Below are 72,089 nucleotides of genomic sequence, written 5' to 3'. Positions count from 1 at the left end.
CTCAGGTAAGGCTGACGTTCATAAAGGGAGACAGCTTCTGACAAACATTGGAATCTTCTCTTTAATCAGTTTTTCATGCCTCCTACTTGGTATCGCTTTCTTCCCTCTGGGTCATTTCAATGAAATTAGACCTTACCATGCCATACTAAATGAAGAGCAGGGGGAGGGAAGGACTATGAATTAATGAAATTTGGGTAATGTAATTCTTTTAATGAAATTCAGGTTTATTGCTTTAAAGAACCAATGGTAATTAAAACTCGACCGAGAACTGCTTCATTGAGATTCAGATTTAATAAATAACAAAGGAAGATCTGCAATTAGCGTATCATAGCTTGGCCCCATCACAAATGCTGCCAACATCCTCCAGTATTGTGAGTGCAGTTTTTGTTCTTCTGTTCCATTCATTCCTTCAACATAAACTTGTTGAACAGATATTATCTTCCAGGCAGGATCCTTGATGTCGGGGGTGGGGGTGGGGGGCGCACTATTGTTAACCAGACAAAATTACGTCTTCACTTGTTCCCTGTCTACGCTGGAAAACTTTTCCTCTCATTAATTTTCCCCTTCTGATCCCACTTATATTACTCGGTGCATCCACATAATCACAAACTCACAATTAAGTCTGAATTAATGAGTCTTTATTTACTTCTTTTCAAGGGCAGAAACTGATCAGCACCTCTTCTCTTTTTCTGCAGATGTACACGAAAGATAAGAAGCTGTCTAAGCCTGCATTCCTTCCCCTTGACAACCTCAGTGACATGGATGCCTTCTGACCAGGACCAATCATCAATTTGTTCTTCATTTCCATTATGCCAGTTGTGACATGAATCGAACCAACAAGAAATTAGGAGTAATACTCTAAATTAAAAAAAAAATACACATGTCAATGATATGTGTCTGTGTACCATATATGTATGTAAGCATATATATGTGACTGAAAGAAACTTGAAAGGATTTGAAATCACTAGCTGTCTGGGGTGACAAGATGACTGGCACTTTAGACAGGAAATAAGGCTTATAGTTCTCAGAAGCACATATGACTCTTCCACAAATATACAAACCTTGAACGGCTCAGGGTCCTAGAAGGAAGGCTTAGTCTGACAAACCCAGGAGCCAGTCCATCATCTATAAAAGATATGGTTTACTTGTCAGCACCGGGGTTCAAACTGAAGTCTCTTCAGGTTGGTGGCTATGCTGATGCTCCTGACAAAGGTAGGCCTATTTGACAAAATAATAACAGCTAAAGTCACCTACCTTCTTCATTTCTAGAATTACAGTAAAGCCCATAATTGAACCGTAGGTAGAATTTAAAAAAAAAAAAAAAGGTGTCCTGAATATTAACTATCTCACTCTCCCACAAACTAGTCTTTTGAGGAATGATTAAGGAGAATTTGAGAATATGTTGAAACTGAAAGTTCAAACTTATTTAAAGGGTGGGCTTTCAAAGACATAGTAAGTTTTAAATGAGGTGATTTGGGCTGGAACGCAATATTAATATCTTTATAACACAAGTAAGGTTGTAAACAGACTGACACGGTGGGTATTCAATGTGGTGACACAGAACATGGAGGTCCTAAGTCTACCAGACAGCCTAAGAATAGCCCAGACTCCATCCTGGCTCCTAGTAGCCTACTCAGGAAGACCAGCACCTGAAACTTAAACACCCAACCTCCACACGGGTGAGACCATGTATGTGTCTTGTCTAAGCCACTAGGTGTCCAATACTTGGTCAGAGCAGCCCTAACAAGCTAATACAAGCAGTGAGTTAGTTTCAGATGGGGGTAGGTGATGGCAGAGATGAGATCTCTTTACACCAAATACTAAGAAACACAGGGCTTGAATCCTGGCCTCACTGAATCTTCTAAGTACAAATTTCAGGTAGTATGCTTCTCATCCATGATTAATTTGCCCGTCTCCCTCTTCCCAAAGCAGCAACCAGCAAATTTTAACTACAGAAAAATAGGCCAATACTTGTCCATGCTTTCTCTGTCATCTCTTCTTCTCCCCCAGTATATTCTTCTCTATGGCTGTTCATTATAGCTGCAACCCCTTCCAGATAGAATATCCAGCCAGATAGGTGGAGTCCAAAGCTAGAGCCTCGGAGACATTCTGAGGAAGAAATGCAACAATGAAATGGTGCCCAGTGTAGACCATTAGTAACAATGCAAAACAAGTCTAGAAGGAGAAAGAAGAACGAGCTGAGGCATGGCAATTGTTCTAACTGAAGCAGGTGAGATGACCAAGCAGCCGGTGGGGTCATTAGCTCCGAGCCCCATAAGCATCAGTTAGAATAAGAATCCATTGGATGGCATTAAAACACGGGTCACTGAACCTACCCCTGAAATCTTCCTTTGACTTGTCTTGCGATAGGTCCAGAATGCATAAGAATTACTCATGCAAAGTTCTGTCTTTTATTTCTAGAAATTGGAGGCCTCAGAACCAATTCCAAGAAAAAGACCATGGACCAGGCTCCTCAGATGTGGTTACCATCTTTCCTTCAATATCTAAGGGACACCTTGGCTGTTCTTCCAGCTGAGAACCACTGAGTTTTAATTTGCAAAGCTTTTCCCCTTGATTTTTCAAAGTCACTGATATGTTCCCAAATGATCTTTCTGTTCCTCACTCTATGTATGTCGGCTAAGAAAACATTACTCCTAATTCACAGATAAAGCCAGAGATGTGGAGTGGGGATCTTCCCCTTCTCTTCTCTCTCTTCTTGCCAGGGTTTTAGTAATTTGCCGACAGATTAATAACCTAGCTGTAGAAGTTACCACTTAACTCACAGAATTGGAGCAACAGGACACTGATCATTACACTCACACAAAGCACTTTAAAGCAAAGCGCCACACAGAGTCAGTTAAACACAGCCGATCAACACTAATGGACTTCTCCCCATGATAAATGATGGGTTCTTTTTGAATATCCATCTGATGGGAGGGATCAAGTCTGTCTCTTTTTCTGTGTTCTTAATTCTTCTTTTACAAAGTAGCCTCGCAAATAGTTCCTTATAAAATGGAAGGTGGGGGGGAGGGTGGAGGTGAGAAAATTTCTCTTTTCTGATTTCCTTCAAATTCATGGCAAGAAAAATCCCAAGAACTGTAGTTTCTATTAAATTGAGGAGACAGACATGTCATAGGGAAAGAATTCTGTTCAACAATAGCAGCAGTGCCACATAGCTAACCAGCTGGAACCCTGCCTGGCCAGCTCCACAGCCCTCCCCTTCTAAAAAGAAGCCAGCGTGGCTTAACAGGCTCCTCCCCAAGGGGAACTGGTGCTCAGTCTCCATCCTAGGACCATTCCTTGCATGCGTAGCAAAACTTTTATGAAATCGTGCCCTCCCCTCCCTCCTACTTCCCACTCCTCTTCTTCATGAATCCTCCCCTCCTTTTTTTTTTTTTCTGTGAATTCCCCCCCCCCCTTCCTGGACTTCAGCATAGAAACAAGTTAGCTCCACTCACATTACCCATGGGAATTTAATTATTTTACTCAAAATATGAGGGGAAGAAGAGGGAGAAGAGGAGAGGGGATAAGAGAGGAGATTAGGATGGGGAAAGGGGGAAAGCAGGAGACAGAGACGGGGTGAGGGGAAGATCTGCCATTCTAACCTCTCTTCCTGAGTGCTATTTAAAGCACTGTTTCTAACCTGGAGAAACTGTGATCTACAGTTCCTCCATGTGTTTAGCTCAGGATCTCATGAATCTTGTGGATGTCTCCACAGCCTAAGTGGTTATTATGCTGACCCGAGGGCGTGCCATTTGGTGGACACTTCATCTTATTGTCCCTGTTTATTTGTAGCAAGCAAGTTCAGTTCTGTAAGACACTGATTAGAGAGGCAATGGAAGTTGTTCTCTACTGTGACTTGTACACAGCAAAAAGCTGCCCGGTGATGTTCACATAATTGATAGTGTGGAACTTCCCAGCTTGCAGGTGTTTTTTGTTTTTTGTTTTTCTTTCTTTCTTTCTTTTTTTTTTTTTTTTTTTTTTGTTTGGGGTCTTCAATTCTACCTCAATCTCTTTGTGAGGATACCAGGACTCATCTTGAATGCTTAGAAAACAGCACAGGAGTGAGTACTTCTTGAGGATTGCAAAGGAGCTGTTGCCTGCTTCTCTTAACTCCATCTTGTGCTTAGCTGACCCAAAGCTGCTGCCTTTGTTTATACCAGAATTCAACTTTGCAGGCAATCTTACTAAGTGGAGGGAGGCAGTGGGGGATGGTATTTGTGGGTGAGTTACTCAGTACAACTCCTCGAGCTGAGGGTGAGGGAGATGCTGTGCTTTCTTACCAGCTGTTCTGCATCAAGAAGAGACAGGCTTGTGTAACCCTTTCTTCTCCTGCACATACCAAGCAAAAACCAGCCGATCACTAGGTTTTGTAAGGACTTTCCTGTGAAGACATACACACAACATAATTCTATGCATTGATTCTTGTGTAAAACCCTTAGTGCAGTGTGGCATTGTTTGTGTCTGTGTCTTAAGTTGTCACAATTAAGTGTGAGCACAGAGAAGCAATGTACTCTCGTTGGTCAACCTCATAGTACTGCTACCTTCTTCCCTTTGAAAGAAAGCAACCATCTTCTCAAGAAATGTAAGGAGTAGGGGGAGGACAAAATTGTGAAAAGCCAAATCCTAGGGCTCTCCCTGCTTTGACCAAGCCTAGAATCTATTTAAATGTCCTTCCCTGAAGGGTTAAGTGTGGAACACCTCCCAGGAAATGACAAATGGCCAGAGTTCTGCCCATTCCCCTCCCCCCATCTTCCAGACATCAAATACTTAGAAACTGTTTGGTTTGAAATGGTTCCTGAGGCTCATACTCACAGACCACATTCCTTTTACCCTCCTCCTCCAGCCCAGTATGTGGGGGAGGGGGGGACGGTGAAGGGGGAAGAGCTTGACATTCTAAAGATAGAATCTCACAAAACTGTCCACGTTGCTTGCTGCTGGAGGGAGGTAGGGAGGGAGAGAAGAAAGGAGTTGGAGGGAGAGAGAGAGAGAGAAAGAGAGAGAGAGAGAGAAAGAGAGAGAGAGAAAGAGAGCGAGAGAAGAAAGGGGAAGAAGAGAAAAGAGAAAGAAAGGAGAGAGTGAAGAAGACAAGTTATAGCTCAAAATAGTGTGCTTCAATTAGAAATATTTGTCTCCAATTCTCTTTCTTTGCATTGGGAATTCTTGCTGTAGCTTTCATTTTATGAATTTTCTACCCCAGCAATTTAATTTCATTTTATCCCTACTCCTACAGAGTTCTTCTATAAAGTCTGTTGTCCTTAGGTATCCCATGACCAGTAGGTCAATCCAGAAGCCCTTTTTATCCTGTACATGCTTAGGGCCCATCTTAAAATAAATTCTCATTCTGCGGGGCTAGAGAGATGCCTCAGCAGTTAAGAGCACTTGTTGCTCTTACAGAAGACACAGGTTCAATTCCCAGAGTCCACATAAAGGTATACAACCACCCATGACTCCACTTTCAGGAATTCTGACATATCTTTCTGAGTCTCATGGTCACCACACATACACATTACATGTACATATACACATATACATACACATACATATAGTCAAAGTACTCATACACATGAAATAAAATAGATAAACTTAAAAAATTACATTCTGTCTAAAGTCTACTTTGGAGTCTTAGGAAAGAAAATTCAGCCCTCTAGTGAGGTTAATGCAGAGACGGATTTTGCATTGTATACACACACACACACACACACACACACACACACACACACACACTTCCTCTTAATGACACCATCAGAGAAGAACATTTAACATTGAGAGTTCTGCTTATAAGCTTTAGAGACGTAGTTCAATGGTAGAATACTTGCTCCAAGATTCTCTGGCTTTAATCCCTGACACCATAAAACTAACAGATAAATAAATAAATAAATAAATAAATAAGTGGTTGTGTTTGTAAGTCCATTGTAGAGATGTCTGGATTTACTTTTATTGCTATACTTGTAAACAAACAACAAACAAAAAAGATCCTACCACTCTTACTTTCTGACAACACAATTCATTCACACTGGATATAATCTAACTTACTTTGAATAAGTCCTCTCTCAATAATCAATAAGTCAATGACATCTTATGCTTGTCATTTTAAGGTACTTATTAGTTCTCCTTCATCATTTAACATTTAACTCTCTTTATTTTCTTAAAACCTCATTCTCCTTTGGATCATGAGAAACCTACTAAGCTATATCTATTTTCCTTTTTCTTTTCTCAAAATCCTCATCTACCTTGTATTACAAAAAATCCTCAACAAATCTATCCTTAACTAATTTCAAATCCATCTTCACAAATTCTGTCCTAGATTGTTCAGTCAGTCACTCAGCTTCTGTGAGAATTTCCTCTCCAGCCAACTTCAGAACGGAATCTCTCTCCCCCTGACATCCCTCCCACATTCCATTCCTCACCCCTTACTACTTGCAAGATTCCTTTACTTCAGTTTCCCACCGCATCTTCAGAGTGGTGTGTTCTAAGGGGACTTAGTCTTCTTTCACAACCCTGCTGTTCATCTGATGATTCTTAACTCTATAGATGGTAGCTCAAACCTCTCAGCTATTTAAGACAAAGTGATCATGTCATCTCTGATCCATATTGCTGGCCTTCACCACCGAACTGGCATCCAAATCTGTGAATTATTCCACACAAATGCCTCAACTCAGTCACTATCTTTCTATTCCCATTACAAGACTTTATAAAAAGTGGTATTGCTAATTGTTAGCCTGGTGAACAAACCATCTTGGATGCTTCATAGCAGACCAGTTGCCAGATAATTCCTACCTGAGCACAGCCAGTGCAAGGTAAAGCAGAATACTGATGTACTTACTTGAAGTCCATAAACCAAAACATAAGAATGTAGCTCTTGTAAACCACTTAACTGTAGGATAATCCCTCTGGGAGCAATAGATAATACAAAGCATTTTGTTAAGTAGTAGATAATAAGGTTCAACACACTGCTGTTTCTAATTGTTACAGATACCCTCTACAATGTCAAGCAAAGATGCTCTTCTTGCTGATGTAGAATTCACAGAGCCAGTGAAAGTTTTGGGGGCAACTGTAACTGAATTAGTTTGGCAGAGATGCATAAAGTGGATGGATGAATGATGAGACCTTGGTAATTTGATTTAGAAGACACAGGGCATCACTTGGCTGCTTGTTGTTATTGACAGAATTGTCAAGCATGTCCCAAAGGAACACTGTCATGGCTAAATGGATAATGTATAGGACATGCTTTGAAAGATCATTCGAAACACTATGTAAAGTAAACTCTTGTCACACTCAAAAGCTATCCCAGAAGCAGCAAGAGTAACTACCAAGTTGGAGTGTGAGTTTTGGGGTGGTGCAATGCACTCCTATCTTGGGGTTCAGATCTGGTTTGGATGGAGCCTTATTTCCTGCACCTTTCCGAAGTTGCAATTTTCACACTAGCTATGGTAATGGTGGACGCTCCACTTGCTGTGCAGACCTTCTGGCACTTTCCACCTCTGCTTTCTTCTCTGCCATCCCACGCCTATTCACCATTAACACTTAGCTGGTGTGTGCTTCTCTTTAACCTTTTCCTTGACTTTCAGGACTCCAGTTGGTTATTCTTTCATTTGTTCTTTGTCAATCCCTATACTCTGGTTACTTTTGAATACCTGGTAGATAATAAGGTCTTAATCATTGTTTTTCCTTTCTAGTTAGTAAAAATAGAAGTGGCAATACAACCAGGGTGAAATAGAGACCTCATAAATCGACACAAAATGACTTTAAAATTGACATGTCAGGAGCTAAGATCATGGAAGAAGTGAAAGTGAGGGTTCACATGTGGGCATCTAGAAAGTCATTAATGCAAGAGAAGACCCAGAAAAAATAACGAGGACTGTAAGTATTCTGAAAGAATTTTGAAAACTTAATATGTGTGTATGTCAAATTGAGAAAGCGGTACAAAATCCAAATAATAACGTACAGAGAAAATCAGGTATATAAGGCCAATGTTGATGACCCCCATTCCAGCCATGGGAAATTACAGGGAATATTTTAAACAAAATATGCCTGGCAAGATAACTCATCATTATTTCTCAAGCCTCCATATTGTTCTCCTTCCACCAGAATGTTTTGTTTCAAAAAGGTTACTTCAAAAAGCAGAAACCCAAGAGTGAATTCTGATTCATTCTTTGTCTTGATTTGCCCATCCCAAGGCTAGCTAATTCTTTTTGTCTATTCCTACTCTACAAGCCAGGAAGAGGACCCTCATCAGCACTTTGATCTTAAACTTCTCAGAATTGACAGCAGAGAAAAGGAAGTGTCTGTTGTTTAAGCTACCAGGTGAGTGGTATACTGTTCTAGCAGGTCAGCTGACTTCGACGCCCCTGAGACTGTCATTTCCTTATAGATTCTTCTGGTGTGTCATGCCTTTGTCACAATTCCCCATACCAACCTGCATGCTTGATGAAAAATAGGTAATCAGCATTTACTGCAAAAACTGTTTAATATATGGGGTTTTTTTTGTCAGTGGTAGTGGTTTGGGGGTTTTGTTGTTTTGTTTGTTTGTTTTATTTTGTTTTCTTGTGTTTTGTTTTGTTTTTGTTTTTTTGTTTGTTTGGTTGTTGGTTGGTTGGATTTTTGTTTTTTGGGGTTTTTTGGGTTTTTTTGTTTTGTTTTGTTTTGCTTTGTTTTGTTTTTTGCTTGACTATAAGATTATAAGGAAAGGGATTTTCTGGCTAAATTCTCAGTGCTTGCCATGATGTCTTAGTCAAAAAAACATAAAATGCATATTTAATGGAGGAATGAGAGAATAACTTGATTGTACCATATTATTGTGCTTTTTAATTTTCTTACTTATTTCCTGGAATGCAAACCCAGCAGATCTTGGCCTATCAAGGTTTATCCTTATCCCTTGGGGAATGACCTTAATATCCTCTGGACAAGTTAGATCCTCTTTCTGTTTTCTGACACAGAGACCTTTAATACTAATCTTCACACACTGTTTCTCTGCCACACACTCTCACTTAATTATCAACAACCTGAAGGCAGCTCTCATCAGTGTACTCTCCTGCTCTGTCAGAGCCCGTGATCCCATACCTGTCCCGCTAGAGGAGACAATGAATGATTCACTCATTAGGTCAGTTAGTTCGTATCTATATTTTCCCCTAAGCGGTGGAGATACACTAACTGTTTAGTGCATCTAGGTATTTGTTTTTATAGCTGAAAGGTTTATGAACATAAAAAAATCAACATTTTTTGTCTTTAAAAGAACAGAAAATTAAAACATACCAATATCATCATTTTTGAACAGGAGATTTTCCTTTAGTGAATTTTGGCAACCACTCTGCCCCTTCCTTACTAATTCCTCCATAACTTGTTTGCCCTTTATTTATTTATTTATTTATTTATTTAATGTGGATGCTGGAGATTTGAACTCAGGTTACACCACACTTTACCAACTAAGCCATATCCAGGGCCTCCTCCCCGTTCCTTATGCTTTGAAAACATGTTAGATATTTGAGAATTCTTCTATTCTTCTAGAAAGCATCTGAAACATTAAAGGAAACTTCAGTGGTATCTTAAGTTTCACAACTCATTTTTAAACAATTTTTTTTGTATTCTGTAATTCTACTTATTACTACCATCATTTGCCTGTACTTCCTGCCAATACCTTGGGGATCAAGGCTGTAAAAGTAAAACATTCAAATTCCAAGACCAGGTAAACCTGCCTATTTCAGACCTCTGCTTGTGAGCAGTCATGTGACATTGATGGAGCCACTTATGTCTCCGGAATCACCCCATTATGCCTCACATAAAGTGTAGCAATCAGGACCATAAAAATAGAGAAAATGACTCCTTAACTTGCTTCTCTCTCTCTGGACTTTCATTGTTGCTGGGGCTTTATCCAGATGATTTCTCAGTTTGAAGAACACTGTGTACTACCAGAGACAATTATACATTGCCCCCTCTGATTCACTACATTTTTCAATAGTCATTCTCGCAAGAAGGGGTGCTTCTTGTAAGAATAAAAGGAGAGATATGTTCAATTGAAACTCCAAAGTACTTTTGGTTGTATGGACTAATTCAAAGAATAGTTAAATACTTGAATGTGTAAAATCTGGTGTCCTCTAGTACATTTACGGTACCAAACGACCATAACCACCACCTAGAGCCAGAGTATGTTTAGAATCCAAAAGCAGTCTCACGTCTGTCAAGCAATCATTCTCTATTGTCCTCCATCCTTGGCTTCTGCCCACCATTGGTGGTTTCTATCTATCTCTATGGCTTTATCTGTTCTGGGTATTTCTTGCAAGTATGTCATTAAATATCTCACCATTTGTGTCTAATTTTCATCACTTGGCATGTTTTCAGAAGTTTGGTCCATTGTTCATGCATTTACCTCATTCTCTCCAGTGACTCCATAAAGCTCTCTTTTATGAATGCACAGAATTTAGTTTGGTTTATCCAGGCATCTGTCAACAGACAGGAGTTGTTTCCAACTTTGTCTGTTGTGACTAGACTGTGAACATGGCAACGTTGAAAGAATTAGGACTATTTATGTTGATATCCTCATAGCTTAGGTTATTGATTAATCAAATATCTATTGACTGTGAGGATCTAAATTAATGCTTTGGCAAAGGCATAAAGACAAACTCATAAATACAAACATTCAAACCCTGATTTGCTTCCTGTCCTTTTTGTCCTGTGTAATAACACCCACACCCAAGTCAAAAACGTCATCATATACTCCATATTGAACTGACCACGAGGTCCTCTCGATTCTAACACCTCAAGTATGCCCCATGTGTCCTCCTTGCTCTGCCTCCACCGATGAGCTTTAGGCTAGAACCTCACAATCTCTGGTGTCCTGGTTAGCAATAACTGTCAACTTACCACAGCAGACACTATCTGAAAATGGAATCCAACTGAGAAACTGTATTTATCAGGTTGGTACATGGGCATGTCTGTGAGGGATTCATTGTTAACTAATGTAGGGGGAAGCCAATTTACTGGATGCAACACCATCTCCAAGGAGGTGGTTAGGTACCATATAGGAAAGTGAGGTTGAGTGAGCCAGAAAGTGACTCATCCAGCAAACTTCCTCCATGGTACCTACTTCTTGTTTTGGCTCCACTCCTTGATAAACTGACAGGAAAGTCTAAGCCAAATATACACCCTTTCCTCCCAAAGTTGCTATGGTTGGAGTTTTTGAGGTTGTTATTATTGTTGTTCATTTTGTTCTGTTTTGATCTCAATATAAGAAAAGGAACTAGACTATCTCTCTGTAGGATTATAGTTTCTTACTAAGTAAATGCCCAGTCCCTTACTTACTAAGTAAATACTTCACAAGGAACAAATCATTTTAAGCTGAGCCATTGTTCTAGTGGGAGATCAGTCTACAGTACTAAGAGCAGTGGGCTCTTCCTGCTGCTGCCTTGTTTTTTTCTAAAGCATAAGCCAGGTAGTAACAGATTCCAGCACAAAACCCTCTAGTGATGCTTCAGAGACAAGACATTAAAGGATTCCTGAAGACAAGATGCCATTCCTTATTTCTCTCTATCTCACTAACCACCTGATTTTTCAAATACCCTTTAATTGGGCCTCAACTACTAATTTTAAATATCTATTGTCTCTGATCTCTCAACAAATGTTACCTGAGTGGCGATGATGATATCGAACATGATAGAGCCTACAGACATGGTGGGGAATGAAACAGGCCAAGAAGGTCTAAGCATTACTCAGTGGTGTCAGTGCTGGCACAGATGTAGAGAACTCTTTGTGTGTGGCCCATTCCCTATGAACTAAAGGATGCTGAACAATATCCTGGCTCTTCCCCTAGATGCCAGTTGCACACACTCCTACTCCTAGTCCTTACCATCAAAAATGTCTCCAGATAGTGCCAAAGGCTTCCCATGGATGAAACAAAGTTACCTTAAGCTGAGAGCCACTGTTCTAGTGGGAAATCACTAAAATCTTAGGTCCTAGTTTATGTCCATACAATGGTTATTTAAGTGTGCCTTATGATAATTGTCATCTCCTTCAACGCACATTGTGCCATAACCCTAGAATGTTTTCCTTCTACCTTTTGTAGTCTTTCAAGACTCACTTTTACTATTTCCTCCTTCTAGAAACTTCTTCAACTTCCCCAAACAGAACCAGTTCCTTCTGACTCCTTTTCCATCCTCGTGAATTTCTGAAAGCCTTTCCAATACATTGCTTACTGAACAAATGCAAAGTATCTTTCCTTTCAAAGAAGAATGCATTGTTTTTTCAGTTAGGTAAATGAATTTGTCCCCATTAGTGAATTACCTTCACTTTAAATTTTAGGGAACAAGGGATTTCAGGAAATGCAAATGGAGTTGTGTACTGTTTCTCCCAGTCATGAGAAATTTCACTCCAGTATAGAAGAATTATGAGTCACTCCTGTTGAGGATAATTAGAGAAAAAAGGAAATTGGGTATTGGGAATAAACACATAGAGTGAAGCAGATGGCATGATTATAACAGAAGGGGAGGGTGCCTCTAGACTTTAGGTAATAAGTGGATCAGAGGAAACGTAAACCAGGACCTTAAAATGGCACTCCCACAGCTGGTAGGAAGGAGGAAAGTACTATTTGTGTGAGAAGGGCCTGATGGGATGAACTTTGGGGAGTTACCTGTGGGAGTGAGTACGCAAGAATCAACAATTCCAAATCATGACATTAGAAACACATTTCACATTTCTGGGGATGGAGGACTAGATACTGGCAGGATGTCTTCACATGAATATTGTCTTCAGCAAAACTTAGCAAGTATATGGCCATTTCTTTTAAATGACAGGGAAGAAACACCCAGAGAGATCTGTATTGGGCGAAAAATGGAATGGAAAGTACATGGTCCCACAACCACCGTTAGTAACTGAAGACACGCAGGAAAACAGTGATGCATTTGAGTGTGCTGTCTTGAACATTCTATTGCAAGGAAGAATTATAAGGGTTTGCATCTAATCCCTTCCTAACTATATTTGCCTCCTAAAATCTTAAGTATCTCAAGCTGAAAAAAAAATTTTTTTTTCTTATCCTCACAATTGGAGAAAATCTACCATGCAAGCGACGTTTTCCCGAGATTGGAAATTCTATCTTATCTCTCTGTCTCCACACTCACATCTGCTACACAATAAGACCACCACAGTTGTTTGTTGACCATATGGTTCAAACAAGATGGTAGAGGGGTGGTGCAACAGTCACCCCTTATCTCAGATGGAGATTCTGAGAGATGAGTGGAGACTGGGATCAGGCACAACAGAAACAAACAGCTGCAATAGCAGTTGAAATTAGAAGCAGGCAACACATAGACAATATGCCAGGACTGTCATTTGAGAGGTCCCTGCAAGGGGCCTTAAGATGTTAGCATGTGTGCTGAAACAGAGAGCCCTGGAGAAGTGCCATCAGTGACCCAGGCAGGCAAGTCCACCATCGCCAGGGGCATGAACATGCAGATTATGCTACTGAAGCTTAAGGGATCCCACCTTCTAGGGCAGAAGGAAAGGACTCTGTTAGGAGAGCTGCCACGAGCATGTCTTGGGACCCAGTATCTCACTCTGTCTTGAAGGGACTTTAGCAACATTAAATAAATCTTGTGGTTTTATCATTCATAGGAGACTAAGCACATCATGTCTCTGTGTCTGTGTGTCTCTCTGAGCATGTGTGTGTTTATATGATCTATATGTATGTATGTACGTATGTATGTATATACATACAGACAAATTGGAAGGTGAGTTGTAGAGACTGGGTGCCTCATTTGACTCAGACGAAAACAAGGTCAATGCAATCAACATTGAAAATGCTGGACCTTTGTGCTTTCTAAAGTCATCTACACAAGAACTCGGCCTGATTTCTGTCTGGGCAAGAGTGTCTCTGGATGAACATAAATGGCCACATCGGGGACTCATCAGCACAAGAAACAACTTTGGTGACCATTTTTAGCTTTGCATCTTCCACAATTTTTGGATCTTTTGAGTGCCCTGGAAGGAAATCCCACCACTACCTTTTTAAAGGTTCTGAAGTGCGGTTTTATTCAAGTCTCAACACAGGTCATAGAAACAACAGAATAAAGGCTGTGTCATGTCACCTGGGCTCCTGAGGGCGTCTTGTAGAGTAACTAATGAGTTTGGCATTAACTAGGAGTCTTCCTTGCCTTAACTGATCTACTTAATAAGGAGGGATGGCACCCCAGGTCTGCAGTGTGCAGTAGGGTGATGGACTAGGCCAGAGATAAGTCAAAAGGTAAGAGAAGTTGCTGAGGCTGGCACCAGACTCAATAGCACCAGCTTCAATTGTCCCTCTAATCACTCAACCTGCTTGAAGAGAGAAAGCATTAGACAACCCACTTTCCCATGTAAACACTGAAACCCAAATGATGCCAAACCGGTTTGGAATCAAGAAAAATTTACTAAAATTGTTCTCTTTTCACATTATTGATATTGCTGGTAAGGAACAATTAATAGACTTCTCAGACATTCAGCTTATTGTCTATATAACCGAAGAGAATCAAGAATGGAACCAAGTGGTAAAGGCTTGGGGGGAAAAGAAAACATTATCCAAGAGCAGGAAGTGTAGCTAAGAGGGATGATCATGGTGGCCGTAACTACATGTTTACATATTATTTTATAGCATATTCTATATTTCAGCAGGACTAAAAGAGAAGATTTGAAATGTTTTATATATGAGTGTATACATACAAATGTGTGTGTGTGTGTGTGTGTGTGTGTGTGTGGAGAGAGAGAGAGAGAGAGAGAGAGAGAGAGAGAGAGAGAGAGAGAACAGAATGGTGTCATTCTTCAGGTACCAAACAATTTTTTATTCAATGACACAAGTAGACTAGGCTGGCTGGATGGTGAGCCTCCAGGATATGCCTGCCTCCCTACCTAAGCATAGGGATTACAGACATGTGCTGCCATTCTCCAGATTTTGTATGTGAATTCTGGAGATCAAACTCCATCATTTTTGCAAACATTGTATGGACTGATCTGGCTCCTCATTCCCCTTAGATGTTTATGTTAACTAGCCTAGATTGATCATTCCATAGTAAACACATATGTTAAAGCATATTTTAAGCATCATATGCCATTATAACATATAATGCAGGGCATGCTGGGAAGCTCAGGACCCCAGGCCAACTAAGTACATACCTGTCACAACTTCTGTTTGCCGCCATATCCATATTATTAGATTTTCAAAAAATCTAATATTTTTCAAAATTATTTCAAATAATTTTCAAAAATCCAAAATCTAATTTTTTTAATTTTAGAAACAAAATAAAATGTTTTTTTTTAAAGCAGCAAGTCAGTAGATAAATTCAAAGTGAATACAGCTAGATGAGAAGGTGATTTGAGGAGTTAATAACAGGAGCAGAGAAAAAGAATTGCCTTCTTGACTGGCCTCCCCCACGTTTCTCTTGTACTGCTCCCGTCTACTCCTCATGAAGCTATCGGAGTGATTTGTCTCGATCCAAGTTTAACTGTAAAGCCGTTCTTCAATACCAGCAGTTCTCAACATGGCGCCTGATCATAATCACCTGCTGGATTTGTAAAAGCATAGATTATTGATGACCCAGAATTCCTAATTTGCTCGGTCTGACAGGGGACATGAAAATTCATGTTCTTTAACAAATTCCAAGATGATGCCAATAACACAGGTTCCAGGGACCACACTTGAAGAATTGCAGTGGCGGAGAAAGGCTTTATCTTTCACGGGACTCATTTTTCTCTTTATAAAAGAATAGGTATTCAAGTTGCTGCAAAGGTTAAACATTTCCAAGCATCCTTTGTAAATGTTCAGTGTTGTTTTAACTTAAAGGAAAAAGCCAGAAACTACAATAAGAGGTCAGCAGATCTACCATGAACTGGCTAGTCTCAGTCCTCTCCTGATTCCTCATTATAAAATGTATCAGTTATTGAATGACATTTATTAAACGACTGCCACATTACAGACCCTTGTTAGAAATATGGCAGAGGTAAATCTTGACTTCATATACTGCACCTACAAGGATTTGGAAGATGTTTGAGTTATCCTTCAAGCATCTGTTCCTCATACATTTTTCTTAACAAAATAAAAGGTCTACAGAATATTAGAAAATAGCTAGATTCTACTTTTTCAGTGTACTAGGTTTATTGGCCCTCTGTTAATCATTGTTTTAATGTGTGAATTAAATAGTGAAGACAAAATTACTGACACAAAACAGCTAGTCTGTAGATCTAACTCCTTCTCCAGTTGTGTGGTACCAAGACATTTTCATTATTGGGTAAATGTTAGTAGAGTATCTTTAACTTAGTAGGCACTTTGCTAGATCTAAGAGTAGATGAATGAATTAAATGGGCAGTTTCTATGCAGCAAATGGAGCCAAACAAGAAACAATTTATTCTTTCAATCAATCAATCAATCAATCAGGCTTGTGATAGACAGTAAGTATTAAATATTAGAGGAATGAAGAATCTTAGAAATAAGAAGAGTTCTGGGGAGTTTGCCCATGGTGGCATATCAAGGACACCTTAAGGAAGTTTCCTTCACCCATATAAGACACAGTATTTTTTTCTTCTAAAATTATAAATAACAAAACATGCTACACCAAGATTTAGATAATGATTGTTGATGATTTGAGATAACTTAACATTTGCCACAGTATACTACTTGGTCTACAATATAAGAGGTAGTTGCTGCTGTCCATTAATTAATTGGAATTTTTAGATTTTAACAAGTTTATTGGTGCTATTGTTAATTTAATTTGCTAGTTATTTTCAATGAAGTATGACTATGTCGATATGAAATGTGTGACAGCACATAAAATTAAATCTTTATAATTCTTTTTCTATATGTCAGGTAGTAACCTCGGAATATATACCTTTACTCAACTTCATGCCTAAATCAATTAGTTATTAACATCTAAATTCTTTCTTGAAACTGCAATAAAATTCTCTTTTCTCCCCTCCCCCCCCCCAGCCACTTGAAAAGAATTTTAAAATTAAGAGTCTGGAAATCAAACCAACCAAAGTTCTTATAAGTCAGAGAGGGCATCCAGAATGCATTAGCCTTCTGGGACTCTCCAGTTGAAGAATGGCTAAGGAACTGGCTAAAGAAAAGCATTCAGTATCTTTTCAAAAAAAAGAGGTGGGCTTAATTGAAAGCTGAAATTTGTGAGGCCCAGTACATCCCTCTTGAGTTATGGAGCTGAATATAGTCAATAACGAGATACTGCAAGACAACTATCTCCGCACCATCAGTACCAAGCACTCGTAAAGAAAAGAGGAGTGTCTATTCCGGATTTCTAAGCTTGAAAAATGGAGCGCTGCAGATGAAACCGGAATTTGTAAGAGGTGAGATAAATTTCCTGTCTATTCATTTGGAAGCGACTTTGTGAGAAACACTTGATTATTCATTCAGTACCAACTTGGAAAAAGAATCCATATGCACTTAAATGTCCCTTGCCTCGATACCAGAAAGCAAATGAGATTATGTGTGGAAGCCCAAGGTTCCCCTGGAAGACTTTAAAGTGGGGTTTAGCATCGGAATTACATGGCTACTCCAGATGATATTATTCTATGTGAGGATAATCCCCTTGCATAATGATTCATTGAACTACACCTTAATTTTTTAAACTACACCTGGCTCCTTCCAGCCATTAGTGTGACTAAAATTCTGTAGCACATGGTTCATTGCCTCACCTCTCTCATTCACTTTCTGTCCTGAATTCCACTCCAGGAATGCTCCTTCACCAATAGCCTGCACGACAATGTGTATACTTTCTTAACCTTGATTCAGCCTCTCAGACAAATATGACACTTTTCAGCACCATGAAACTTCTGCTTGTATCCTCTCCAAACCTGTGCCCTCTTCCCTCCTTTCCTTAGATGCTGGAGCTTGTCAGCAATTTTGTTTGTTTGTTTTAGTTGAGTTTTTTTTCCTATTATTCTCCTATTCCAATACACAAATGCAATCTACAGGATTTCACGCTGTGATATCAGAAATAAAGTGGGCTCCTTTACCTATACATCAGAACCAACATGAAGGGCATACTCCAGACAGGTGCATCGGTGAGCCCTGTCTATTTGCTGGCTGAGTCTGTATATGAACTCCTTGTCTTCTTTCTTATCATAACCACCCTCCCCTCAAGTGTTCTCCATTAAATGGACTCTAGCTCTGGCCAGTTGCTAAGCCAGAAACCCAGTGGGTGCTGCTCCTGACACCCTCCTCCCTGCTCAGTTTCCACAGTCAGAGATCAGAGGAGTTTTCTTCCACCTCTAAAGTCTTCCTGCAGCTCAGTATCTGCTCTCAATTCTCACAGAGCTACCTCCACCTGGCTCCTCCAATTTCCTTTGAATTACTCCTCACTGGTTTCCCATCTCTGCTGGGCCCTCCAAATCATTCTTCCAGCATGTGGCCAAAGCACTTGTTTTTAAAACATCCTTTGATGGCATACTTTCTCCACTCCAAATCAACCATCCGTACACCGTCTCAAGGCTTAGAAAAACGTGACCACCAGAATACTGCTTAGAGATCCGTTTTAATATGGCCTCTATTAAACCTACCATTATTATTTTTTTTTTTTAGCTCTAACTGCTTCTTCTCTTTGTCACACCCTTTGCCTTCACAATTTAGTCAAAATAAAGTGTCTCAGACTGACAATGTTTCTAGAGCTTCTGAGGGCTTTTTTATTGTTGTTTTGTTTTGTGGGTTTTTGTTGTTGTTGTTGTTGTTGTTGTTGTTGTTGTTTTTAAGTAGAGTCTTGCTATATATCCCAGGCTGGCCTTGAACTTGAGATGCTCCTGCCTAAGCCTTCTAAGAGCTAAGATTATAGGAATTAACTACCATACTGGTTCTCTACCCTACTTATAAAGTCTTTATATGGAGGCTTGAATAAGATGTTGCAGACCCTGTTGAGAAGCCTGACTTGATTCTGCCGCCTAAATCTAGACCTCCCATAAACTCAGAACGATTCACTGCACTTCTGTCTCTCCTCCACAGACTGTAAGTCCCCAGAAGGCAGTGCTTTGTCATCCATTCCTAGTTGTCCCAGCTGCACAACACCTAACACAGTCCTAGACAGTGCTTGTGTGAATGTGGCTCCAGTCTACTTAGACATTCAGGGTAAACAGAATGTCCTGTTTGACATGCTATGCACCAGGAACCGCCAGGCCTTCCAAAGAAATATAATAGCAGAAGGAAGGTAGCCATCAAACCTGCTCTGCTTCCACCAGTTGCTGAAAGCTCAGGAGAGCTTCTATTCTTTCCTCTGAAAATGGTGCAGGGATACGAATGAACAAACGCAGGAGTCAGACATCTAGCAGTAAAGTCCCTGAAGGCTTTGATTATTCCCTGATCTTCCCTCTCTTTTCCCACATCCCATCTGTACCAGCACAGTCAGGTCGGTTCATGGTTTGTTTCTGTTCTTCTAGTTCCCTCAGCCTTGCTTCCAATCCTCAAAGACAACAACAAACAACTAACTAAAAACATGTTGTTTTATCACATAAAATATTTAGCCAATATCCAGAGGCAAGTATTAGAGAATGTTACAGAGTGCTTGTCTTCAGTATGTGATAGAAAGACTGTCCAAAGTATCCACAAATGGCTGATATTCCACCCCCCCCACTCTGTCTCTGTGTGTGTCTGTCACATACACACACACACACACACACACACACATACACACGAGGGAGGACAGAGATACAGAAAGAGACAGAAAGACAGAGAGACAGAGAGAGACAAACAGAAACAGACAGAGGAAGAAGGTAAGGGGAGAGAGAGACAGAAATACAGTGAAAGACAGAAAGAGACAGAGAGACAAACAGGGAAGGGGTGAGAAAAGAAGAAGAAAGAGAGGAGACTGAGACACAGAAAGAGACAGAAAGACAAAGACAAAAGAGAGAGCAACAGACAGAGAAAACAAGGAGAGAGGCCACAAAGAACAGAAAGAGACAGAGAGACAGACAGAGGGGTGGATGAGAAGAGAGGAAGAGAGAGAGAAAGGAGACAAGACAGACACACAGAGACAGACAAAGACAGGCAGAAGGAGGAACAAGTCAGAGAGAGGGAGAGAGAGAGAAAGAGAGGGAGGAAGGGAGAGAAGGCTCTTCCCTTGCCCTCACTGTTCTGTCTAGGGCTTTCCACCAAGTGCTGACTCTGCCGGCTGCAAACCCTGCCACATCAGCAGGGAGGGAGCCCTGCAGCATTTGGTATTTGCATCAGTTTCCTGGAATGCTTTACAAGTTATCAGTTCACACTTTGGCCCAGGGTAGAGAGGTTTATGTACTTGTGTTTGAAACTTAGTTTCTCTAATTCTCAAAAGTCAACCAAGTAGATTTGTCTTTCTTTCTTTCACTTTATTTTTTTCTAAAAAGGAAAATATCTCACTTTCAAAGGCTGTTCTAGGCTTGAGACTATTTTGACAATCATAGAAAGCCACTGAGCAAAGTGGGGTGTTTAGGGTGTTGAGTAGATTGCAAAGTAAGAGATTTGGCTAAGTTGTCCCCATGGAGTTACCCAGTAACTGCCCTGAGGGACATTTAGGGGGTTTCTTTCATAAGTCTGTTTTCTTACCTACCTTTTGTTCAGAATTAATACCTGACTCTCAGGAACCTAAGACAAAGACACAAATGACAGTCTCTAAAGGAGAGTCAGCACATTGGCAGAAATGGTCACTTGTGCTTCTGATTAATGTAAAAAAAAAAAAAAGAATAAAGAAAGAATCAGATGCGTAGTCTTGAAACTTTTTTCTTTGCTCCATACTTTTTCAAAAACCTTTCCTTCCACATTATTTGCCCCCCCGCCCCCCCCCCCCAAAAAAAGATTTCTCATCTAGCCTTGCAGAGACTTAGTGTCAGGGTGAGGAGAATACCAAGCCTCCCCACTCAGAGGAGAAGGGGGGATGGGGGGAGGGTTGTGGGAGGGGCTGATCAGGACAGGGGCAGTGAGTGGGATTTAAAGTGAATAAGTAAATAAATAAATAAATAAATAAATAAATAAATAAAAATTAAATTTTAAAAAAATGCTTCCTAACTTGTCTTTCAGATCAGTGTTTCTAACGGGATTAGAATAACTTTATTGAAGTGTTTATTCTCTTCTACTTCTAGAATTTTTTTTTCTTTTAAATTTAGAAAGAGAAGCCAGTTAGCAATATCCAGTCCCTTTTGCTTATAGCAGCTGCTGATGGAACTAACCTACTCATACAGAAATTCTTCCTCACCAGGAAGCAGAAAGGAGAGGGGAGAACGGAGAATATTCCCAAGGAGTTTATCCATTCCTGCTTCATGAACATAAAATTGGTCTAATGACGCTGCGCTATGACTTTGGAGACAGAATGAGACTCTGAATAGGTTTCTGCAGCCTCATGAGGGATGTTTAGCAGGCCAAAAGGAGCCTGGGGCCCCGGGGAACATTCCAAGAAGCTTTAGGAAAAAGTACTCAGTATGTCTGTGCCACCATCCTGGACAGCCAAAGTCTCCTACAGAAATGCCTCAGAGTCAAAGTCTCATCCCAAGGTGTGTGTGTGGCGGGGGGGGGGGGAGTAGAGCCCTGTATGAAGGCAAAGGGTGGGGAGGGGAGCGTGGGGAGAGGTTGCATCTGTTCTGGAAGGAACAGCTTGGGATGTTAGGGAAGAGGTTGTGTATGCCCTAGGTGCCAAATAAAAAGTTTTAGCAATCATTCCCACATTTTCTCCTAAGCAGGATGATGAGAAGTGTGAGGAGGAAGTCAGAGGTGCTTAGCAGTGCCTGTGAAAGGGGTCATGAAAAGGCGAGGAGGCTGGGTATTCACGGATCTGTTATCTGGTCCAGGCTCAGCATCTGGGTCTGGCTGGTAATCCTGCCGGGGGTCTGTGCATGGGGCTGGAAATGGGACGTAACCAAAGTAAATGTAATGATGCAAAGTTTGTTCCTTGGTGCCTGCTCCATCCGAGGAGAGAGAGAGAGAGAGAGAGAGAGAGAGAGAGAGAGAGAGAGAGAGAGAGAGAGAGAGAGAGAGAGAGAGAATGGGCACACAAGCTCCAAAGCTGGAGAAATTAAGGGGGTAGGGTGGAGCCAACTTGGGAGGGCAGCTCTAGAGCTCGCCACGCTGTCACCCTCCATCTCTCATACCCCAGCCCCCTCCAGCCTGCAGTTGGTCTGCAGGGCACAAAGTGAAGCAGGACTGGACAGCTCCTGCCTTTTCATCTTCGTCCACCAGGTCCCTCAACACCTGCCCAGCTGCCGGGAGATCTGTAAAGTGCCCACGTAGGTGTCCTAAAGTGGTTCCAAACTTGGCAAGGGCGAGAGAGGGCGGGTGGCTGGGGAGGGCGGAGGTATGCAGACAGGGAGTCAGAGTTTCCCCTCGAAAGCCTCAAAAGTGTCCACGTCCTCAAAAAGAATGGAACCAATTTAAGAAGCCCTGTAGCCACGTCCCTCCCCCCAGGCTCCCTCCCCTGCGCCCCCGCAGTCTCCTCCCAGCTCTGAGGCCCGGGCCCCTGGCCCCAGCCCTCCCATTGGTGGAGACGTTTTTGGAGGCACCCTCCGGCTGGGGAAACTTTTCCCATATAAATAGGGCAGGTCTGGGCTTTATTATTTTAGCACCACGGCAGCGGGAGGTTTCGACTAAGTTGGAGGGAACGGCCACGGTTGCATGCCTGCGCCCGCCAGGTGATACCTCCGCTGGTGACCCAGGGGCTCTGCGACACAAGGAGTCTGCATGTCTAAGTAGTAGACATGCTCAGCTTTGTGGATACGCGGACTCTGTTGCTGCTTGCAGTAACTTCGTGCCTAGCAACATGCCAATGTAAGTGTCTTCTGCTTGTTTGGGGGAGATGAAGGAGAGAGGCTGGATAGGTGGGGACCCTGGTCTCAATAGAGGGAAACTTCACCCTTCATTCCACTTACAGCTTGTGAGGTCGCTCTGTGCTCTGTGGGGAAAACACTCGGGTTCATGAGATACAAGGAAAGTACTTTAAAAAGAATGGAAGTATGGAAGGCTTGACGGTTGCCAAGAGTTGGGGAAGTTTTTCCCTTAAAAGTAGACTGTTAGCCTGGATCCCCAGGTTGGTGAAGCCCACAAGGAGGCAAAGAACGTTGTCTCAAGATATAAACCTGACTGACAGAATGAACGACTCAGAGGGCTCCACTCTTCAGTCCCCAGAATTTGCTCGTGGTCACCTTGTGAAACTTGAGGCCTAGTTTAGAAAACCCTTTAATAGAACAATGCAAAACTCAACGGACTCCATTTCTTGTGGGCGGCAGAGTAGGTCTGGATGACGTTGATGAAGACAATAATGAAAAGGCGCCCCCTGGAGGGGGTAAAATGCAAGAACATGGACCAGGCCTTAAGTTCATGGACTTCTAGTTAAAGACTTCCCAGGTCCATAGAATGATTTACATTTCTGGGCCATATGTGGAGAATCCAGTCGATGTATCTTGAGAAGCCGGCTGTTTCAGCCTGTGCTCTTATCTTCTGAATAGTTAAAGCAGCGTCCTAATCCATTACCTGGTCATGGAAATGGTAACTTTTAACTAAAATAAGCTCTGTTCAGTTACTCTTCAACATGTTCCCACCTGTAATCAGACACAAAAACAACAGATGTGAGAAATATCAACCTTGTCCTCAGATTCGAGGGCTTGGAATTCTTCCCATGAGTCTCTTACCCACTTGCCACGTTGCTTCAAATGAATCAATTGGGCCTTTTTCTAAAATGTGGGGTGTAAACTTCAAGGCCATTTTCTATTTCTAAGTTGTATAACTAGACTTTCCTGACAAAAGAATGGAGACAATAAATCGGACTTCATCTTGAAAATGGCTGCCTAATTTAACTAGACAAAGATGTTGACTTGATACGAGTTCGGGAGGGCGTGGCCACACCCAGCCCTTCAAAAAGCTATCCCTAGCCACAAGCCCCACGTCTAACACAGCTTAATTTCTGATGTGCATATGTGCCCTTCATCCACTTTTATATTACCCCCCCCGAGGATACTAAGAAGTAGTTGCATTGTACACATTAATGTTACAAGTTAACTTTATATGAAATCAGAGTAGAAGAGTGGATCCCCACAGAAAAATATAGTAGACCTAGGGAAGAAGATATTTGAAGGTCAATATACATTCTATTCAACATCCAACCACTGTGTAGAATAAAGGTTATTCCACACACATTGTTCAAAATGGCTCACAAACTGAGTAATTAAAAGGCAAGTTTCCAAAGCCTGTAAGTCTTACAGGCTTCTCTTAATTCAAGCAGACTGTTCTTCGTCCAATGGACACAATACACTAAACATACCGTTTATCTAATTTAACAGTGCTTCTCATCAATTGCCCTTAAATGTGAACGTGTGATGCGGCTCACTATTCTGAGTGGTGACCACTGCAACAGATGTTCTCATTCCAAATGACACACTTGGTGACCACCAAATCCAAGCAATTTTTAGGGGTGAATCATCCTGGAGCAAATCTGACTGCAATTATATACCACATTATCCTATAATTATTATACTGCAGGAATGAAACTCAGTCTTTAAAGTCTTAGGGTAGCTGTGGCAAAGAAGTGGGTATTTATTTTTCTCATTATTTTTCAAGATTTTAATCCACAGTTTTCTCTTTAAATAAAGCAGCCCTTCATAGGGAACAAATGGGATGCTTTTTAGTCAAATGACCTTACCTAATTTAAGTGAACTATTTATAGCAAATATCAGACTCCTGAATCGATATGCTTTCATGTATGTAAATTAGACCTTTTTGGGGAAAAGGGCTAAGTCACTTCAATGTTTTATGAAAAACAAGTTCTGCTTTAGGTTGCACGTTCTCCTAAGTTTTCTCAGATCTGTATGCATTATTTCCTCATCAATCAATTGGTGAGAAACAGTGATTCATCTCTGCCACTTCCTCCATAACTGCTGAGCATGTGAGATGTCCTACAGACACAGTAATGTTTCACAGGATTTTAAAAACAGTAAATAATTAACTATTTAATTAAAAAATATATTTGCATATTAAAACTGTAAAGAGGTCACCCTGCTGATCTCTGCTATGCTTTTTACCTGAATAATTTGGAAGTTATTAAAATGTTCTGAAGGAGAAACAGAAAGGGTCTTTTAATCAGGTAAATCAGCTATATAGACCTGGGTATCATTTGTTAATTACTGTTATTGATCTATGGAACGATTCCGATTGATGGAATGATACCAATAACTGTTTTCTATTCTGTTCTTTCCTCAACAGATTTACACGCGGTGAGTAAAACTACTTTTGGAAGAAATAAGATGTTTGAACTTTGCCTTGACCACAGCGGTGTCATTTCTGGGGAGGGAAGTTGGCCAGTTTGGCTTCCCAAGGAAATTGGGAAGGGGCATAGTAGTAGCCCAAAGCTTTCCGGCTTCCACTGAAAGTACCCACCCCATTTTCTGAAGTGGGTGGCGCTAAATGAGGCTGGTCTCATAAAACACCCATAGACAAGAGAGAGTAAATGGATCAGTTAAGTTTGAGTTTTAGCACCAGCTACTCCAAAACACAAGAGCTGCTGAGCTTGAGAGATTTTTGTAATTTCCTAGGATTCATTTGCAACAAATTATGAATAAATTCTTAGCTCATGGATTGAAATTGCGACATAGTTACAGATAAGTATAAACATTTGCTTTTGTAGAGAACATTTTGTTGATTGGCAAAATTTTACATTTTCTTTCAATATATTAGATTAAGATAATAGGAAAGAAACAATGTAGTTACAGCTATAGATTTATTTGTACATAATATCAAAATAAAGCTATTTTAATATATAGATGTGTATATAATTCTTATAATAATCATTTATCTTTTCTCTTCTAGGGATCTGTACGAAAGGTAAGAGGCTATGTTTCTCCATAAATATCTGAAATTACCAGAATAATTTCAGTTTGACAAAATTTAATGTGAACTACAGAAAGAAAATAGTTTGACAAGATTTTACCCGTATGAATACGTCTTCACCAAACCATAAAACAGAGAGAGTACTGTTAATGTTTGATGTAACCAAGTTTTATTATCTTCCAGAAGCATCTCTAATTCTGTTATACGAATTGATGATTTACAAACTAAAAGACTTTCTAAATATTTGTTTATATTCTTATAAAGGATGCATATTATATTAATTATAGATAGTAAATCAAAGTTTATTTTAAAAGACTGACTATATAAATGTGCTGTGAAGGTGTAATAAGTGGTTTTTGTCTATAGCTCTCATCTTATTACAAGTACAATGGATAATCTTGGTTTGATCACTATGAATTATAACATCCACTAGTCTTCCAGCTTGAGAAAAAAATTACATGTAATTTCAACAAAAACAACTCTCTGTCATTTATTGTTTTGTGCCAGGTCTTCTAGCTGCCGTTGAATAATATTTTAGTCAGATCAGTCTTAACAACTAATTATTTTCAAAATTGGTTTGCTTGTTCAGCTTCAATTACTTAGACATGTGGCCCTTTGCCTTTTTTGTCTTCTGTTAGGGCCCCACTGGAGATAGAGGACCACGTGGACAAAGGGTATGTGATTTTTTTAAACCATTAAAGGTCCTATATTCAAACAACTACATATTAGAAGCTACAGAAGACTGACAATGTGTAAGATTATTTTGTATTCAGATAATTATACTGCCTTTCAAGTAAATAATCTCCTGCAGAAGTAAATGAATATTATTATATATAATCAATATTCTTCTTCAGTCACAATTACTCTTTCATAAAAAGAAACACTATTACAGACAGTCGCATTCTTTGCAGGGTCTCTCTTTCTTTCTTATTCTGGCCTGCCCAATACAGGTGCAATGGGAATGAATTCCTACCACAGAATCCTCTTTGCAACATGTTTCGTTTCTTTTGAAAAAGGAAAATCTCTGTATAGATTGGAAATAACTGTGGAAGAGTAACATGTTTCTCTATCTTCATTCAGACATGTACAGGCCAGGCTGCTAGTCTACTTGCTACATTCTTGCTACATTTCGTTGATCCGTGTCACAAAACCATTTTGCATGATTTGCACTATATAATTAATAACTGCATCATGTATCTATCATGATACATGGACTTAAATGCATTTTACTCCGTGTATTAGTTGTATAATTGTATCAGCTAATTATCCTAACAACATGGATAGTGTTATTGCAGTCTTCCCATCTCTGATCTAACCAGTTAACCTACTGTCCAGGTATCACCACCAATGCAATTGGATACCTTTACAAAAGTCAGAAAGGAGCTTCAATCTACACAATGCCCTTTCTACAGCATGAGATGTCTGAAGTTCACAGAAGGAGCTCCATCATGAATTAGGACTCAGGGTCTACTGGCTTAACTACCATTTGCTATCTTTACACATCAGGCCTTAAATGTCCTCCTAAATGAAGCCTGTGTCACAGTTGCAGATCAATCAGTGACAGATATAGCATCTTATATTTCTACCCTTTCACAGCAACAAGTCTAACCAACTGACCTTAGCATGTGTGATCTTAGGTCTCTTTCCACATGTTATACAGGGTTCCATGGGCTGCTTTAATCCTGTTCTAATTCCCTTATTTTATAACAGGGTCCAGAAGGTCCCCGAGGCAGAGATGGTGTTGATGGTCCCATTGGCCCTCCTGGTCCCCCTGGTGCCCCTGGTCCCCCTGGCCTCCCTGGCCCCCCTGGTCTTGGTGGGGTAAGATGTCTTACACATTCTTAACCTAGATCTAACTTTAGTGTCTTGCTTTGTTGGAAAAAAAAATACTGTGAAATTTATTTTTTAGCAGTTAAGGAAGAAACTTCTATTTGGAAATTAGTATATTTTATTTCATTTCTTCGGTTTCTTCGTTTAAGGTTCTGCTTTTCCCATCTTCTTTTAGGCCTTGTCAATTACAGGCATGGTCTTTGTGCTCACTGAAGGTAGCTGCAGACTTTAGCGCCATTATTTAATTTGGGGATTTAATATCTTTTATCAGTACGGCACAAATAAGAGGTATTGCATTATTAAAGAGTTTGATTAGATTGAATTACATAAGTGAAGCCCCTGGTCTTAAGCAATTTCACAAACATCTGACCCTCTCTATTCTCCTTGGCTTGGAGACTGCTGAACCAACATTCAAAGCAGTTTTAGGTTTAATTTGCTTGAAACTAAATTGAGAAAAGTACATTTCCCTTTTTCATTAATATCTTCTTTTAGCTTTATGTCTTTGACAATGGTATGAGTGCCAAATGGCCTCACTGCAGGAAGGAAAACATATTTGCTTAATTGGTTAGCACTATGAATCAGATTTCTAATTCTAATAGCCAACTGTATGCCAGTAAAATAAGACCTTTCTCTCCCAAAGATCTTATTCTGATTGCTTATCTACCCAGTGCATTAAAAGCACCTTCTTTAATACAGTTACCACTCAAAGAGAGATCTTTAACAGGAAAGTTATTACTGTGAACTATTTTTTAAAAGTTTAATCTTTTAAGGGGCATTTTAATTTTTCTATAACTTGAAAACTCTTTATATCCCTTTTTGAAACTCCAGCCAGAACAAAGAAGTATCTTAGTGACTTGTGGGCTAGGACAGCAGCTGCCAATACAGCATGTTCTCCTGAGTTCTGTCTCACTTGTGAGGGTTCTGAGGGAATGTAAAGGTTTAGGAAGCCATCTTCCCTCAGTCTAGAGGTTGGTGATGAGTGCGTGCATAGAAACAGATTTCTCAAGGCAGATGAGTCTGAAGGATAAGAAGGGGAGGTTCTCCATTTCAGTCTCGGTGGGGGACTCAGCACTGAATTCTAAGTCATTTCTATTGAAACGTGGCTCTCTTATAAATAGTATCAGGGAATTAATTAATTAATTAAAGTATTAAATCATATCAGAAAATTAACTAATTTATTAATTGATTGAAAGAAGAATGAAAGATGTAAGTGTATGACCATTGACCTATATACCCATGTGTGTTTTCTTCTCTCCAGAACTTTGCTGCTCAGTATTCTGACAAAGGAGTTTCAGCTGGCCCTGGACCAATGGTATGTTTGTCTCCTTTTAACCTAGAGGGAAAAAAGCAGCTTATGTAAGAGAATTCATGTTAACCCTCACAATACTAATTAAGTTAACACTCCATGGTTAGATCAAACGAAAACAACTCCTTTTCCTACATTTAAATATCAAAACTGAAATCCAGGTTAGGAGTTTTCAATTTTCTCTACCAACATGCCTCATAAAAGGAAGGTTAGATGTCTATGTCTGAAAAACAATCTTTGGAAATCCAGACCATAACTTGAGCAAATGAATTTAACTCAAAAAATTAACATCTATACATTTCTCTATGTCTTCCCACAATCCTTAAAGTATGAAGGGGGCGCTAAAAAGCAGAAGGATTTATTGTGCTCCCTGAACCTGTTGGGAAGGACCAAGAAGTTCTACCTCAGTCCTTTTCCTTCATCACATAGCAAGAGAGTCTAGGGCTTTATTGTCCCCCCCCCCCCCAACTCATGCAGGTAGTTAAGAGATAACGTATGGTTCATGTATTTAGTCCTTGTGTAGAACACTTTCTTAGTCACAAGAATTTCCCGGGTGCCCCCAGCAGGTTCAGAGCTACACTATAGATTTCCACAGCTAACAGCAAATGGCAGCCGTTCTGAATTACCTTCAGGGACTTGACGATGTAAGGAATGTTTCCTTTCTCTCCATTCTGATGAAAATTCCTTTTCTTGTCTGTTTATTAAAAGCCAGTATAAACAAGAATGAGTCAAATTTAGCATTTGTGTCACTCAGCGCACATCCTGTCATTTGTGTAACAATTTATAAAGCTTCCCTGTGTATCAGGATGATGACCTAGCTGACAAATGAAGCTTCTACCAAACATTACTGAGATGTGATAAAGAGAAAATAGACGTGATCATGAAAAATGCACTATAGTTTATAGGAAAGAATGAAATGTCCCAGAAGTAAAAACATTAGATTGATTGACTACTGCAGAATTTAATATACATGCACACAATTTGGTGATTCTAATTATCTGTTTTCCAAAGGCATTTATCTGATAGTTATCATGGTGTTTAAACACAACTTTTACCTGGGCTCTACATCAGTGCTCTATCTGCACAAGACATTATTCTGAAGCTAATGGGCCGAAGTAAACTAATATGCTATAAGGGCAAGACAATATTTTCTGTAAATTAAAACTCTCACTTGTAAAATAATGTAGCTTTAATTGATGAATTTCAATTTCCTGATTTTTCCTGGTAATTTAAAACGTTCATATCTGAAGTGAAAAATTGAAACATTCTTTCAGCTTTGTTTATCTTAGACACTTGAAATGAGTTGTTTCTGCCAATGCCAGACAGTCCTCAGATGTAAAGTAGAATCCATTTCTCAAGAAGAGGCAAAGTGGGAAATAAAGCAGAAGTAGATGTCATTTTATTCTAAAAATTAAAAATAGTAGACATACGCCAGAGAAATCAATGTGGATTTCAGGTTCCCTGTCTTTAAAACTTCTTTCTAGGGAGTATCAAAAAAAGTATTCACTTTAAAATATCAGTGAAATATAATTTAAGCTTGTACATCCATCCCTATCCACAGACAGATGTAACCAACAGATATGTGTTTAATAAAGAAAAGATGGGCAGCAATAAAGTGTTAAATAATTTCCCATGTAGGAAAATCAATAACTACAAAACCCCCACAGGGTTCTTTTCTGAATTAATCATAGTTCATCTCACAGCCTCCACAAAATAAAATATCCTTTATGTAAATCAAGTTGTTGCAAATACAGGGGAAGATGAATAAATATAATTAAAAATTCATGATGTCAAAGAAAATTATACTTAATGGATGCCTAAAAAATATTTTTATTGAAAAGTGACAGCTTCTTTTAACAGAGAAGCCATTTCTAAGACAAAATAAATAATTCTCATAATTAAAATAATGTGCTTTTAAAATAAAATATGTAGTGTCTCACTATAGTCATTTAATAAAATGGAGAGGCTCAAGTGCAGAGTCCTCATGGTTGATGTATTATAAGCAAATTACTCAAGAGTAATTTGTAATTGTGCATGAGGTAGTTTTTAGCTGAGAGATGAGTCCTGCAGATGATCTTACACAGCATTGATTAATACACAGGCAAAACAAAACTACATTTAGCTGAAAAACTCATAACATTCTGTTTCTCTTTACATTTCTATTCCACTAAACAGAAGAAGAAAGAAAAACGGCTGTCATTTGTGTTATGTTTTCAATATCCTATGATAGATTTCTCCAACAGGCTACCTCAATAATAACTTATTTTTGCTTCACCCCTCATTACATCCTCTTTCACTTGACATTTTCATCAGTCATCAACAGGCCTGAAAAGAGCTTTAAGGTTATAATAAACCTCCTTTTAATCATTAAGAAGGACTTTTGATCCTTTTCAATTTATGGTCCAGTGGCAATAAAAATATCAATTTCTTAGCTACTTATGACAGGGAGAGTTGACATATGACAAAGGGAATCTAACTGAAATTCTTTGTCAGCCATTCTGTGTTCTGTTCTTGTGCAAAGATCAGTTCCCTTCATTGCCTTGGAACAATCTCCAGATGCCCAGTGTTTCACATCTCATGGAATTTATGACTTCTCCCATACAATTCTCATTGAGTTCAGAAGATTGGTTGGTTTAAAAAAAAAGAAAAGAAAAGAAAGAACTGAAGGTCAGGAGAGGGTTCAGGAAATTTGGTTAATCTGTTCATTAAAAAAAAAAATTGAAGGGGCTCAGGGATGTCTTTTCTAAATTCAGTCTATTCAGTCCAGCTTACGAGACTCCCAACAAGGAGATGACTCTTGGTGTTAACTATGTGTATACTCATTACAGGGCTTAATGGGACCCAGAGGCCCTCCTGGTGCTGTTGGAGCCCCTGTAAGTATCAAAAACCTGTAATCATTCTTATATAAAAGGAGAAGGTTATACATGACTCATGCACTGAAGATGTTGGTAGATGGCGAAGGACTTGTCTAATGTACAATGACCTGAGCTTGACTCCAGAACTTCCTGATATATAAATAAATGTTTCTTCTCCTCTACCTTAGGGACCTCAAGGATTCCAAGGGCCTGCTGGTGAGCCTGGTGAGCCTGGTCAAACGGTGAGAACATTTTCTCTCTGTTTAAAAAAAAGAGGAAGTCTCCGAAGAGCAGTTTGTGAACACAGTCTTAACCTCAATGCATCTCCTATTCCCTTAGGGTCCTGCAGGTTCCCGTGGTCCAGCTGGCCCTCCTGGCAAGGCTGGTGAGGATGTAAGTGCTTACTCTCAAGCTTCTCTGAAACAACTTTTACATACTCCTGTCTCAACAGGAGTATCTAGAGCCAAACTAAGTTCCATACTGAATGCTCAATATGTCCGAGTTGTCCCATATGGGAAATATTACTTTAATGAAATACTAATTAACTTGCTTGTGCTCAAGAGATTATAATTGTTAATTAAACATGTATTCTAGCCCACATAATTATGCATCCCTTTCTCTCATGATTGCTTACTAAGTGAAGGATGACCCTAGGCTGCTTTCCTGTTTTAGGGTCACCCTGGAAAACCTGGAAGACCTGGAGAGAGAGGAGTCGTTGGACCACAGGTAAGATTGTTGACAACAAGATGTGGTCCAGGATTACTTATGAGCATACCTCTGATGGTGGTTCAAATGTCACTCACACTGGTGACATTGATTGAAGACATCTATCTGACAAGGGAAAGAACCAAGTAAAATTGCAGATATTTTATTCATGTTCATAACGTAATATCGGTGACAGCAAACAAACTATGACTATCTAAACCATGTCTTCTACAAATGCCACCATCTTAGTTATTCATATCATAGCTAGTAGTTTGTGGCTCCATGCTTTAAAAAAATAACACCCTTTAATCCCAAACTTGAGCTTTGAAAATTGGTTTGGAAAGAGGAAAGCATGGTGTTTCAGCTTCTAAGTAAACCTTACTTACCTCGCTCTGATTTCCCCCCACCCCAAGGGTGCTCGTGGTTTCCCTGGGACACCTGGACTTCCTGGCTTCAAAGGCATTCGAGTGAGTGACTTCTTCATCTAAATGAGAAAAAAAAAAATGCTGATGATGGGAGTGGTAACAACTCAACTGTATTTAAACTCCTGGGTGAGGCATCCTAGCTTCCATGACTCTGAATTTTGAAAAAGCTGGAAATTAAAGTGGAACCAATGCTCGTCAAAACTGAGTGAGACTAATGTGGAACCACTATGCAGATTATAGATTATATATAGATTGTGTCTATTTTAAGTACGTAGAGCTATCTAAAACCAGAAAGTTGTCCGGGTGAGAGGGATGTGAGGAAGCTTGTCCAGCTCCTTTCCCTTGCCTGTGTGCAGGCCAAATGATTGGCCTGGGGTAGTAGAACCAGCTCAACTGAGCTGGACACTGGATTGTGTTCTTCAGCAACCATGGGATCTGTCTAGAAAATGTAATCATTGCAAAGATGGAAGACTCTGGTCTGACTGAGATTACAACATGACAGCATTTTAAAAAGTGTTCATTGCCTTTCAGGGACACAATGGTCTGGATGGATTGAAGGGACAGCCTGGTGCACAGGGTGTGAAGGTAAATACGGAGTTAGGAACACCATTTCTAGGCAAATCATTTAAAATCTTCCATTGCTATCAAAATGGCTATATTACTGAAGACAACCCACATTTCAAAAACAATCTTGTCTCCTCATCTAGCCTTCAAATCCCTCAATGGTGAAACAGTGAGATTCCATGACAAGAGGCCAATTACTAATGTTTATTTAGCTTAATGTAAATAATCAAATGGAAAAATAATGTTAAAATTGTCTTCCTCCATCTCCCTTCTTCCTCTTATGCTGTCATTGAATCTCTGTAGCCAAAATAAATGTAAATAAACATATAACCAAATATTAGAACAAAGTGTGCTACTTTAAAGTGTAAATTCTCCTTTGCCTTGCACTAATTAGGTAGGTACATTCATGTCACAATACACGTTTCAACCTCATTCTTCTGATTTATCTGTGCACACTCAAAATTTTTTTTAATTAGTTAATTAAAGTCTGAGAAGTTTATTATCTCTTGGCTAGCCTCTTCTCTGACAGCGTTTCGAACCATAAAATGTTCTCTTTCCTATTAAGGAGATAATGTGATATTAAAGTGAATACCAATGTAATTACAAATTAACGAGTAACAAATGCAGGCGGGACCAGAGATGAACATGAATATGGAGACTCTGGTCTAACTTCCCAGCTGCCACACAAACGAATAAGGTCATGTCTGTTCTCCCATGGGCCCCTGTATCATGAGCTCAGATTACTGATCACAATATCGGTAAATTTTAGAGCTAAAAGGCACTTTGTAGGCACCTTCATTTAGGAGAAACGGAGGTCAGGAAGCGCTCATGACTTGCCCAGAGTCATTCGTCCAGTGGTCAAAAGACAAACTCAGGAATCTCCTGCCACTCGTTCCTAAAGTATATTCTTCACATAGAGCCTTAGACGTAGAGCTGGAGAAACAGCTCAGTGGCAGAGCACTTGCTGGGTAAGCAGTGCCAAACCTTTGGTTTACTCCTCAGCAGCTCTCTCTACACTAGAATGCCTCAAAGGAAAGTGATTTTACATCCCCCAAAATAGAAAGTGACCCACTGATACCTAGCTCTCAGAATCAGAACCAAATGTGATGGCCCTAAAAACTCTTATGATGCTTTGACTTTCCAGTCATCTTAATAAAAAACGATTAACACTAGACATTCAGATACCCCTGAAGATGGTAAATTTGGTTGCACTAAGAGAAAATGTATCATCTGTTTTTCTTTTCAAATAACATTCCTATCTATGGAGTTGGTTCCAAATGTCTAGAATATAAAGAGAAAATTGGAGGGGGGTACAATTAAATAATCACATCTTTTTAGTACCTTAGCGTTTGGTGTATTTAAATAAAATCACTATCATATTTTTAAAAAACCATATGTGTCTGAGATCTTTAAGAAACAGTCTATAAGTACAAAAACCATGTTTAAAATGTACAAAACACTCGAACTGATACAATAGAGTAAAATCTGTGCAATCAGAAAAATGATATATATAATGAATATAGTTTCCATTTTTCTTCTGCACATAGGGTGAACCCGGTGCCCCTGGAGAGAATGGAACCCCAGGTCTAGCAGTGAGTATTGATCAATTCACTGGGAACCCTAATGTGTACTCTTAGCATTCTTTAGTGTCTTTGATAATCGCCATTTCCCTTGGCATTGCATTCTTGATGTTTTTCTTATATCTCTGTGTATTCAACTTTTACCTGGTGTTAGAACAAGACTTGTATTCTTAGTGAACTCTTGCATGTGTTAGAAATTGGACAAAGTAAGTGCTGCCTGTGACTCTTTTAAGATCAGCATTCTGGACTTTATTAACAATATTTCTGCTTTTAGGGCGCCCGAGGGCTTCCTGGAGAGAGAGGGCGTGTCGGAGCTCCTGGTCCAGCTGTAAGTGGTCAAGTTTTTTTCTTTCTTTTCAATCTTTTTTAAACACTGTCTAAAGGGAGTTGCTTGATGTCGACCTGACTGTCTTTCCTTCCTTCATAGGGTGCCCGTGGCAGTGATGGAAGTGTTGGCCCTGTTGGCCCTGCTGTAAGTTCTGGCACTGGGGAGTAGGGAGGAGTTAAACCTGTGGGGCAGTAGCTATCTCTGATAACTCTTATGAAATGACAACATTTTGGACATTTTTGCCAAATGTTTCCCTGGGGTCTTCGGAAGTTTCCCTTTCTAAGTAGCAAAGGCTATCCCAAATGCCTAGAGCTACGGACTGAGGCACAGGGTAAAACTCATCCTAAACCTTGAACATCTTTTCTTGATGGAACCCTGTGCTTGTTTTCCTAATCTGCTTCAAGGAAATTTCTTACGCCTTCTGCTTTGATTTCAGGGTCCCATTGGGTCTGCTGGACCTCCCGGTTTCCCAGGTGCTCCTGGTCCCAAGGTAAAAAGAGTTGATTGCTATCACCATCTTGATAAATCATTTTTTAGTACCACCTGAAATATCAGCACTGCTTGCAGGCAGGGGGACAACTGCAGAGCAATTCCCTTAATCAACCCCACCCTTTAAAATGCCTACAGAAGAATTTTCTTACTCTAAACTTGCAGTAAACCTCTCTGTACGCTATATAAAGATGGAGCCTCGGCCTAGAAACTGACTGCCCAGAAGCTCTATAGAATGTGCTTTCCAAACTAGCCCACAGAGACGAAACCACAGCAACTGTAGGGATAATGCCAAAATGTCAGATCTAGGCTTGCAAACTAGAAAAATCAAGCCCAAACTTTGTGATGATAAACCAGAGAAGCTGAGTTGTTGCGGTTCTGACGAAATTCCCTAAAAGTTGGTGCTATGATCAACAACAGTGTCTTGTCTTGTTATTTACTGCTAACTCCCCGCCCTGTTACTTCCGTTCTCAGGGTGAAATTGGGCCTGTTGGTAACCCCGGTCCTGCTGGTCCTGCTGGTCCCCGTGGTGAAGTGGGTCTTCCAGGTCTTTCTGGCCCTGTCGGACCTCCTGTAAGTAGTCATTGACCTAAGACAGTTGAGAAAGACTGGAGATGGGGTCAGAGAAGGTAAGAAATATTCTCATTCAGTGAGTTTTTTCCTTCTCCTTTCCCTCCTAGGGCAACCCTGGGGCAAATGGTCTCACTGGAGCCAAGGGGGCTACTGTAAGTACAGCTGGGTAGCTGACATGTGCTGCTCCGGGTTAGAGGCGCTTAAAGAGGGCGGCCTCTGCATCCCGCTTCCTCCTGAGGGACCTTTCTTTTATTTCTTCCCACAGGGACTCCCTGGAGTTGCTGGAGCTCCCGGTCTCCCTGGCCCCCGCGGTATTCCTGGTCCCGTTGGTGCCGCTGGTGCTACTGGTCCCAGAGGACTTGTTGTAAGTGGTCACCGCTATATTTACCTGTACTTTGACTTTTTTTTTTTTTGCAACATTTTTGTCTTCCTTCTGTAGTGTTGTGTAAATGTTTATATTTCTCTTATAGCTTCATCATGTGTCTGCATAGTCCCTCCTCTATGCATGCACAGAAGCTTCTTTAGTAGCTTGTGAAAAAATAATATTAATGAGGTAAACTCAGTTTACCCTTCCACCAATACCATTTTAAAGACCTAGAGTTTAAACAGCCCAAGAGACTCGTCTGCTGGAGAGTCCTGACACATTTCTGTCGTTTGACCCCTGTTTCCTTTGGATCTTAGGGTGAGCCTGGTCCTGCTGGCTCCAAAGGAGAGACCGGTAACAAGGGTGAGCCTGTAAGTGGTTTCACAATTCCAATTGTGTTAACTTATCCTTACCACTTTTCAATCCAATTTCAGTAATTAGATATGATATAAAAATATTTTCTACTCTTTTTATTATTTTAAAAAAAAATAGGGTTCTGCTGGAGCCCAAGGTCCTCCCGGTCCCAGTGGAGAAGAAGGAAAGAGAGGCTCACCCGGAGAACCTGGATCTGCTGGCCCTGCAGGACCTCCAGGTCTTAGAGTAAGTTCTGAATACCCCAGACAGAGCAGACCATGATGCCACCCCTTGGCTGGGACACGGTCAGCATTTCTGTGTGTGATTCCTAGATGGAAGAGCATCTGCCTTCCATCTGTTTTATTAAATTAGCAACTCTCAATTTGGTATGTTATTAAATGGGTCTGGAAACAATGTTTGACCTATTTTTGCTGGATGCTCATCTGTGCATTTCCTTGGCATTTGGGTAAAATGTTTTGGCTTGGTGTGCACCCGTATCTTCCTCTTAGGAGAAATCGTGCCCTGTCTTGGGAAACTCTACCCAATGGGATTTAAAGGTTTCTCTAATCCCCCACTGTCTCATGCCCTTTTCTACAGGGGAGCCCTGGTTCTCGAGGTCTTCCTGGAGCTGATGGCAGAGCTGGTGTGATGGTAAGTCGCCCATCACTTACTTCCCAGGAAGGACCTCGAAATGCCAGTGCTCGATGTGTCCTCGGCATTGCATGAGCAGCCTTCTTATTTGGTCTCTCTCCTATTAACAGGGACCTCCTGGCAATCGTGGTTCAACTGGCCCTGCTGGAGTTCGAGGCCCTAATGGAGATGCCGGTCGCCCTGGGGAACCTGGTCTCATGGGACCCAGAGTAAGTTTCAGATAAATCCTCATAAAGTCCCATCTGGAATTGGTGCCTCCTTTAAAGGACTGCTTAACACCAAGGGATACAACAAAACATCTAAAGTAAGTTTGTTAGTAGACTTCCTGATGATTGCCTTTTCAACCCAACCTTATCAGAACTGCATAGAAAGTTCCATACGTCAGGCTAGTCCATAGGTTTCCTCTGTATTACTTGAATTAATGACTGGGGGCGTGGGATTGGGAAACTATGTCTATTTTAAAATATCCAGATTAGTTTGGTTCTCTCTTCAGCATGTATCTTTTATCTTAAGTTATGCGTTTTATATACGGTATTCATGATATGTATTAAGGCTATACATTATTAGTTTATTAGATTCATAAGTGAAGCCATTCTTCCTGCAATCATAAAGCATGATAATGCATTCAGCTTCACACCAGCTATCCAGGCGTGACTTTTTGATCCGGAGATGCTCAAATCCATAGCAATGGAGTCATTTTCCCCTCCATTATCTCTTATGGGTGAATATCAGCTGTAATTTCATACCCTAAACAAAGTAATAGGGACCAACAACTATCACAATAAAAAGATCCACCTTGGAAATGGCTGACCAGATTTTTTTCTTCCTATCCTGGAGTAAATAACATAATACATTCTTCCCACCCAACAGGTTACTTAACAGTTTCTTCTGATGCCTATAAATGAATCAGTTGCAAAACAATTAAATGCAAAGGCGTGCTCACACACACACACACACACACACACACACACACACACACACACACCACAGAAGAAAGACTTCAGAGTTCTTTTCATACTTTCCAGCAAGGCTGCTATCTCTAATGAATCCCCCTCAGCAGCAAACAAAAAGGGGGAAGAGAGGGTTGTGTGAGATTTCAATTAATTTGAGCCTTGAGTGTAGGAGCTGGCGTACCCACATGAAAGGACCCTCATTTATTTTACAGGGTCTTCCTGGGTCTCCTGGAACTGTTGGCCCAGCTGGTAAAGAAGGCCCTGTGGTAAGTATTGCTCATTTTCCATTACGTTTTCAAGAACACTTATTGCACCTTCCTCAAGTCTATTTCTGAGGCTTATTTATACATGAATACATTGAAAATAAATATCAGCCACCTCGACATCATCTGGGAACAGAAGGTAATAGATTGTAATTACGGAGTCTAAATGGATGCAGAACTGAAAGCAGAGAAGGGATAAGATACCCATGTCTGGGGAAATTGAAGCAGGTGACAAGGGGACAGAAAAGGAAGGGAGAGGGGCAGATTGTATGCATGTGAGATTGCACTGTCTGTCTGTGTACTGACATCCTATTTAGAACAGGGGAATGGAGTCATAATTTATTGACACTTTATATGGGAAGCTTTGTGCATACAGAAAACTACCTTGTTTCAAATCCTCATCCTGATAGCTGGAAACCATGGGGACTGGGAATAAACTTGTAACTCTGGTTTCAGGGTCTCCCTGGCATTGATGGCAGACCTGGTCCAATTGGCCCAGCAGGACCAAGAGGTGAAGCTGGCAACATCGGATTCCCTGGACCCAAAGGCCCCTCTGTAAGGATCATGACTTCCTCTCCCTTGATACCTATTGCTACATCTCTGTCACAGTCAAGTAATTCTCTCCTGCTCCTCAAGTCCCCTCACCACAAGAAAACTGCAGAGCACTCATTCCATTAAAGCTTTGCCTGCACTGTGGCCTTACACACCGCTGGGAATCTACCTGAGTAACACACCTCTGCAGTCCTTTTGAACCGAGCTTCACAGTATTGGGTTATGCCTTGAATAAGAATTTCAATGCAGAGAGATAGCAGTAGAATATGCAAACAACCAGTAAAATCAACATTTCAAAATTGTCATGGAAAATTGGACAAAGAACCTTCTCATACATAGTTTTCCCCTTCCCTGACCTCCCTCCAATAACTCTGTTGTATCTATCCTTACTTTGTTACCTCTTGATATCATGGCGTCTTTCTCTCTAATGTATTTATTTGTGTGTTTTATAGTTTTTAATATTTTTTTAAATTTTTATAATATACATATTATTTTTGTAGGGTGATCCTGGCAAACCTGGTGACAAAGGCCATCCCGGTCTTGCTGGTGCTAGGGTAGGTATTAACTTCTACAGAGATATTTCTCTAAAAACACACCTTCTCTTTGAGGCTATCTGGCATCATCATTACTTGCCAAAGTGGTATCCTAAGGGTCCTTTGACCACGATGAAATGGCTTTATTTTGAACTACATGGAAAAGACAATGAGCTATAAAAAGAAAATCAGAACATGCTATTCAAAGGTGCAGATGCCTCTGGCCCTTATTTTATTCATGTAATGATTAAGAGGTTAGGAATATTTGCTAGCATTTTCCATCCCTCATAAGTTGCCTCCCATCTGTGATCCTCTCTTGAACTGTATCTGAAGTTAATAGGCAGCATTCAGAACTTGGTGAAGCTCACAGTGAGTTTCTTTAATTCTAAAATGATAAGCTCCCTTTGAGGAATTGGCTTCCAGGGTGCTTTGAGGCTTCTCAAGCTATCTGACTTGTGTATAACCATGAGCCTTTCTATTCTGTTAAACATTTAGGGAGCCCCAGGTCCTGATGGCAACAACGGTGCTCAGGGACCCCCTGGACCCCAGGTGTGTATTTCTTCCATCTCTTTTCCAAAGTAGCGTAAGCTTTGTTCTTCAGAGCAGCCATCTTTCCGTAGTTACAGCAGCAATGCTATCTCTGTCACTGGCATCGATGTTATCTCACTTTCTCCTATGGGATTATTGTTTGTTTGTTAGTTGTTTGTTTGTTTGTTTGTTTTTAAAACTAACCTCTGGCTTCCTATATATGCAGTAACTAACAATGTAACAGGAACACTTTGATTTTTAAAACACAGTCCTTAAAGCTTGGCTAAAATGCCTAGACAAATAGCTAGTTTTTCCTTCACAAAGCTGGATTCTCGAGTTTGGCTTTAGTGTCAGCATCAACACATGATTTCATGATGTCAAGGGGCCAGTTACTAACATCTATTGCTATCGCTTCTGTCACTTTCAGGGTGTTCAAGGCGGCAAAGGTGAACAAGGCCCTGCTGGTCCTCCAGGCTTCCAGGTGAGTCAACAAGCATGCAAGACTCTGACTTTCACTACACTGTTCCTATCCAAGTCACTGTGACACCAACAGTACCACCAGCACCACCAGCAGCACCAATACCCCCAGTACTACCAGTATCCCCAGTACCACCAGTACCACTAGAATCCCCAGCAGCAGCACCACCACCACTCAAAACATGGCTTCAGAACTTAAGCAGAAGGCCCACTTATCCAAAGCAGCCTTTCTCAGAGTTACTTAATAACAGATAACAATGTTCCTGATGTTATTCCTTCTGTATGCTCCAGTTCTTAGCAGCTCCCCTAAATACTGCCATAAGATTGAGATTTTCCTGTCTCTTCATTTAGGGTCTTCCTGGTCCCTCAGGTGCCACTGGAGAAGTTGGCAAACCAGGAGAAAGGGTGAGTAGGGTGACCTGACTAAATCTAATAATCCCTCCTTTATAAATGCCCCATTGCCATGTAATTACAGTACAAAAATGTCATATCTCATACACTAATGATAGCAGTCTACCTTGTTGGTATTGAACAAAATAATGAAACATCTTATTTATATTTTGTTCAAATTGCCTTATTTTGTGGATTGACTGAAACATCACAATAGAAAGCAAAACCTATTGACTGTTTCATGTAATAGCCTTACTTTTTGTTTTGTTCTTTGCTATATTAAAATACAAATTATTTCCTCCTCCATAGTGAAAACGTAAATGCACCAATTTTCAATCACACCAGAGCCCAGAAAAAAAAAATGGCTTTTAATGTTTTTCTTGGCATTCAGACGTGACACTGCTATCCACAATCAGAGTCTGAGTTCTGAGTCATTTTCTCTAATTGTGATGAATGTGCTTCAATTTAGTTACATTCTGTAGCCCCGTCTCCTTTGTCAACAGTGGGCCACATTAAAGAGACAGCTGGTCAGTAATAAAAGAGATACACATGGGTATACAATTAACTAGGTAATGTACAGGATATGATAATTTCTATTAAGAAGACAGTGGTTATATAGCTAAGATGTGCAAGGCCTTGTTGTGTTTGGGACCCTCATTACATTATCAGAGAAGATAAGCTGCTTTGTCAGTTTTATAAAAGATAGTAAGCTAAATAATGGCTGATTTTCTGATACCAGGTCTAGCACAGACACATCTTTGATGGCAGCTGTAGTCTCTTTTTGAATCTTTCTATAGAGCCAAAGGTTTTGTTGTAGATTCTACCCTGTATATCAAAGCACTTATGTGAGTAGAGCCCAGACAGCTTCATTTTCTAAATCAGAATGTTTTCGATACCTTAAGCACAAGTAACTGTAGGGACTACACATAGATTCCATGATTTGTTTACTGTTGTGTTTTTATCTAGGGTCTTCCTGGTGAATTCGGTCTCCCTGGTCCTGCTGGTCCAAGAGTAAGTGCCACCTAGTTAAATTTCACTAATACTTGACATGTTTTTAAAAAGAGTGCTTGCCCCTCACACCATAGGTCACCCGCCTCAAAAATAGTTCAGAACGTCTTCCATAGACATTATCGGGTTTCTAAGTTAATAGTGAAAATGTCTGGTTAGTTGCTCATATCTCCTGTCAATCACCTTATGGTTGCAAAAAAACATAAATGAACAAATGTATTGTTATAGTAAGTAATTTACATAAACAAATGTGATGTACTTATTGTAGCTGCTGGCTTTGAGCCAAGTAAATTAATACCCAGTATCTGTGGTGAATATGTATAGAATGTGTTTCTATTGAGAATCTAAAGCTAAAATCATGAGTCTAGTTTTATGAAGGAATAACTACTTTTTGTCTAGGCACATTAACATAGCTAGAAAGACTAGGGTTTTTTTTTTTTTTAATCAACGTTCCATTATGTTGTTAGTTACCACATACGAAGGAAGCCAGAGGTTAACTTCAGAAACCAATCGTGCCATAGAACAAAGAGCAAGGCCCTTTGATATAATTGCAATGAGGAACTATGATCTAAATACTCTGGGCCATAAAATCTAAGGTTGTGGTGAGGGTTAGATGCAAATAGGCACTCAGCTAAACAGACACAAATGAATGCACACACACACACACACACACAAACAAACAACCTCTGGTGAATATCCTGTTTCATCATTACCACATGAGGTTGTAGAGATAGCAATGATGTGACAATATAATCCTATCATGACATAGCTATTCAACTGAAACTCCATCATGTACCCTTTGACTACTAAGTGTCTTTGGTATCTGACTTTGCCTGTGAATGTAGCACAGAAAAGTCCATCCCCTTAAAAGTAGATGGATTCCAAAGGTTGAGTATTGTGTTTCCAGAGCAACAAATTGTGTAATCGCAGTCCCAGCACATGAGAAACATAATCTATCTTAGCAGTTATCTCAGGCCTTCCCTCCAGTACACCAGGAGGAAAATGAGAGATGAAAAAATGTTAATTTTGCTGAACTGTGATAGAACCCAATCTAAAACTCTAAGCAAGTAAGGCTTTGTCAAACAATGTTTGAGTGACTTCTAATTGCTGCCTTATAGGGAGAACGTGGTCCCCCAGGTGAGAGTGGAGCTGCTGGCCCTTCTGGTCCTATTGGAAGCAGAGGTCCCTCTGGCGCCCCAGGGCCTGATGGAAACAAGGTAAAAACTATTATTTATAGATTGATGAAATGGGCCCATGTGCTACAGAATAAATAGATCCTATAGAAGAATGACCATTTTTGAAATTTTTATTTATTTCCAATTGTGTAGTGATTTATACCTCAGTTATAAACTATGATTCCTGTGAATACAATTATTCCAAAAGGTATTTTGAAGAAGGAGAAAAAAAAATCTTTGTCTAGAAGCCAAAAATAAATTAGTATGGTTTGGCCCTTTTCTGATTATACTGTTCATGCTTTTGTTGAAAACTAGAACTACCCTTACATTTCTAGAAGTCATTTTTGTTGTATCAGCATCCAACCCCATACAGTCAAATTTCTAAAAGTAGTCTAGATTTTGATAGTACAATTTACAATGATTTAAATTAACTAAATCCTACATTTACCCCAAAGGCGCAAGTCTAAAAGTTTGTGTTCCAAAGTAGATTTCTAGTTTAGAGTTTTTTTTTTTTTTTTTTTTTTTTTTTTAGATAAGATTGCACAAATCAAACAACTTATATGACTTCCTTCAAGGGGAACAAATCTAAAGACTAGATTCAAAAGGATATTTCATTATGTGGAAGGTATTAGAGGGAGGAGTGAAAACAATGTAAGAGAGAAAAGAAGACAGAAATATGATGACATTCAGTGGAGCTTTTAAAGGGATCTATTCAGCTCAGTGGCTAGCCAATGGGTTTTCCATGTAGAGAATTGTGAGGCTTAATATAAAAATGGAAGCTACATTCTCCACTTTTATGGAGCCAATCATCTCCCAAGTTGATGAGGTCTCTTTCTATGTCACTTGCCTGGGCTAAGAGACTTATCATTGAAAAGGTTTGTGGGCAAACATTTTTCAATCTCTCCTTTCCATTGTCCCACTTTCTTCTTGTCCGTGCTTGTCTTCCTTAAGAGGACAAGATGCAGGTTGTAGAATAATAGCAGCCACTCACTCTCTGCCCTCTTCTCTTTAGCCATCGTGTCATTAATAGCGGGTCCCCCATTACATCCTTCCGCCTTTCAATGATGCTCCTTTGTGTCTCTATGCAGCCAAGAATGCCATCTATTAAATGTTTAAATTGGAATTCCTCAAAAGTTTCAGTCTTGGCTTTCTTCTTTTGTTACTGAAATAATTGATTTCACATGGTTTTCATTCCAGGGTGAAGCTGGTGCAGTCGGTGCTCCAGGCTCTGCTGGTGCCTCTGGTCCTGGTGGGCTTCCAGGAGAGAGGGGTGCTGCTGGCATACCTGGAGGCAAAGGAGAGAAGGTATCACTCAGTGATGGGCATTGATACATAATTCCCATGAGCTCCATGGCAAGAAGTCTGCACAAGGATGCACAGTTGTTTACAATCCTTAGCAGGCAGTCTGGTAGCATTTTGACATCTCTGTGCACCTCCCTCTGCCATTCAGCACCTACGCATGTCTCAACTCACTAATCTGGCAAAATTCCTTGCTACCATGGAATTTCATGCAAGCAGATGGTGTTGAGTAATACATGGGGCTCATTTTAATGCCACTAACAATAATGCCTCATCCTGCCCTAATTAATGGAAGAAGTGATATCGAACAGCTGTCAACCGTGCTATGGCATTCAATATGTTGTGAGAGTGACCAGGCGCCACCGCCCGTCGCCATGTTGTCTTGTGATTCCAACCTCATCAATTTGAAACTTGCTTCATGATGAATCAGAGGGATGTTTATTTTTTAGTATTCAGTAATCATCTGAACAGGGCCAGAGAAGATGAGTTTCCTACTGTTTTTCTCATTCAACATCCTATAAAGTGGTAGGAAATTGAAAACCACTGAAATTCTTAAAGGGTGGCCAGCATTATAGAAATCCTTGTCAAAGCACTTTGCAGTTCATCTCCACTCAGAAGTTTAGCTGGAAAGCAAAATGTGACTCTGGTTTTGTACTTACAGGGTGAAACTGGTCTCAGAGGTGACACTGGCAACACCGGTAGGGATGGTGCTCGCGTGAGTAGAATCTTGTTTTTAATGTTTGTTTACTTGTTCTTAGATTTTTTCTTTCTTTTTCTTTTTCTTTTTCTTTTTTTGTATCTTATTCCATTTAAATTCAGCATATTTACAAAGGAGACCGACAAAAGAATTCAATTTGAGTAAAATTGTGATCCATTATTTCCTAGATCACAAACAATATCATTTCACATGCTCCAAAAGAAAATGGAAGCATGACACACCTCTGAAAATCACATCTTGACTTTGTCTACCTTCTTTGGTGCTAAGTATGGCAACACTAAGCTGCACACCAAAAGCTCCAGATTTTGAAGGCCACTCATTGATAATATAGCTTTTAGAAAAACAATTCTCTTATTTCAAAAAGCCACAGCTCCCACCAATGTCCTACTATTCATTTGTCCACCCCAGGATCTGGTCTTAAGGGCAGCCTCCGAGATTAGCTGTGACTACCGTAAGTGTCACAGATGACCCCCAAGAAAGTCTAATTACCTTCCTGAGCTGCCATGGCTCTGGTCTGCTGTCACCTCTCCCTCCAAGCTGATAACTCACTGTAATACATTCCTGCAATTCTTTACCTTGAGTCACCACATCCTCACAGTACCAAATAAGGCTAGGCATTTGCTCCCCCCCAGGGAATCTTACAAGAGTGAAGTACAGATCACCCAAATCCGTCTCCTGCTCTGGCCTTTCACATTTCCAGAACCCAGTTCTTTCTTTCTGAACTGACTTATGAGAGCCTTAATAACAAGTACCAACATGGATTTGGGGCTTTCTTTTTCTCATTATTATTACAAGTGTGTGTGTGTGTGTGTGTGTGTGTGTGTGTGTGTGTGTGTGTTCTCTCTCTCTCTCTCTCTCTCTCTCTCTCTCTCTCTCTCTCTCTCTCTCTCTCTCTCATTTGCTTGCACCCATTGAGTGGAGATGTGCCTGTACCATGACTAAACGTGGAGGTCAAAGGACAGGTGATGAGTGTCACTTCTCTCCTTCTATGGATCCCATATGGGTCCCATGGATCAAACTTGGGTCATCAGGCTTAGCTGCAGGTTAGCAGGCTTAGCACCCTTACCTGCTGAATCATCTTGCTGGCCCTAGGGAAATGTCTTGATGTCATCCCACAATGCGTAATACAGGTGTCCTGAGCAGGAGGGCAGAGTTCAATTAAAATACTGTGTATTGTTTTCAGTAAGACCTATTTCCTTTTGGGTCCTAGGGTGCTCCTGGTGCTGTAGGTGCCCCTGGTCCTGCTGGAGCCTCAGGTGACCGGGTATGTATGCATTTGAGATGAGTTGCATACATTTTCACTGAATTGTAACTCTCTGAGCTGATAGCACTATGTAAAATTCCCTGTTCACCCTAGTCCCAAAGAGCCTCGGCAATTCATTTTTATGGCTGGGTCTAAAGCCCACTTATTTTTTAAAAAAAATGCTTGTTTGGTGTTCTCCTTCCCTGCCTATGGATGTGCCAGCTGTCTGATCTATACCTTAATCCCTATCATTTGTTTTAAAGACTTTCCCTATTGCCCATTAACAATATCCTAATGCACTAAGCCTTCTCAAAGCCTTCAATTGTAAAAAGGAAGAAAAATCAATAAAATACATAGTGTGCCCATTTTACATCGAACAGTCCATTTAAAATGGACCTTATTTATTGTATTGCAAAGATTGCAGCAAATAGATCAGTCCTGCATCCATCTAAAAATTAAAATGTCCTCCTTCTGGCATTATGGGGACTGATTCATCGTGTTTCTGCAAGTGAAAAGCCAATACCACTCCACCTTTTAAAATGAAGCCAGCCTTAAGTAGAGGAAGAATTCACCTCATTTTATTCTCTGAAACGTCCATTAGTCTCTTCCAAGATAACTGCAAAGTGTGAAAACAGCCCTCTTCTACTGCTCTTCTCTATGTGAGGTACATTAAGCCACTCATCACTGGTCTTTGGTGCCATTACAGGGTGAAGCTGGTTCTCCTGGTCCTTCTGGCCCAGCTGGTCCTCGAGGTAGCCCTGTAAGTAGAAACCAGAGCTTTTTGGATATTCATATTTCATGGTTTGCAGACATCTGAGAAGCTGTGAATGTGACGTCTTTATGTCCCACCTAGGGTGAACGTGGTGAAGTTGGCCCTGCTGGCCCCAATGGATTTGCTGGTCCCGCTGTGAGTACCACATAAGGGAGGTTAATCTGGCATCACAGTGAGTCAGAAGGCCAGTGCTCACTGCTCTTTCTTCCAACAGGGTGCTGCTGGTCAACCTGGTGCTAAAGGAGAAAAGGGAACCAAAGGGCCTAAGGGTGAAAATGGTATCGTTGGTCCAGCCGGGCCTGTTGGAGCTGCTGGCCCATCTGTAAGTTGAATTCACTGTTGACCAACATACCCAAGCATTTTTATAATCTAATATGTGCCCATTAAGTGCCTACTGTCTACTAAGCATTCCAGATAAAAGATTACATACAGGTACACACATACACATATATACACATACATATACATCATATACATATGGTGGTTTTCCAGATAGTATTTCTCTGTGTAGCCCTGGCTCTCCTGGAACTCACTCTGTAGGCCAGGATGACCTCACACTTAGAGATCGGCCTGCCTCTGCCTCTCAAGTGCTGGGATTAAAGGCGTGCGCCACCACACCTTCCAAGACATTTTTTTTTAAGAATTCACATTTAAACACCATGTAGAAGTTTTTTTTAAAAAATATCTTGTTTTCATTCTTCAGTAATCCATGGGATGTTACTAGTTAGAACAGAACATTTATTTCATTTGATGTAGATAACTGTCTTTCATTTCTAAATTTTCTTCAAGGGTAGAGGAGATAGAGGAGATTGAGCCATGGGGAAACAAGCATGACATTTGTAAGAGTTACTTGTTTTGTGATTTGAAGCCACCCTTTTTGCTTGCATTTAGGGTCCTAATGGCCCACCTGGTCCTGCTGGAAGTCGTGGTGATGGAGGGCCCCCTGTGAGTATTTACAATTGACTTTTCTTTCTTAGTTTACATACTAGTGACGGTTTGACAATTTTAGAATTCTGGTAAATTTGAACTGTGAAAAGGAGGGGTTTGAGAGTCCTGTTCATTTGAATCAAATCAGAAAAATTATGAAATTCACCGGTACTGAGCTTAAAGTCAGCTACACGGACATTCACTCAACCCCAGCAGCAACTCAGGGCAGCAGAGGTTGCTACTGCCTTACTAGGGAATAAGCAAGGTCAAACTCAGGCAGTTGAATTGAGAAAGAGAACAAGGATTTCTCTGGTACCTCATACCCTTTTGTTAATATCTCACTTCTACTGACTGACCAAGTCTCCTTCTCATCCCAGGTTTTTACCCCAACTCCCTAGAGACCCAGTGGTCCCCAGGAATGAACCCCTCTAATGTTTTTCCTCCTTAGGCAGTACTTAGTACTCTGGTTCAATTTCATACTTCCTTCTATAAACAACACTCCTTTTTCTAGTGTACCCTCGCTCTCACCCAGCATAGTGGTCAACAAACATTCACATATCCTGATGAAAATATCTTATATTCTCCCATCTCATCATCAGATAACCTGCTAGCATTTCAGAAAGTACCAACAATCTTAGTGTAAAATACAGGCATTATATCTAGTAACATACTGATAAGATATAGACTAGAACCTTCAGGATTCTAGTTAATTGCTCCCCCACCTTAAGCTGAGTGCTATCTCTTCTGTGGTCCATCTTTAGTCCCATGATAATTTTACAAGGGGAAAACATCTTGTCTTATCCTAATTCCTAGAGTTGACTGAGTTTAAATATGCTTGGTTCTTAGGGTATGACTGGCTTCCCTGGTGCTGCTGGACGGACTGGTCCCCCTGGACCCAGTGTGAGTACATCATACCCAATATATTTCCATCTACACTTACCAGAAGACCAGGCCTCTGGTAGGAAATTAGGGGAGAAAATACCTATTAAAATAAATTATTAATATTGTCTAGTACTGTCCCTATTTAAAAATAATCTTTGATGAATGATTAAGATGAAATCATTACAAATTATATTTTAAAATGTCAGTTGAAGTACTGTTATTCATGTAAATTCCAGCCCCCCTTTGGAATGCACAGCTTTGTCTTACAAAGAAAAATAAAACAGGAACTTTGGTCACATATCTGATCTTTCTCTGCCTAATTACCCTTTATGGTTAACATTCTGCCTCCACTCTAAAGCTATAATTGTTCCTGAATTTAAAGGTAGTGTGGTCTCTAACTTAATTCTCATTCAGACCCTCCCATCAGGACTCAAGAGAATTTAATTAATTATCAAGGATTAAGTATTCCAGTCGAGGTTTCAGGGGAAAAGAAATAGTAAAGATGTTGATTTCCTGAAATCTTTTACAGATTCATAACAGAAAAATCTTCATTCCTTGTAGGCATTTAATTAAACCTAGTCAGGAGCACATGAGCTCCTCAGTTATCAACAGAATCTCAGGGCTGGCTTTGCTTAAGAAGAAATGGGCAGAGTCTGCAAGAATCCAAAGTCCCCTTCAACTAAGACTTAATCAGCAGACTTAACTTCCTGCCTCTGATCCCAATATGCCAGGGTACCAGTGATATAACATGCCTTGCCTTCATCACTAAAATTTACCACTGATTCTGCCTCATCAATCGGCTGTATTAAAGGCAGGAAGGAGAATTTTAAAAGTTCCAAAAATAGCTGGGATATTGTTTTTCAGGGTGACACTGTTCAAATCCTAGTATCTAGGGGCAGGGCAGTTACCCTTCAGGTCTGTAACAACTAACAGAAAGCAAATGACCTTTTGTTCACATTTGATCACAGGGGATTACTGGGCCCCCTGGTCCCCCTGGTGCTGCTGGTAAAGAAGGGATCCGTGGTCCCCGTGGTGACCAAGGTCCAGTTGGCCGAACTGGAGAAACAGGTGCATCTGGCCCTCCTGGATTTGCTGGTGAAAAGGGTCCCTCTGGAGAACCTGGTACCGCAGTAAGTGATTTCAAACTCCTATCTCTCAATACTTATGTTGAGTTAGAATAAAGCCCCTTTACAAATCCTCAAGTGGTATATATCTATTAGTGAGTAATGCAGGCTCTTGAGTTGAGCTTGGTTGAGCCAAGAAATCTGTCCAGCACACAATAAGGTGTTGTGATGGTAACAGATGCACAGAAATCACATAAGAATGACAGAGGATGAGGGAAGGCAACTTCACTGCAGCAGCCCTCTCTGCTCTCGGGGGGGGGGGGGAACCTAAAAATTAGCACAGAATCCTCCAGCTGTGGCCAGCCTTCTGTATTTGAATCAAGCTTCATAAGCCCCTGATTCCTTAAACATTCCTGGTTCAGAGTTAACTGCAGTTCTGCAAAGTGCCCGTGTTAGACCTTTGAAGTCAAGGTCAAAATTTTCTTCCCTCCATAGAGTCTATAAAAATTAAATCCACACCCCCAATGGCTCTATTAATCTCAACTACGTATAAACAATAGCAAAATGTAAAGAAGACATTCAAGGATGTGTCCCACCAATTAAAAGTCACTGGCCTGTTCCTAAGCCCAGGACCCCTCATTTTCACAACCCTTGAGCTAATCTGTATTATGAGATAGGGTCTTACCAGTAATAATCAGTATTGTTTTCTCTCATCTAGGGACCCCCTGGTACCGCAGGTCCTCAGGGTCTTCTTGGTGCTCCCGGTATTCTGGGTCTCCCTGGCTCCAGAGGTGAACGTGGTCTGCCAGGTATTGCCGGTGCTCTGGTGAGTTTGACGCCATTCTGATTCTCATTAACATAATAAAAGATTTTAAAAGCTGCCACTTCAAACGTGACAGATTGATCACTGAATAACTCCACTTAGGGTTTTTTTTTTTTTTTTTTTTTTTTTTTTTTTTTTTTTTTTTTTTTTTTTCCACGGCATTTTCTTTATACAGATTACATGTCACCTATCTCGGAAGCTTTAATACTACCTTACTTAGACACACACTATAAAGACACAGCTTAACATTATGCAGAATGATTTTTGTTCTTTCTACACGCTTAAGAATGATATAGGCTCTAATTGCATTTACTTCTCTGTGATGTGAAATCCTGGCATCATTTATTCTGCAAGAAGAATGGGACTGTTCATGGAAAGTTCATGAATCATTGCATTTAACCGTACGCATGACAGGAGCATGAAACTGTCTTTTATCCAGAAACTATCAACTTTATGAATTAATTTTATTTGTAGTGCAATGAATGCCATCAGGCCCTCCTCCTAGCCCAGCACATAGCCACATCCAGAAAACTGATCCTCTAAGTGTAGGGGAGACAGAGCAAGGCTGATAGAGGCAGTGATTCCTACCGTGTTGTGACCCATCTACATTCAAGTTACCTTCTCTCTTTTAACTAGAATTTTCTAGGAGTTGTTATAAGCAGGTGAGATCAGCATTCTGTCTTATGATAATGATGTTATTTCATATTCTCTTTCACTCCAGGGTGAACCTGGTCCTCTGGGCATTGCAGGCCCTCCTGGGGCCCGTGGTCCCCCTGGTGCTGTGGGCAGCCCTGGAGTTAATGGTGCCCCTGGTGAAGCTGGTCGTGATGTGAGTTCAGTACTTGGTTTGTAAAATAAAACCAGGCGAGATTTCATGGTGTGTCAACTTTTAGTGTTGAAATGAGGTTTCACACCCTGAGTTTCTAAACAGATAATCTACTTCTCCATATGATGATCTTTCTTTGCAGTAAAACTAGGAGGATTGGTTGGGTTTGAAAATGGTCTTTAACTGGCAGACTGTAAATTAGGGCTCCAATATTTAAAATACTTCTAAAAATTTAAATTAGGAGGTTCTTGCTCCTTTTTTTTTTTTTAACTGTCTGAACACCGGGAATAATGAAGGCAGAGTAGCAGAGGCAGCAAGGCTAATGAATTACAGAACCTCACCAAAGCATCTTAATTTGCATGGTATTCTCACAGGGCAACCCTGGCAATGATGGTCCCCCAGGTCGTGATGGCCAAGCTGGACCAAAGGTCTGTACACTTTTTCATCTTTCTCTGATTTAAAAAGTGATCAAAATACCAACAGATTAATGCTAAGCTTCACTTTTGCCTCTGGTAGGGAGAGCGTGGTTACCCTGGCAGCATTGGTCCCACTGGTGCTGCAGGTGCTCCTGGCCCCCATGGTTCTGTGGGTCCTGCTGGAAAACATGGAAACCGTGGTGAACCTGTAAGTATGTAAATGTTGTCACCTGTGTGGACTTTACTGTGGCCTCACACTTGAGCACTGGGGCCATCAAGAGGATAACATTGAACTTGGCTCATGAGTTCTATTTTCTTTTCTAATTCACAGGGTCCTGCTGGTTCTGTTGGTCCCGTTGGTGCTGTTGGTCCGAGGGGTCCTACTGTACGTACATGGTGATGTAATTTAAGAATTAAGAAGAATAATTCTAAACCATCTACTTAGACAATAGATAGGATAGAGGCTAGACTTTGATCCTTTAGTCCATGGTGAGACATGATTCAGATGACTTCATTGTTTTTAAGTCTACTCTGCTTGTTTGCATTAGTTAGTCATAAGGAGGTAGCCCTTTTCTGCTCTGCTCAGTTAAAGGAGATAACCAAAGAACATGGCAGCCCAGTTAGACCTTTGCATGTCTCAAGTTTTCTCTTGTAAATAGATTAAACACCCTTCAAAGACAAATAAATGATATTGTTCTCAAAAAAGTAGAAACCCATCTCTTTCTCTCTCTCTTTATAGGGTCCTCAAGGTATCCGAGGTGACAAGGGAGAACCTGGTGATAAAGGGCCCAGAGGTCTTCCTGGCTTAAAAGGACACAATGGATTGCAGGGTCTTCCTGGTCTTGCTGTAAGCAAAAAGTGACCATCTTGCATGAGTTCTAACCTGAATGACCTTCAGGTCCCTCCTCAGACGCCCACTGTTACTGTGTAAAACACCCTACCTTCTAGATTCATTCTAATTCTCTAAGTCCACCTCTCGCAGAGAGGATCCGGTTTCATAGTCTAACACAAAGAGATAAGGGTTAAAGGAGCCAGAAACATCCCTGTATTAACATCTCCTGGCAACAGTGTCCTTCAACCCCACTTAAAATAAATATAATTAGAGGGATGACTAATATTGCACTGTTCAAATAGCTTGTGAAAAAAAATAATTGAGCGTAATAGATATAATGGAAGAAGAGCGCTCCACTCTGCGTTCTCAATTTTCTCAATCCAGAGTCCATTGAAATGAAAGTTTTCCATTCAATTTGGGAAGAAGAAGAAAAAAAAAAACTATCTACTGACTCATGTTCTAAAAGTTTGATATTTTTCTCTGTTCTCTCTTTGAAGGGCCTACATGGTGACCAAGGAGCTCCTGGACCTGTGGGTCCTGCTGGCCCCAGGGTAAGTGAATCAAAATTAAAGTTTTTCTCTTGAACTAAAGAATTATCCTGGTAGTGAGCCCTCAACTACTACTACCTGTGGGGTTTTACTCAATCGTAAGCACTCAGTATTCTTTCTCTTTAGGGTCCTGCTGGTCCTTCTGGCCCCGTTGGCAAAGATGGTAGATCTGGACATCCTGGTCCAGTCGGGCCTGCTGGTGTTCGTGGTTCTCAGGGTAGCCAAGGTCCTGCTGTAAGTATGACTTGGAGGGGTAGTTTAGGGCCTTCCTGACCAAAGGAATGCTTCCTTCAGACTAAATTGTTGAGATTTTGATAGCACACAGGAATAGACCCACTTCAGTAGCTCTCCGAGGAGTTTGTAAACTGTGTATGATGGGCTTCTTCAATCTTTTGCTTCGTGACTGAGATCAAGTCATTGATTTACATAAGCTTGTTCAATTTTCTCATATTAGAACGTGTATTGATATGAAGCACATCTGAAACTTTGCTGTCTTGGCTGCTTTTCCCACCATCAGCCAGTTTAGAACTGTCTCTCTGACTCTTATTTCACAGGGTCCCCCTGGTCCTGCTGGGCCTCCTGGGCCTCCTGGTGTCAGCGGAGGTGGCTATGACTTTGGTTTTGAAGGAGACTTCTACAGGGCCGACCAGCCTCGATCACAGCCTTCACTCAGACCCAAGGACTATGAAGTTGACGCAACTCTGAAATCCCTCAACAACCAGATTGAGACTCTTCTCACTCCTGAAGGCTCTAGAAAGAACCCTGCCCGCACTTGCCGGGACTTAAGACTCAGCCACCCAGAGTGGAACAGCGGTGGGTTCAACATTCAAACTGCACTGGTCCCTCATACAGCTGACCTTCCCAAAATCGATGTCCATTAATGTTTAGAACGAATGTGTATTTGAACCTCAGAACTCTACACTGTCAAAACTCATACCCAGTTAATGAAACATCATTTTCTTCCTCTGCCCACATCCACCCTTAAGTCTGTTGAGTTGTTTATTTGTTTACTCCCAGTACTGGGGATTAAATAGCAGGCCTTAGACATGCTAGACAAATGTCTAACACAGAGTTCTATCCCAAGGCCATGTTTTTACACTTTCTTTGAAGACCAGGTCTCAATAGAACTGGCCTTGAATTTACTTGTCTTAGTGGGCCTTTTATGTTTTGATTCTCCTGCCTCAGGTGATATAAACACCCTGATTGAATGTTTCATGAAAAAAAGGGGGCCTCTTAAAAATAGTTACCCCCTTCCCACTAACAGTGGAATAGGTAATATAATAGCACCATCAAAATGGCTTTTTATGGGAAACAATATTATTGACAAATTATTATTATTATTATAACCTACATTTTGCAGTAAGTTTACAAGCTGGATTTTCTTTTCTAAAAAGATTACTACTGGATTGACCCAAACCAAGGATGTACCATGGATGCCATCAAAGTGTACTGTGATTTCTCTACTGGTGAAACCTGCATCCAGGCCCAACCTGTAAACACCCCAGCCAAGAACACATACAACCACGCCCAGGCCAACAAGCATGTCTGGTTAGGAGAGACTATCAATGGTGGCAGACAGGTACGGAGTCCTCAAGGTGTTCCTCATTTTTCTAAATATGATTTTCTTAGCATCACTTGCTTTTTAATTACTTGGGACTTAATCCTTTGTCCTCGTGAGCTTATTAAAAGAAACTGCTCTTTTCACAAATTCCAATTCTATCCTGGATCGCGCATTAAAAGATTGGACTCACCCATCTAATTCAATGTTATTATTCAAATTTGACTTAATGGGTAATCATCGGAGAACTAGCTAATGTCATTTCATGTAAAGGTGCACCGGCCAGCCAATAGCCCCCCAGCTATGCATATGTATTTCAGAATGTGAGCAGCTTTTCTGAATTTTTAATCAAACCTTCCCACTGGTGTTACAAAATGACACTAGAATCCAGTACATTACAGAAAACAGAATGAGGTCTGACTCCATCTCACAGCTGCAAATTTTAATAAGGGGACATTCACAGTGATGCATAACTGAGTGGGATGCTCTTTTTTGATGACCCTGCCCTCACCAGGTAGATCTTATGGTCCTTAAAGCAACTGAAGCCTTAACAAGTGCATCAAGTTTCCTTAAAAAGCATTCTTTTCCTAAGCCCCGACTCTGTCTCCATTATATCTCCTTTATGTATTTGACTTTTTTTTTGAGTTTTAGTATGAAGCATCTATTTAAGAGTTCTCACCTTCTTCTCCATAGTTCGAATACAACGTAGAAGGGGTATCCTCCAAGGAAATGGCAACTCAGCTCGCCTTCATGCGCCTGCTAGCCAACCGTGCCTCTCAGAATATCACCTACCACTGCAAGAACAGCATTGCGTACCTGGATGAGGAGACAGGCAGCTTGAAGAAGGCTGTGGTGCTGCAGGGTTCCAACGACGTCGAACTTGTTGCTGAGGGCAACAGCAGGTTCACCTACACTGTCCTTGTCGATGGCTGCTCTGTAAGTAATGGGAAAGTGGAGGGAGAACATTTAATTTGGGAAATGAGGGAAACAGTTCTAGCTTAGACTATTAGATGAACAAATGAATGAGAGACCTAACTTAGTTGACCTTTCTTTTTTAAATGAATTTAAGTGCACCCAACAATTCTCTGATAACTACAGGAATTCATATTAGATACCACCTTCTATGTAATTCTTGCACACCAAGCTGACTCCTATGCCCACACAGTCCCTGCCTTCCCCTCAGCATTTAGAGTTTCTAGATGTTAGCATGTACCCAGAATTTAAAACTTATTGAAGTTAAAAATGCTTCAGTTGCACCTTAGGGTATGGCCTAAATTCAATTTTTTTGTAGACTGCTTCCTGTATAAAAGTGTGTAACATTTTTTATATATGTTATAAGTAGAATAAAAATTTAAATGTAAAGTTACTGCACACCTACCCAACTATCTACATATACCCACACACACACAAGATGCATACATACCACACACACACACGAAACACACATGAAACACACAGGATACACAAACACATCACACACATGCAAGATACACAAACACACATATCACACACATACACACTATACACACACCTTGAAAAGAATATGTATCCAAACATATTTGAAACTTATCAAGTTTCAAAGTGAGAATCATTCCCTGAAAGACACCCTTGACACTGCATGTCAACAATGAACCCCTTAATTAGGGACACCTACCTTCAGAAAAGTATGGACCTGCCAAGAAATGGCTTTCCTAGACTCTGACGCTGAGATGTAAGTCAGATGCAGCTATAATGTGGTCTTATGCATTCTCCTTCCCGTTTTGTTTTATTATTATTATACAGAAAAAGACAAACGAATGGGGCAAGACGATCATTGAATACAAAACAAATAAGCCATCTCGCCTGCCGTTCCTTGACATCGCACCTCTGGACATCGGTGGTGCTGACCAAGAATTCCGTGTAGAGGTTGGCCCCGTCTGTTTCAAATAAGTGAACTCAACCTAAATTAAAAACCAAAACCCCTGAAAAAAACTTTCTCTTTGCCATTTCTTCCTTTTTTTTAAAAAACTGAAAGCTGAATCCTTCCATGTCTTCTATGCACATACATCTTAAACTGTGGGCAAAAGAGAAGGATTGGTCAGAGCAGTGTGCAATATGATCCAACCACATTTCCCTCCCTCAGCCCCTCCCCAAAATGTTTGCAGTGTTATTTTTGTGGTTTTTTTTTTTTTAAACACTTTGACACCTGTTGTGGACAATGTCAACCTTTGTAAGAAAACCCAAATAAAAATTGAAAAATAAAATAAAAAGAAACCCATGAACATTCGCACCACTTGTGGCTTCTGACTGTCTTCCACAGAGGGAAGTTTAAAACCCAAACTTCCAAAGGTTGAACTACCTCAAGACACTTTCCTGTGAGTGTAGACCACCCCAATGGGAGTTGACCCAGACAGACATGAACTGAGGTACTTGTTTTGTTTTGCTTGTGACACAAAGGTGCTAATTAGTAGTATTTCAGATACTTGAAGAATACGGACGGTGCTAGAATTCCAGAAGAAACGACCCTCCATATTGATGTGCATTGTGCAGGGTCTTTAATTTGACTTATCAGTCCTCTTCCTCATCTTATCCCCAACTAAAGGAATGCAGACCACTTGCCCCAGATTCTCTCCTCTTTAGATTCAGCATTCATTTCTTTGCCAGCCTCATTTTTCTTCTTCCCCGTGGTCCAGAAGGAGTCTTGTTTCTTGGACAAGCAGAAAAATTGAATTGTACCTATTTTGTATATGTGAGATGTTTTAAATAAATTGTGAAAAATAAAATAAAGCATGTTTGGTTTTCCAAAAGAAAATATCGAGTAAAATTCCTTGCTTTGATGTTCTTTGCCATGTGAACCTAGATGTCCACCAGCCGTTAGAACAAGTGAACCTCGTTGGAAAGAAATTATACAAACAAACAAACAAAGATAGAAAGAGCTCAGAACAAGGAAGGATTCAGAGGGTCTAAGCTCCAGTTTCTGCCATGTTCCTTGGAGCTAAGTGGCCTTCAACCACTGTACTTGGGTTTCTGCTTCCAACCTGATAACACGGGGAAGAATTTTGTTCTGCACGGTGGTGCCTCTGTGACTCCTCAGAATGCATGGTACCTAAAGCAGCATGCTATTGTTGGTCTCTGTTTTCTGTAAGCAAAGGTCCATAGAAACTTGTGCCTCATTATCCATCAAGCACTTTGTAACTATGGCTGCAAGTTGGTCTATGCACAATTAATATTATTAACTAAAACAGTTTCAAATAGTCAGTAAAAATGCCACACACTTAAATATGCTGCAACTGAGTACAATGCCTGTTGTGAGGTGATGTGTGAGCTGTCAATCAGCGCAGACAGCTGTGGATAATAGTACCAAGAACACCTACCTGCCAAATCAAGTTCATTTTCCTCCCCTGCACCTTTCAATGACATCTTTAACACACTTAAACATAGTAATGTGTCAAGTAAAATGTTAAGATTCATTTAGAACTTATTCCCTGTTGCAGAATGTAATTGTTATTGTAATATTTGCCTCCTGTTATAAGTCATCTCAAGATTCAATTAGTTTAAAAGCAAAAGACCGAACATGAGAAAAATTTTAACATTAACTAAAAAAAAAAAAAAAAAAAAAAATTAGCCACATCTACTAACCAAATGGTAATATCAAGTTGGGGTCTTTCTTCCACTAGAATCTGAGTACTGGGATACTTGCTAAGGTACAAGTACACAGTCATCATCCCTCAAGTCCAGATCCCCTAAGGAGTTGGAGTTTGTACTCCCTGTGCAATTCTGATTCCTGCACTAAGTAGAAAGTCTCTGTGTGCCCTAGATGTCTCTAACATTTCATGTCTGAGAAGCATAAGTAGATACACCCAGTCACACAATATAAAGGAAACCAAAACCCTGTCATCAAAATGCTATGACTTCCTCAAATCAGTCATTGGAATAGCAAGGGCAAAGGTGTGGGATAAAATTGATAGAAGTCTCTGGATTGAATGTAAGTATGGCTTCTGGCTTGTGATATGAGGAAGAGAACCAGCATTTCATGAGTACCAACTGTGGCCCAAATACACATTAGAATAGTGACATCGGAGCCTCTCCTGTCAACGGATTTCCAAGCTAATGGTCTTAATAATCACCCTATCTCCAATGAATCACTACATAAAGAGGAGGAAAGAAATAGCATATTTAATAGATAACAGTGTTATGTTCAAGATATTAATAGAATAAAAAGTAAAGTTTTGATACCCTAATAACAATTATAAGGGTGGCTAAACAAAAGAAAACCTGCTTTCTAAAGCCTGTCTTTACAGATCTATTAAACATGCTTGTAAAAATACCAAGAGTGGGAACTTGCAGGACTATCATGTCAAGACTGGTTTTTAACCCTACCTTTTCCAAATTTGCTATAATATAATTTTATGACCTGTATTATTTACAACAAATTATCTCAAAAGAAACTAGTAACAATCTTGATGGAAGAGTAGTTATCTCAAAGAATGAGATGTCTACCATACCACTCAGCTTCTCCCTGAGAGAATGAGGAAAGCTTACCTAGTCTCTAGCATGCACCGGTTCCCTGAACAACACCAGAAAGGATGCCCAATGCTAGCTACACCTCATCTGAGAGCAGCATCATTAAAATTTAGACAGCTCACTTGCTAAGACAGAATAAACCTATGTATGGATAGTATTTTAGACAAAGTTCCATTTAAGGATAACACGACACAATCAATTACAGTGTCTCTTGAGAGACCAATCTCAGTCTCTTACCAGACAGTAATATTTGGTCAACTGGCCTCTTTTGCAGATTTTACTTCCCCTACCAGCTCTCTCTGGCTAAATGTTTCTACCTTAGAAACCACTTATTAGAACAGTCCCGTACTTCCCAACTCGGTTATTTCATAGTGAATATTCCTAGAGTCTGGGCTAAGAAAATGGCTGCAGAGTTATGTCCAGAATATTTGACCTCCCGTGATCAATCATCTCTTCCAGGTTAACTGCCAGCTCTAACAGACTCTTCACAAGACTTTCTTTGCCAAATGAAGGTTTAGTCACCTCTATCTATCGTGAAAGAGAAGAAAATGGGGCATGAGAGGAGGATCCTGGGAAGAGAAATTAATCAAGTCATTTAAAATTCTAAATCAATAGAGTTAATGTACTAGCCAAGAGTAGACACAAGCAATGCTAGGTGCATTCATTTTCTTTTATGGCAAAAAAAAAAAAAAAAAAAAAAAAAAAAAAAAAAAAAAAAAAAAAAAAAAAAAAACTTTTAAAAATGCTATTCTCGCTAATAGCATGGACAAGGAACTTTAAAAGTTGGATTAGAGATTAAAAAGTTGGAAATATCATTCTGGGTTAGAACAACGATCCATCCATCCAATCAGTGGTTCTCAACCTTCCCTATGCTTCGACCCTTTTATAAAGTTCCTCATGTTGTGATGACCCCAAGCCATAAAATTATTTTTGTTGCTATTTCATAACTATAATTTTGCTATCATAAACAGCAAATCATAAATTATAAGTATCTGTTTCCTGATGGTCTTAAATGAATCCTGTGAAAGGGTCGTCCAACCTCCACAAAGGGTAGCTACCCACAGGTTGAGAGCCACTGATCTAGATAAAGGTTTTGCCTTTGACAGTGGCACCTAGGGAACATTTGGAAGAAAGTAGTTGGCACGTCTCATTAAGCTACCCTTAGAACTCTTATTTAATTACCTAATTGTACATCTTCTTTGTACATAGAGATATATATAAACAGTTCCAGAGTCCTCCATTGGTATTACAGTATTGCTGACTTGCTAGCTCCGCTCCCTGGCCCTCTGATAATGTATCTAAAATGTTTTCTAGCCCTTTGGCTGAACTGGCCAGGGATTCAATAACTCTGTACCGTTAGGGGGCGCCAGTAACTGCAGCAGCTCATAACGACTGACTTTATCCCTGCAGCTCAAAAAAATGAGCAAGCCCTTTGTGGTCCGAAACATGGGTTTACTAGCCTGGAGGTCTTGGGAGAGCCTCTGAAGTTAGGGGAAGGTAGAGTTTACATTCTGGCTTGTGCACACTTCTTTATCACATCTGCTCTACCCACGTCAGAGGACCCCCGGTAACCCAGTAGGCATGCGCAGAGGCGCCGTGTAAAGTGCAAGTGACCTCGCTTCTCTTCCAGTCACTCCCAATAGCCTTTTCATTTAACTTCTAACTCCTGGCCCTCCAATTTAGGGAGAGTCTTGAATTTTAGATTTAATTAGCACTGCTCATTTACTCAGAACATGTATCTTACAGTCTCTCACGCAGAACATGCTCCTTTACCTAAGATCTGAGGCAATCAACCAGCATCGTCCAAATTAAAGCAGACATTTCTCTTTCAACCTTCCACTTCCCTGGACCTTTGTCCTGTGCCCAGACAAGCTTGATCCAGCCAGCCTTGGACTCTGTCACATCAAAATGAACCTAACCCTAGAACCTCTGTTAAACAAACAAACAAAAAAAAAAAACAAAAACAAAAAAAAAAAAAAAAAAAAGCAAATGAAGTAAAGAATGGACAATCATTGGTATACCCCCTTTAGATGAAGTAAGAGTTTGTTAGTTATTTAACTGTAAACAAACATTTAATCTACAAAAGACTGCAGGGCTCTAAGAACCATGCTGGTAGTGCATGCCTAACACTCTAAAAGAGAAAATGAGGCGTGGGGACCGGAACCAAGGGCACCTTGCTACATAGCAAGATCCTGTTTGTAAAAAGACAATAATCGCTTCCCCGAAACTTTCAAACGTCTTATAGCCTAGTGTTCTCAACTAAATTCTCCTCAACAAAACTACTATTCTAAGTCCAAGATATAGAGACAGTTTGGACCAAAATTAATGATCCTGCTGGAATCTAGAAAGAAATGCCAAACTGACAATCATCACGTATTAAAATAAATGTGTCAATCCAAAATGTGTTTTATCGTTGAACTGAGGGTTGTTTGGGGGAGTAGGGTTTAACCAGCACCTTAATTAACCATTAAAAGGTAAGAAGAAAACAGAATGGAATGTGTTGACTGAGAGGCAAGATGAGATCCCGGACAAAGACACTATCTTCTGAGTCGATAGACTTTACCCACAGAACGGCACTCCAAATCCACTGCTCCCCCTGCTGACTGGATAGTAGAATACCCCCAATACAGACCATTTGACTCAATTCCTACAAGGCAAACAAAGGAGTTCCTCTTCCTTACCTGCCCCAGATGTACCCCGTTTGTCCAGTTCCTTTCTGGTCTGCCTTCATGCACTCTCTTCCCCCTCCAACTCTTGCCTACCCCCTCTTTCAGTCGCCTTCTCTATCAATCGTTAATCTCCCACGGAGTTGATAAGCAGATGTTAAATCCCACAGACAACAACCATCTGGGTGTAGGGCTGACCAGCTCTGCAAAAGTTGTCCCAAATTGTGGTGAGTTGAAGTAAGCAACCAACCTCCGTGGATTTAAACAAGGGGAAGGAATTAGGGGTGGGATGGAGGGTAAATTGTAAAAGCTGTTTTTGAAGCGAGACAAGAGAATGTTGGAAAAAAATAAAATAAAAAACCAAGCAGAACAAAACCAAGGGCTTCGGGACTTAGAGCCAGATCTGCATTTTTAATCCTCTTCAAGATCTCCACCTGCAAAACCGCGCCACACTGGTGTGCTCGGAGATGACGGCCGCGTTGTGAGGATTAGACAGAGCATCACAGAATTGTGTGTGAGGCTGGTAAAGACTAGGCTCTCAACCATCAGGGCCATCTGTGTTCTCAGCCCCACAAGAGTTGAACCTCCACCTAAAGACCTTTAACTCCACCATCAAAACTAGCAGTCGCCTTCCATGGGTACCATCCTCTCAGGGCGGAGTGAGATTAAGTGATAATGTATCTGGATTTCAATTACACATCAATTTCTCCAACTATAGAGAGACCTGCCAATCCCTAAACCCTCCCAGGCCTGTTGAGTTCTATTCTACCAACTAATAAAAATATACCTGGATTTTATTAACAGTTTCAAATATTTAATATCTAAATCTATACTAACCTTCCCATTTTCACAATTTAAAAAAATGTAAAATAAAATTGCCTACAGAAATAAAGACTTGCTGCCAACTGGCTGCCTCTCTATGCCATTAGATACATGGGGTTTTGAAATGAAGGCTCCTGAACTTAGCCCTGGCCTTTGTGCTGACTGGGGACTTCTTCTTCTGCACAGTGCACTGTAACTCACACGTCTGCTGAACGACTGACACTTGAGTTTTTCAATTTGATTTTTCTAAAACTCTGGCAGTGGTAATACTAACTCAAGTATTATCAGCCCAAGAAATGATCATAATTATTAAATTCCTGTCCTCCGGGAACTCTCTTGGCTTATATGAATTTACTCAAGGGCTTTAAACATCATTAAATCACCTATTATCGCTGGTGCTTTGCACTGCTATATGAGTGATGTTATAATGTATCCACTTCAAAGAAACAGACGATTTGATTATAATTGTTTTCATCATGGTCTTTCTATCACTGATTATAGATCTGCTTTCCCTTATAATGCAGAGGTCTGGAATAATTTCTAAACTGTTATCAATGTAACTAAATTAAAATTTCCATTTACTATTTTTCTCATCACCATAAGATTTGTTCCTAATCAAATAAATCTTCAAAAAAGAAGAAGGAGGAGGATGAAGAAGAGGAGGAGGAAGAGAAGAAGAGGAAGAGGAAGAGGAGGAGGAGGAGGAGGAGGAGGAGGAGGAGGAGGAAGAAGAAGAAGAAGAAGAAGAAGAAGAAGAAGAAGAAGAAGAAGAAGAAGAAGAAGAAGAAGAAGAAGAAGAAGAAGGAGAAGAAAAGGATTGCTTCAGATATAATATCTAGAAATTTTCTCCTTTTATAAGGTTCTCCAGATTGCTCACAATGAATATTTACTCTACAGTTACTGCTTAAGGTAATATATTAAAATTTTAAGGTCCACACATTTTCTAGGACTTTTCCCTCAGCTAAGCTATTACAGGAATGGTCACTTGAACACTATAAATTATAAGAAAAAAAAAACCTCAATTTTCCTGCCTTTACAGGAGAGGGCTATCTATCACAAACGCTGCTAACTCCACTAAATCCTTTGAAGCTTTGAAGAGAGAAAGGCAAATTGATGCCCAAAAGGTGTGTTTTCTCACCAATGCACAAATCAAACAGTGTATTTTGTAAGATTTGCAGGGTTACCAGACCTTTTTTCATTCTCACCTTTGTGAGGAATTCGTAACTTGAGACTAATTCAATAAAACATTGATTTGGGAGTGGTTAAAAAAAAAAAAAAAACTCTCTAGCTTCTTTTTCAGGTTAGAAAACAGCAGAAATGGTTTAGCCACTTCATATCACAAATATTATGATGGAATTGGTCCAAAATACTGTTTTTAAAAATCCTCTTGTAAATTATAATTTGCAAGCTATCTTAGCAAAATTAGTCTAAAGCTACAGGGCTCTGAAATCCTCCGTCAACTCACTGGCTCAGTTGTATGTTTGCATGTATGTCTTCTCCCCAGCAGTGTGTACTATTCTGCAAAACTTTCCAGGACCCTACCAAACACTGTCCAAACCTGAATTTCTGGAGTGAGCCCAGGATACCCACATTGTTAATCAGAGTAGCAAGGTAATTCTTGAGTACTCTGAAAATCTGGACATGCTGTTGTCCCGTGGTCTAAGAAGATCCTACGCCACTGTCCCCAAAATGTTTAGGATGGTACCTCTGAGATTGTGGACTCTCTAAGTGGCTTTAAAAGAGAACATGTAACAGCTCATTGAACATGTGAGCAATTAATTTTGGAACAGTTGCAGTATTACAAATGTGATTACTTATGGCAAACTCAATTAATCCAGTCAGGAGGAATGTTAATTACAAAGGCGTATGAAAATTAGCATGAGTGCATGACTAAGTGCCCAAATTTTAGCTTATTACATTGTCTGTGTGCTAATTTACTTTCAGGGTCCTTCTTGGGGGAAGTCCCATGTATGTTCGTGCATGTGAGCGATAAGGTAACATTAGTCCTCACTCTGAACTTGATTAAGTCATTTTGGGACTCTCCCAATTAGGAAAACTCACAGCTTTAGAAATGGCTACCCTGGAATTTTAAATAGAGTTACTGAAATTTACTTCCAAGACTTTGTTAATCACATCAAATATTTAGAAGTAACATTTTTCTTACTCAGGTAACGGTCTTAAAGCTACATGGTTAGCTAATAGCTACTTGAAGTTAACAAAATCATCCCTATCTTCTACTTGCCCCACACATGACCTTCAGGAAAAGCTCCCTCCCATCTCCAGAGGGCGCTTCAATTCACCCAAAACCCTCAAAATGGCTAAACTCCACTCACATGACTCCAAGAAATTAGGAAAGGCACAAGACAGGCAAGAGAATGAAACACAAAGCAAGTCAGAGCGTAATTGATTTTAAGAAATTAAATGAAACAAAACTCAAAACAGTAACCTCATTTCTTGTATGAGCAATGAAATATGAATCAAAATGAATCTAGATATTACAGAGAGCAATTGGGAAGGCCACCAAGTTTCCCTGAAACCAGCCCTCCAATGGAAACAGACAAAATTTTCTAGGGCTGCGTGTTGGTGGCCAACCCCTTCTATATATATAAGGGTAAATCAAGGGGGAAAGTTTAGCTAAGCTGATCACTCTCGGCTTTTCCCTTGTGTGAATTTAAGCTCAGGAGGAGAGAACAACAGAGAATAGTGGAGCCATTGATGAGCAGGCAAACCAAAGGAGACAGTCGACGATGAATATCAGCCCCACACCAAGGGTTTCTGGGCAGCACTAAGCTTGGTGTTGTTTTTAAAACTAGAATCATTTGGAATCCTCTCACTAACTTCCCTTTGTGCTTAAGTGAGAAAAAGTTTCTTGATATTGAATAAAACCAAAGTATTTTTAAGTAAATAGAATACAGACTACAAGAAAATATTCAAGTAAGCAGAAACAAGAACCAACCTTTGAAATGGCTGCGAAGATAAAGCACCCAGGGAAGGAGCATTTGGGGGGAGATAATGGGTGTTTGTCATTTGTTCATTTACTGCAAGCCAGGGAGGCACTGACGACATTTGTCTCTCGCTATCTGCTCAAGGATGTTTATATAATGATAGCAAACAGCCTTGGAAGACAGAGATAGTGTTTGTCTCCAGAGCAAAGAGCAAGAGACTGTCCAGTATATCAAAGATAATGTCTCTCTCCAGGACACATCAGACAGGTTGGCTCAGAGCACATTGTAAAAGACTCAGCTTCCAGATGAGGTGTTACTCAACTGTGACACGTCCACTTGGGTTACTCAACGTGATCCCCAAGGGACATGGGGGCAAAGAACCCTAAAGCAAGCAGAAAGCTCACATTCCTTGCCTTCTTGAAATAAAGTCCTTCATCTCTGTGACCCCAGGAGTCACATGTCTGTGTCAGCATCTATTAAACTGTGGCAGTTTTAATATCTTAGTGTTAGAAATCTCGAAAAATCCTCAGGCCCTTCACAGTTTTTACAAACATTTCAAATAATTCATCTCGAAATGAAGCCACTTCCACTCTGTATTCCTGTCTTTCAAGTTGCCTAGCAACTCCCCGGTCACCATCGATCTGACAATCTGCAGTCACCATGCTATGGAGAAAAGTGTGACTCAACCATACGCTTCTGGAGATTGCTTGATTTCTCTGCCTAACAACTACTGCAGACATTAGTGGGCTTGATGATTTTATGTTGAGCTAAGTGAAAGAAGTAGCCACGAAAATGACCTACGGTGCTATGCTCAGAGTTACGTTAACTGATAACCAAATCCATAGCCAACTCTTGCTTAGAATCATTCTGCTCCATCTGTTTTATTAAATGGTAGATAACAGAGACCCACTTGGGGGAGTTCAAACCAGGGAGCTTGCATAGGGAAGTGAGCACGGGGCATCCTGCTGTGATCAGCTCTCTCCTTCAGGAACATAGCTTCAGGGAGCCCCTCAGCAGGAGCTTTCAGGTCTTTCTTCCACAAGCTTCACCTTCTATCTGGTTTGTCTGCCTCCTGTGTATTTGTTCTTTAAAAAATTGCTCTTATAAAATTGTATCCCTCTTCTAATTCTGTGACAAGGATTCAGTCTCAGCTCAAGCAGCCCCTTGATTGGTGTCTTCTTAGTAGACATTCCTTCCTAAACATCCCCAGGTTACTAAACATGGCTACCTTGACAACAGATGCCATAGTAAGGCAATCTTTAAGGAGATTGCTATGAAAGCAATGGCACTAGTGCCAGCTTCAATACAAAAGTCACTTTGTTCTAGATAAAATAGAAACAGCACCAAATTCAGATATGTTAAATGTGAACACCTACGTGTGGGTCCTTCTCGAATCCTTCCCATCTCTTGTCTTTTCTGAGGAAAAAAAAATACATATTTGTCTTCACAAATGTGAACATTCTGTCTTCTCATTAAATCTTAAAATACAAACAGGTCTTAGATGGACATTTTTAAAAAGTCTTGCAGTGAGGCAAGTCCAAAGAACACAGCACAGCATAGGGAAGCAGAATGCTAAAATACGAAAAGAGAAAGGTACAACCGCCTTAGTAAAATAAGAGGATAAGCCAGGATATGGGGAACATTTGTAATTCTAGCACTCTGCACACAGACACAGAAGGGTGGCAAGTTCAAGGTCATCCTTGGCTAAATTAAAGACATCATCTCAAAAAACAATGAAAAGAAAACAGACAGATGAGAAGAGAAGGATACAAGGAAAAGACAGAGAAAGGAGGGAGAGGTAAGTGGAGGAAGAGGACCGGATGAAAGGGCACAAAACCCAGAGAACAGAGATCACATGGCTATATTTCTTTTTAAAGAAAATAGTTCTGACAAGAATTTAGGCTAAAGGTGCATTTGTATACAATTATTGTAAATGCAAATTGGTAAATTTTTTTGAAAAGGAAATTACCAGTATAGAGCCAAAGGCTTAAAAGTGTTTATACTTTTATTTCACACCCTACCTGTAGGTAAGTAGCAAATCTTTGATTTTTCTAAAGTGTTTTACTCACAGGGACCACAAGAAGGTCTTGGCATAAGTAAGTGTGTGACTCGAGCTTTCCTTCCATTGCCTGCCCAAGAGCTGAAGGCCAGAACGGCTTGTCCAGAGCATCCTACACCACTGAGGGCTAGCACAGCTGTCCAGAATATCCTACATCTGAAGGCAAGCTGTGCACATCCACAGAAACACCACAGGAATCTTCTAACTTTGGGTGGTGCCATGACTGTTTGCAACACAAAGCCTAAAGAAAGAACAAAAAAGTCCCAGCTCTCAAAAAAGAGAAGAAAAAAAAAGTACACTACGAGCTGTGACTACTACCTAACCCATGTAACTATCTGAACAGATATGACGGCAAATGCTCTAAAATAAAGAGAGGGGAGGGAGAGAGAGGGAGAGAGAGGGAGAGAGAGGGAGAGAGCAGGAGAGAGTTACATTTTCTTGCTTTTGCTTCCATCAAAGACAAGCCCCAGTGGGTTGCCAGGTTACCACTTGTCCTTCCTACATGTTCTTAGCAATAGAGAGGGTAAATGAGTCTCAGTGACTCTCAACAGCCCTAAGTACGTGTACAAAAATAAGAGCTGACCCTAACATCGTGTCTCAGGCCAGTTGTCTTGGCTTTATTTATACCAACCTTGGAAATTAACCAAATGCCTAATAATAGTGGCATGGTTAACACAGACGTGGGGCAGCCGTATGATGGATGGCAGGACAGTTATTTTGAATGTTCTCAAAGTATAGTTAATGGTGTGGAAAAAATTAATAACCATGCTTTAAAATAAACAAGTGGCGCACAATGGAATTGCTTCGAGTGCAGATGTTACACTTTGAAACTAGCACATAGTGAGGAAAAAATATCTTGCCCAATCAGTCAATATTACACTTGAAAAATCTCAGACCAGATCCCAAAGGCCATGTCTTCTACGTGGTTCTCCTTTTTATACTGGAGAGCTGCCTTTGTGAATGAGCATCAGAAACTACTTAGTTTGAAATTAGACCCTATTGCAAAGGAAATATATATATATATATAATATTTTATATACTATTTATATTATAAATATATTTGTAAAATTATTAAATTTTACATATTTATATAAATTTACAAAATATAAATTTATATTATGTATTTATTTTATTATTTATAAAATATATAAATTTATTTAACTGTATATTATATTTATAAAAATAGTATAAGCAATGTGTATTTATATTATTATATTATATACCATATATAATATATATTAGATAATGATATAATATATATTAGATATAGATACAGATAGAATATCTAATATATAGCTAGACTATATAATCTATCAAAGTAATAGTCACTGGAACAAAGATACACATAAAATGACAGATACAGAAAGTGGAATTTACTTAAAAATGCCAAATTTTAATGATTATCTCTTGGTTATTCTAGAGCATACATTCATTAGGAAAATAAAGAAATTTAAAATAAAAGTAGAACTTTAAAATTGTATTTCAAATCATCTCTTGTACACAGCATATGTGTAAATGGTGGGCAGAGATTATCTGCATACCTCATTGTATGCAATGGAAGCGCAAACATTATGCTTGATGCAGATATGCAGAAAAACCCAGAAAGCATCTGTACAGAAACATTTCTATCCATCACCACTAATGACACAATAGATGCTGCCGGAAGATGAGTTCTTTTATCTTTCTGTAGCCTTCAGAAGCATTAAATGAATATATATTACTTTCATTATAAGGAAAAATGATTATTTTTAAACGGTATTCACAAAACACTGGCATCTTTAACATTAAGCCTTACTTTATTATACATGCTTAACACGTAGTTTTTAGTGGACCAAATCTGCTTCAAAAGACAAATGATGTAGTTAAAAGTTTACCGCTCAATAAAGTATAAAAGTACATCTGTGGTCGAGGACGTTTCAGTCTGCAGGATGACATCATTTTACCTTAGCAAAACAGAACTTTAGAGAAAACTGCGCAGGAAACAGAAAAATCTCCGTACATGGAACTGAACATTAAGTTGTTCTTGTTAAGGCTTAAAAAAAAAAAAATCTATCTAGGTGTGGATTATGTAAATAGACCTGTGGAGTCCATAAGGAATTGCTTCAGGGGGACTTTCTAGGCTTCTATAAATCCCTACTGTGTAGGTGCCTCCCTGAAATACCATTAAGACACACATCACCCCAGTACCTTCTCTCCCATTCATAAAAGATGCATAGATGCATTCACATAAGTGGACATTTCTTACTGAAATACAAATGTCACTCTAGTGGGTCCGATTCCATGATGGGAAAGAATAAATGCCTCGTATTTGAAGGATTTAAATGAGGTCAGTTAAAATTCCTCCTTGATTATGCAAAATTACTAGTGGCTGAGCCATTGTGTCAGATGTGCAATGAAGATTAAATTGTAAGAGTGCGTTTTAAATTATCGGCATTAAACTGAATTAATAAATCGAGCAAAGACATGGTTCAAGTAGGATTGAAAGGTTCTGCAGAAACTAGGCTGTTTGGAGCCATTAGCCACACAGCTACACAGAAAGAATATCTTATCAGAAAGCTGTGGAGGTTGCGGAAAATTAATAGAGACTCTTAGACCCAATCTTGGTGTAGAATTACATGGCAGGGATTAGGACGTGAGGGGAAGGTAATTAAACAGAAAGAGAAGCCGGAAAGAACCAAAAAGCAAAAGATCCCCTCACCATCTGTTGGCAATCATCAAAATTTATTTGATCTTATTGCGTATTTACTCTGTAAAGGGAAAAAAATAAACCTTATTCTAGTGAATGAATGAATAAGCGAGGTGAACAGAGAATTGCATTGTCGCAGAGCTCATTAGTGAAGCAAGGAAAACCTCTCCCACTGCAACAGGACAAATACAATTAATGCAATCTAATTGTTTCCGTCTTTGTCCTGGCCCGATATCTGCGCCACTAAACGGTTCTTCTGTCTTCCCTGCCTTTTGTGATGACATCAGACACAGCCTCTTGCTATGTCTGTCATTTTATCGTCAGTGTTTATTATGTGTTTGTCTATACAATCTGTTCTTATGAAATTTCTGGGGGACAATGCATATCCATCCTGAAAGGAGGTCAGTATGCCACTTAGGTCTCCCCCATCTGATTGACATCAGCACCTGTGATTTCATTATCAGTTAAGGGGTTGCTGGCTGTGCTATGTGATTCTATGAAGCAGAAAATTCAATATTTTCCTTTCCTTCTGGCCCTTATATCTTATCACATCCAAAATTCTCCTGTTTCTCCTACCTGCTTTGTTGTAAATATTTGGTGGCTTCTCTCCCTGCCCCTGGCCTCCAGCTCAGGATCAACTTGTCCCTCAGGTTCCGATGTCCATAAGGACTTTGTTTTTCTCATTCCTGCAAATCCATCTTCCATTACCCATCCAGAGGAAACACAAAACTACAAATCTGATCTTTCAAACCCCCCTTTAGAATATTTCTTTCCGGGACATATACAGGTCATTTCAAAAGCT

At 40.1% G+C, this 72,089-nt stretch overlaps 1 protein-coding gene across 1 annotated transcript; it reads left to right on the top strand.

The window, feature by feature from the left end:
* The first annotated feature begins 22,524 nt into the window (after positions 1 to 22,524).
* Positions 22,525 to 58,397, top strand: Col1a2 (collagen type I alpha 2 chain). The gene is made up of 52 exons (XM_034519438.2): positions 22,525 to 22,744; positions 25,172 to 25,182; positions 25,775 to 25,789; positions 26,434 to 26,469; positions 27,506 to 27,616; positions 28,884 to 28,937; positions 31,760 to 31,804; positions 31,975 to 32,028; positions 32,126 to 32,179; positions 32,459 to 32,512; positions 32,905 to 32,958; positions 33,448 to 33,501; positions 35,028 to 35,072; positions 35,335 to 35,388; positions 35,488 to 35,532; positions 35,825 to 35,878; positions 36,352 to 36,450; positions 36,558 to 36,602; positions 36,716 to 36,814; positions 37,132 to 37,185; positions 37,307 to 37,414; positions 37,766 to 37,819; positions 37,930 to 38,028; positions 38,985 to 39,038; positions 39,492 to 39,590; positions 40,088 to 40,141; positions 40,616 to 40,669; positions 41,076 to 41,129; positions 41,477 to 41,530; positions 42,482 to 42,526; positions 43,642 to 43,740; positions 44,896 to 45,003; positions 45,659 to 45,712; positions 46,926 to 46,979; positions 47,665 to 47,718; positions 47,812 to 47,865; positions 47,945 to 48,052; positions 48,622 to 48,675; positions 49,504 to 49,557; positions 50,508 to 50,669; positions 51,322 to 51,429; positions 52,148 to 52,255; positions 52,627 to 52,680; positions 52,769 to 52,876; positions 53,000 to 53,053; positions 53,408 to 53,515; positions 53,998 to 54,051; positions 54,175 to 54,282; positions 54,603 to 54,861; positions 55,443 to 55,627; positions 56,300 to 56,542; positions 57,389 to 58,397. The coding sequence occupies exons 1-52, from the start codon at positions 22,675 to 22,677 to the stop codon at positions 57,533 to 57,535; spliced, it is 4,119 nt and encodes a 1,372-aa protein (XP_034375329.1). The 5' UTR covers positions 22,525 to 22,674; the 3' UTR covers positions 57,536 to 58,397.
* The last annotated feature ends 13,692 nt before the right edge of the window (positions 58,398 to 72,089 follow it).

The sequence above is a fragment of the Arvicanthis niloticus genome, chromosome 15, assembly GCF_011762505.2.
Source record: "Arvicanthis niloticus isolate mArvNil1 chromosome 15, mArvNil1.pat.X, whole genome shotgun sequence".
Classification (NCBI taxonomy): Eukaryota; Metazoa; Chordata; class Mammalia; order Rodentia; family Muridae; genus Arvicanthis; species Arvicanthis niloticus.
Note: the sequence above shows the minus strand (reverse complement) of the source record. Positions and strands in the feature narration are given on the sequence as shown.

Coding starts and splice junctions, on each gene's coding strand:
- Col1a2 (XM_034519438.2), top strand. CDS start 22,675: ATGCTCAGCTTTGTGGATACGCGGACTCTGTTGCTGCTTGCAGTAACT. Junction 45,713..46,925: donor CCGGTAGGGATGGTGCTCGC/GTGAGTAGAATC, acceptor TTTGGGTCCTAG/GGTGCTCCTGGTGCTGTAGG. Junction 47,719..47,811: donor CTGGTCCTCGAGGTAGCCCT/GTAAGTAGAAAC, acceptor TGTCCCACCTAG/GGTGAACGTGGTGAAGTTGG.